The sequence below is a fragment of the Pan troglodytes genome, chromosome Y, assembly GCF_028858775.2.
Source record: "Pan troglodytes isolate AG18354 chromosome Y, NHGRI_mPanTro3-v2.0_pri, whole genome shotgun sequence".
Classification (NCBI taxonomy): domain Eukaryota; kingdom Metazoa; phylum Chordata; class Mammalia; order Primates; family Hominidae; genus Pan; species Pan troglodytes.
In genome coordinates, this window is record NC_072422.2 from 6650318 (window position 1) to 6718474 (window position 68157).

The 68157-nt window shown below is 47.7% G+C and overlaps 6 protein-coding genes and 1 pseudogene across 12 annotated transcripts; 6 read left to right on the forward strand and 1 right to left on the reverse strand.

The window, feature by feature from the left end:
* The window catches only part of LOC745213 (RNA-binding motif protein, Y chromosome, family 1 member F/J-like), a 14259-nt pseudogene extending 13012 nt beyond the window's left edge, over positions 1-1247 (reverse strand).
* Positions 1248-10958: 9711 nt separating this feature from the next.
* LOC129135297 (testis-specific Y-encoded protein 3-like) lies at positions 10959-13699 on the forward strand. 2 transcript variants are annotated; one of them, XM_063805029.1, is made up of 6 exons: positions 10959-11435; positions 12043-12120; positions 12249-12360; positions 12462-12607; positions 12703-12795; positions 13489-13699. In XM_063805029.1, exons 1-5 carry the CDS (start codon positions 11082-11084, stop codon positions 12763-12765), a joined length of 753 nt encoding a protein of 250 aa, XP_063661099.1. In that variant the 5' UTR covers positions 10959-11081; the 3' UTR covers positions 12766-12795; positions 13489-13699. The 2 variants fall into 2 exon arrangements, with proteins under 2 accessions (XP_063661099.1, XP_009443875.4); XM_009445600.5 differs by having other exon boundaries at positions 12714-12795.
* An 8019-nt stretch (positions 13700-21718) lies between these two features.
* LOC107973386 (testis-specific Y-encoded protein 3) lies at positions 21719-24461 on the forward strand. 2 transcript variants are annotated; one of them, XM_054677305.2, is made up of 6 exons: positions 21719-22197; positions 22805-22882; positions 23011-23122; positions 23224-23369; positions 23476-23557; positions 24251-24461. In XM_054677305.2, the coding sequence occupies exons 1-6, from the start codon at positions 21844-21846 to the stop codon at positions 24271-24273; spliced, it is 795 nt and encodes a 264-aa protein (XP_054533280.1). In that variant the 5' UTR covers positions 21719-21843; the 3' UTR covers positions 24274-24461. The 2 variants fall into 2 exon arrangements, with proteins under 2 accessions (XP_054533280.1, XP_063661090.1); XM_063805020.1 differs by having other exon boundaries at positions 21721-22197; positions 23465-23557.
* An 8019-nt stretch (positions 24462-32480) lies between these two features.
* Positions 32481-35223, forward strand: LOC112207446 (testis-specific Y-encoded protein 3). Of its 2 annotated transcripts, none has more exons than XM_054677304.2 (6): positions 32481-32959; positions 33567-33644; positions 33773-33884; positions 33986-34131; positions 34238-34319; positions 35013-35223. In XM_054677304.2, the coding sequence occupies exons 1-6, from the start codon at positions 32606-32608 to the stop codon at positions 35033-35035; spliced, it is 795 nt and encodes a 264-aa protein (XP_054533279.1). In that variant the 5' UTR covers positions 32481-32605; the 3' UTR covers positions 35036-35223. The 2 variants fall into 2 exon arrangements, with proteins under 2 accessions (XP_054533279.1, XP_063661094.1); XM_063805024.1 differs by having other exon boundaries at positions 32483-32959; positions 34227-34319.
* Positions 35224-43242: 8019 nt separating this feature from the next.
* Positions 43243-45985, forward strand: LOC129138956 (testis-specific Y-encoded protein 3). Of its 2 annotated transcripts, none has more exons than XM_054677325.2 (6): positions 43243-43721; positions 44329-44406; positions 44535-44646; positions 44748-44893; positions 45000-45081; positions 45775-45985. In XM_054677325.2, exons 1-6 carry the CDS (start codon positions 43368-43370, stop codon positions 45795-45797), a joined length of 795 nt encoding a protein of 264 aa, XP_054533300.1. In that variant the 5' UTR covers positions 43243-43367; the 3' UTR covers positions 45798-45985. The 2 variants fall into 2 exon arrangements, with proteins under 2 accessions (XP_054533300.1, XP_063661093.1); XM_063805023.1 differs by having other exon boundaries at positions 43245-43721; positions 44989-45081.
* A 7985-nt stretch (positions 45986-53970) lies between these two features.
* On the forward strand, positions 53971-56747 carry LOC129138954 (testis-specific Y-encoded protein 3-like). Of its 2 annotated transcripts, XM_054677323.2 has the most exons (6): positions 53971-54483; positions 55091-55168; positions 55297-55408; positions 55510-55655; positions 55762-55843; positions 56537-56747. In XM_054677323.2, the coding sequence occupies exons 1-6, from the start codon at positions 54130-54132 to the stop codon at positions 56557-56559; spliced, it is 795 nt and encodes a 264-aa protein (XP_054533298.1). In that variant the 5' UTR covers positions 53971-54129; the 3' UTR covers positions 56560-56747. The 2 variants fall into 2 exon arrangements, with proteins under 2 accessions (XP_054533298.1, XP_054533297.1); XM_054677322.2 differs by lacking the exon at positions 56537-56747 and having other exon boundaries at positions 54045-54483; positions 55762-55959.
* Positions 56748-64766: 8019 nt separating this feature from the next.
* On the forward strand, positions 64767-67509 carry LOC129138949 (testis-specific Y-encoded protein 3). 2 transcript variants are annotated; one of them, XM_054677311.2, is made up of 6 exons: positions 64767-65245; positions 65853-65930; positions 66059-66170; positions 66272-66417; positions 66524-66605; positions 67299-67509. In XM_054677311.2, the coding sequence occupies exons 1-6, from the start codon at positions 64892-64894 to the stop codon at positions 67319-67321; spliced, it is 795 nt and encodes a 264-aa protein (XP_054533286.1). In that variant the 5' UTR covers positions 64767-64891; the 3' UTR covers positions 67322-67509. The 2 variants fall into 2 exon arrangements, with proteins under 2 accessions (XP_054533286.1, XP_063661091.1); XM_063805021.1 differs by having other exon boundaries at positions 64769-65245; positions 66513-66605.
* The last annotated feature ends 648 nt before the right edge of the window (positions 67510-68157 follow it).

A 68157-nucleotide genomic window follows, 5' to 3' on the forward strand; every position in this document is an offset into this window, starting at 1 on the left:
AGTGATTTGAAATATACAATAGGTCAAAGATCCCCAAACCCTAGCCTTCAACCCGTACCTATCTGTGGCCTGAATGTGATGCCGGAGGATGACATGTAATACCTGTCTGTGGAGAATGTAACGCCTGAGGATGACCTGAGGTGGTACACTTTTATCCGGAAACCATCCTCCCTACTCCCTCGCTGGCCCTCCCTGTCCCCGTGACAGCCTCACTGCCCCACCTGGCCTCTGTCACATTGCTCCTACCGGAAGACCCGCCCCACCACGTGCCCCTCGGAGACCTGCCGCCAGCCCCCACTCCCAAACGTGTCCACCTCGCCGCCTTCTTCCCCTGCGCAACCCTTGTCTGAGGAAAAACTGACTTCTACTAAACCAGTCCCTGATGCGAAAATAGCAATGAAAGAGTCCATTACGTTACCCAGGCTGGTCTCAAACTCCTGACTTCAAGCCATCCTCCGACCTCCACTTCCCAAAATGCTAGGATTACAGGAGTAAGGCAGTGTGCCAGGTTAACAGAATAACTTAAGCGCATCTATTTTGTTCCAGTTTTCGGCTATCTAACTCCATTTATCTCGATTACAGCCACTTATTCGGTTTAAATGATTTACGGTGCCAAAGATACATGAAACATCTTTCAAATACTGTCATACAACGAAGGAGACAATCACAGGCTTTACAGAGGCAAACTGAAACTCAGATTATTTGTGGCCCCATATTTCTACATACACTAAAGTAACACAATTTATGTCAAAATTTGATAATTTCTTCCAAGCAAATCAGACACGCGACATGTGCTAACTAAAAGTGTGACTTTTTAATCGCAGTGGTTAAGTGTATTGCCTGTATTCTGAATTACGACCACATTCACAGAGAAAACCCGCTTTAATAAAAAGTGCACATGAAAACAAATGGCGGCTTAGCACCATCTCCCACAACTAGTCGGACATATTAGGCACTTAAAGGTAGAATCCTCAGCAAAAATCAATGAGTTTAACGAAAGTGAGTCTCTTAATAGCACTGAGGAGTTCTTTCCCCCACTGACTCCTCCCGTAATTCAACAACCACACATAGAAAACCCATCCCCTTTTGTAGGCAAAATCCCAAACCTTTGCTTTCTATTCTTGCCGAGAGACCCAGCTGTCCAGAGAAACAGAAAATACCTGCGCTTTTTAGTAGGACAAAGAGCCTGAGGTTCGCCTGGCCCTCAGGCCGTACGGAACCGGCTTCGGAACACCACAGGGCCAACTACGGGAAGGACAGCGGCAGCTACCCTGAGAGGGAAGGACGCCGGAAGCCGTGCCCGGAAATCCCGCCTACCTCCAGCGGCCAATCATTGCGAAGGCGGTGGGCGTCAGCCAGTTCCTGCGAAGGCTGTGGGCGTGTCCTGAGGCCCCTCCGCCCCAGCTGGCCTGCAGCTCCATCATCTCGCGGTAACTCTTCCGAGACCACGCTTGTGCCATGTGGCGGGCGGCGGTGGAATAAGGCACACGCGAACTGTGAGCCCTTTGCAATTGTGGGCATGGAAGACCTACACCCTAACTGGCATCCTGAGTGTGGCAAGACATTAATTAGCCCACAGGGAACACATGAAACATCTGACTTCATTAGGCAGGCTAGGCTGATGGTACCGAATATTGCAGATCCAGAGGGGAGAGAGAGGGACAAGCGCTGCCCGCTGGGGCGAGGGCAGCGGCGGTGGCTTGGGGGGATTGGGGCAGGGCGGGTGCGTGGGACTAAAGTCGACTGGTACGTTGCTGAGGTGGAATTCCTCTGCACCAGAAGCTGAAACCCTGCAAGGATTCTGTCAGGTCTAGGCAAATACATACTCCGAGTTCCATGGTTCCTCCCTGAGGATGCTGTACTCACAGGGGCATTCCAAAGGACTTCTCATCCTGTGTCCTGGGCACACGGGAGGCCTACCGCCATGGTCGCCAATGCAGTGATCCGTGTGCACTGCTTTGCTGGTGCAGAGGCTCTCACAAGTGCAGTGGTGGCCGTGGTGCCTGCTAGCGGGGCTCTGGAAGCCAGGGCCTTGGCATCCGACTCCAGGGCTGCTGTGCGCAGCTAACCCTGCTGGGTATCTGAGCCGCAGTGTGAGAGTGACAGGCTAAGGGCCCTGTGGGGCTCCCCAGGAACCCTGTTCCACATAGGTGTAGGATGTGGTTCTCAGCAGGGCAAGGCCCGCAGGCCTCTCCTGGAGTTGCCCCCAGAGTCGAGGGCTGCCGTGGGGGTGGGGTGGGAGGCACAGGCTTTGCTCTGTTGGAGCCTCAAGGAGGGCACCATGTTAAGGCTGGAGGCTGTGCAGGAGAGGATGGTCTGTGCACAGAGCAGGAAGACAACCCTGGGGGAAGAGGCATGCTAGTGGGGGATGACATCATTGCAGAGATGGAGGTGGTGGCCAAGGAGGAGGCCAATGTGGAGCCACAGCAGGAGGACCTGCAGGCACAGCCTGGCCCTGGCCCCAGTACGCCCCGGCCAGCAAGAGACTCGCTGGACGTCCTTCACTTGGAGCTCCGCTACGTGAATGTCCCAGGCCACAGGGCATCCCCGGCTTCTGGGCCAGAGCCATATCCTTGCAGCTTCCAATTCAGGATGGTTGGCAGCAGGGGATGGGCGCCGAGCTCCCGGGAGCGGAGGTGGGGGGAAACAAGGTGGTAGGCACTGGCGGTCAGCCAGGATTCAGGGCATGGGGGACAACAAGGGGAACCGAGAACAGGCTCATGCACATAGGAGGGCAGCTGAATTGCATGTGCCCTGAGGGCATGTGGTAGGGACAGGAAGCCAAGCACAGCACTCACCAGGGAGAACAGCAGCGCCAAGGACCCATCATAACAGCAGAAAGTTGAAGGATACGATTCACTGGGAAAGTCCCTGGAGGAAGGGGAGTCTGCATGCCCATGCCAGCCATGGAACTTCCCTGCTCCCCTTGCCTGTGTCCAGCAAGCTTACCCCAGAAACACAAGGTGCTCAAGACTCGATGTCACTGTGCACGGGGCTGCTGTCCTATGCAAGGCAGGCACTGTCTCCCCAGACACAATTTCTTCCCTGTGCCAGCACTGCACCCAAAGATGTTTAGGCCCTGAGTATATATAAGCTCCCTTGAAACCACTCGAGCTCCATGGGGAGAGCCAGGCACAGCCCCGTAGCTACTTCTACCCACAGCGGTTGCCTGGGGTGGACACGTGCACCCCTCAGGGAGACCAGGAGAAGGAGAGACCACACACGCAGACAGCAGCAGAGCCTGTCTAGCACCCAGCACAGGAGGGCCTCCTGCAGCTCAGAAACGCCGAGCAAGTAGTCGCCTCACACAACAACACCCCGCCCCCAACCCCCTGCCCACTTCTTCAGTGCCAGTCCCTGGTCAGAGCAGGTTGTCTGGGCCTGCCTCCACCCACCACCAAGACCACCACAGCTCCGATGGTGCCCTCCACGCCAGACAGAGACAGAGGGCCTGGAAGGGAAGGTGCCCTGCCCCACACTCTCCGTGCTCTTGCAAAGTTGCAGGGTGTTTCTTTGCACGCCCACCCAATCATCTGGCGGCTCCTTGACCAGAGGCAGCTTGTGCGGCACACCCAGATGTTGGCCGGGATCACAAATGATGATGAAGTCCTGCTAAGCTACGTACGTGATGGATTTGCAGGTCAGGCTAAGGAGCCTGAGTCTTCGGGAGGGGTCTGGTGTCTGGGTCAGGTTGAGGTACCCCTGGGACCCGGGGGTGTCTCAATGAGAGAGTTGGGAAGGAGAAACACACGCTTCACCCCAGCTAACAGGTCACCTCACCCCAGCTACATGAAATGCTGCTTTGAGTACGTCCTCTTTCTCCTTCTTGGCCAGGTAAGGGGAGGAAAGCAACTCTTCCGGGTACCGGCGGCAGGATGAAGTTTTCCTTTTATCACAGTCTTTACTTCCACAATGAAGTGATCATTCGGGAGTACTGCCTTGGCATCCTCGGTAAGGAGCGCCTCCCAGCATGGTAGGGGAGCTGGTGTGTGGGAGGGTAGGTCTGGCATGAACCTTCCTGACTCCTCTCTTTGCAGGATACGGGATGTCTCATTCCACTGCAGTCTAGTGGTTGTGGGATCAGGAAGGTCAAGCCTCCAGCTGCAGGCAGTGACAGAGTGGAATGAGATTTCAAAACAAAACAAAACAAAACAGTCACTGGAAAGATAATAAAATACATAAATGTGGGATGTAATATGTAATCGTGATAAAATAAACTGGATTTTTTGTATACGTTATACATATAAATGTAATGACAAGACAGTGATAAGACAACTCATGGTCTTATCTCAATACTTAGTGTCTTCATGTAACATACGTCCTTTAGGATAGTTATAGACCATTTTCTTTCCAGGAGAGACAGATGAGAATGCAGAAATGTTAAAGTGCAAGTGCCGGAAGCTTCCAGCTGTGCCCACCTGTATCCTGACATAGACAGTTCCACTGTTTGCTTCATTAATCACGCCAAAGGCTCTGATGCAAATGTGGTACAGAGTCACATGTTTTTGTATCTACATGATAGAAACTATAACTTCATCCCTATATAAAAGGGTATACAGCATATGCCTCGATGATAAATATAAGTGAATCATTGATCAGTAGGAAACCATTTTAAAAGTCTTTCACAACAGAAAAAAATCCCTGAAAACATTTTCTTCTCAATCTCTGAGTTTTCTTACATGGCTTATGAACCTCTATCCACACTCAAGACATAGTATGCTGCTCTTCCAACAAATTATTCATTGTACATAATTCCTGTAATCTAATAACAGTACTTTTACACCTCGGGGTTTAAAATGACTCCAACTTTTTTCTGTTTCTCCAATTAAAATAACTTTTTTAAGGTTTAATTTTCACTAATTTTTTGTAGTAATATTTTTGAAGGTATTTGACCAGGATGATTTGGTTATATACCTGTCTGACGTCTCCCTTTCCTCTGAATACATATTTTATTACCCACTTATTAGATCTCAGTTTAAGAAGTTGAAATAGGGATTTACATCTAAATTCTACATTTGAATTTACAGGAGTCAGTGAGTCCAGGAAGTGCCTTTATGCACAGACCAATATCTGGGAATGGCACTAGGGGACAAATAAGCTTTACCAGTCTCAAAGCCCTGGCTACTACAGTGAATCCACCCTTCTCCTGGGTCTTATCTACTTCAGCAAAAGAAGGCCACCCACTAAACCAGGCCCTTGTACTTTGGGCGGAAACTCCTAAGTCCTCTAGTCTCCTCAAACGGACAACCAGGCTGCCAATTTTCACAATAATAATTTCTATAGCACTGAGTCTTTGGTAGCCTTGTAACTATAGCTACTGATGCTACAGTCTGGTCCCTGTATGATAAAACACCAGAGCAACAGAAACAAAAATATTGACTGAAGCCTTCTAAAATCTCTCTAAATATATCTTCAATAAATATGTTTTTTTTTTTACAGAACGACTGCTTTCAACTTCCTGAACTAATGCTTCGCCTTCGCTAGTTTTCATTGTTGAAATTGATGGAAAAGTGTACATTTAACATGAAAGTCAATACAGAATTTCATATGTCAGCAATTAAAATTTTCAAAATGATGCAAAATACAAATGTGAAACTGTATTTGTGAAATTTACAATTCATTGAAATTTGTTTTCATACCTACCCAGGCACAGAATTTGTTATAACTGTCTGCATGTTCTCCTCATGTGGGGGAAAAACAGCACCAGCCGGCACGGGAATCCTTTGAAGCTGGAGGGAGAGGTTGCAATGATCTGAGAGTTTGCCCCTTCACTGCAGCCTAGATGACACAGTGAGACTCCAACTGAAAACAAACAAACAGACACACACACACACATACACCCAAAAAATTGATAAAAAAAAAAAATCCGTACTCGAAAACATGCTAACAGGCTAACTCCCATTTCTAACACACACACACACACACACACACACACACAAAATTCCTTTAAAACGAAAGTTCCACAAGGGCGAAACAAGAAAACAAATTTAACACCCCCCATAGAAAGTACAAAGAGTAACCTGAAAAGAACCCCAGGGGAAAACAATTCAAAATTTACAACTATCTACCATAAAAGAAGCTGAAAGTCCCTCAAAACTTTCCAGAGGCCATGTCCTTGTATTACAAAAATGATCATAAAAACTGGCAGGAGTAGAAGAATAAAAATGCATCTTAAAACTTGCTAAAAACATCAAGTCTCCCATAAGAATTGTAATGGAAAATGGATCAGTCGGCAGTGTTTTCCATACAATTATGAACTAATTATATTTCTTCATATTTAAATTTGTTTTTTCAATATTCTAAGGAATTAACTTTTATATTAATAGTAGGTGATGTAAGAAAGCAGGTCTTTATCAAGACAACTGGCACTGCATGTCCACACCATTACTCAGGTGGGCCTTTATTCCCAGCGAGGTTCCCTCCCTGGACACACACTGAAGGTCCCCAGCCATTTGGCAATCTCTTCACATTCCCAGCCCAGGAGGTAGCCCTAAAATACATGTACGTGAAGAAAATAAAACGTTGCGTCACACTGGAGCCCAGTGTGGTCCTCCAGATTCCGTGGGAGGTGGACTAACTTATATGGGAAGGCAGGGCAGTGGGATTGAGGATGGCAGAGAGGATAACACATGTCACGGCAGCCGGGTTCATGGAAACAAAACATGACTGGCCTGGGAGAAACACTGCAAAAGGACATAGACCTAGGTGGGCCTCAGGTGGACATCCTCCTGGAGAAAACGGGAGCCCTGGTTGATCTCAAAATGAGCCCCAGGTGGCAGCAGGTCTTACCGCAGGGCAGGGAGCTGGCGAGTGATGATGAGACAGCTATCCCTTTAGCCCTGCTTGTCACCCGCTGACTTTAGCCATATATGCATCATAGTGGCTTAAGGTGCCCCAATCCTGAAATGCGGGTGTTACATGTCCCTGATGGGTCTCTCTCCCCCAACCCATGGATTGCCTGGGATTGCTCACTGCAGTCTCCTCCAGGATCCTTGGGTTCTCCATGTGGGGCCCAGATCCAGGTCAAAAGGCCTCTCAGTTCCCAGTCCTTCCCAGCCCTAGGCTGCTCGCCTGGCCTCCTCTCTGTTCCGCCTCTAAGGCTGACCCTCTCTCCATGGGATAGAACTGCAATAGATTGAGCCATAGGCCCTGGCTGATGATCTAGGGGACTGCAGACGTGGGTCCAGGACAGTTCAGGTGACAGTTTAAAGCCAATTCCCCAGAGACCAAGGAATGACCAGCTAGGTCCTTTCCCATGATGCCTCACCTTGAACACCACCTCAGCAATCCTGCCAAAACCCGGGCAGTCATGTTCAGCCAAACAGCTGAATAAGCTCAGGTAGGAGGTGTACTGCCTGCAGCTGGAGGCTTGACCTTCGTGATCCCAGAACCGCTGGACTGCAGTGGAATGAGACACCCTGTAGCCTGCAGGGAGAGGAGTCAGGAAGGTTCATGCCAGTCCCACCCTCCCACACACCAGCTCCCCTACCATGCTGGGAGGCATTCCTTACCGAGGATGCCAACAAAGTGCTCCTTCATGATGATTTCACTGTGGAAATAAAGGTTGGGATGAAAGGAAATCATTCTGCCACCGGTAAACGGGATGGCTGAGTTCCTCCACCTGCCGGATCAAGGAGCAAGAGGATGGATTCAATGGGACCATGTCAACTAGCTGGGCTGAGATGGCCTACTAGCTGTAGTGAACCATGAGTTTCCCTTCCCAGCTCTCCCACTGAGACAACGCTGGTCCCCAGGGGGACCTCAAACTGACTCAGACACTTGACTCCTCCCACAGACCCAGGCTCCCCAGCCTGACCTGCAAATCCATCATGTAGCAAAGCAGGACTTCCGCATGCTTTCTGAACCACGCCAACATCTCCTGTGCCAAACAATCTACCTCTGCCCAAGAACTCTCCAGAGGGTTGGGTGGGCAAGCCTCGTGACGCCTTGCAATTTCGCAAGAACACAGACAATGTGGAACAGGGCCATCTCCCAGACATTTGGCCAGTCACCCTTCATTGTTGGCCCTCTATCTCTGTCTGGCGAGGAGGCAACGCCACAACTGTGGTGGTTTTTGGAGTGGGTGGATCCCGGACAAGAAGACCTGGGCTGACTAGAGACGGGAGGCAGAAAAAGTGGGCAGGTGGTTGCAGCTGAGGGACGGGAGGGACGGGGGGTGGTGTGAGGCGGCTGCTTCTCTGGGTTTCTGAGATGCAGGAGGCTTTTGTGTGCTGAGTGCTGGACATGCTCCGCTGATGTCCGGGTGTGTGGTGTCCTCTTATCATAGTCTCCCTGAGGGGTGGGCATGTCCACTTGAGGGAAGCCTTGTACTTAGAAGCGACAGCAGGGTTGTGCCTGGCGCTCTCCAAGGGAATTGCGTGGGTCCAAAGGAAGTTATATAGGCTCAGGGCCTACACACTTTTGAGTGCAGAGCCTGCAGGTGGAAGAATGCGTATCTGCGGAGCTGGTTCCTGCCGTGAGGAGGTCGGCAGCCCCATGCGCCGCGAACCCCTCTTAAGCACCTTGTGTTTCTGGGGTGAGCCTGCTGGAAACAGGCACCGAGAGCAGGGGTGGTTCAATGGCTGGTAATAGCATACAGATTCCTCGTCCTCCAGGCAAGTTCCCAGGGAAACGTGTCCTTCGAATTTGGGCTGTGCGCAAAGGGAACTTGGCGCCGCGATTCTCCCTCGTCAGTGCTGGCCTTGGCTCCCCTTCCCTACCACGTGCTCCCAGGGCTGCTACAAGCGAGCTGCCCTCACAGCTGCAGGAATGTGGCCTCGGCTCCCACGCTGTCCCCCATCCCCTGCCTCCTGGCTGACCCCCACGTGCCTCCCACCTGGCTCCTCCCGCCAAACAGCCCCCATAGCCCCGAAGCCCGATGACTATCCCCTGTTGCCAGCCATCCCCAATCGGCAGCCGCAAGCATATGGCTCTGGCCCACAAGGCGGCGATGCTCTGTGGCCTGGGGCATTCACGGAGCCCAGCTCCAAGTGAAGGACCTCCAGCGAGTCCATTGACGGCCCCGGTGTGCTCGGTCCAGGGCCAGGCTGTGCCCGCTGGCCCTCCTTCTGCCACCCCACGTCGGGCTCCACCTCAACCACCACCTCCACCTCAGCCATGATGTCTTCCACCTTCAGCACCGCCTTCTCTTCCAAGGCCGCCTCCTTGCTCTGTACCCCGGCCGTCCTCTCCAGCATTGCCTCCAGCTTCAACACGGTTTTCTCCTGGGTGCTCCCACAGACCCCGGGCCTGTGCAGCCCAGCCCAGCCCATGCCCCGCACCCACAGGCTCTGGGGGCCCGCTCCCCAGCAGACCCGCTCCCTGAAAGACCCACGGGCGTCGCCCTGCTGAGAACCTAGTCCCACACCTATGTGGACCCAGGTTTCCTGAGGAGCTCCGCTGGACCCGCAGATCCCGCACTGGCCAAAGGGCTCCGGTCCCCAGCAGGCTCAACTGCGCACAGGAGCTCGGGAGCGAGAGGCCCCGGCCCTGGGCTTGCAGAGCCCCACCAACAGGCACCGCAACCGCTGGTGCGGGTGCGGAAGCCTCTGGGTCGTCAAGGCAGTGCACAACAGCGTGCGCGCAGGCCGACAATGGCCAACCCTGGCGGCTGGCCTCTGGTGTGCCCGGGACATAGGACAAGAGGCCCTTTGGAATGCTCCTTGGAGTACAGCATCCTCAGAGAGGAAGCATGGTACTCGGAGCCTCTATTTGCCTCGATCTGTGAGAGTGTGTGCCGGGGCTCTGGCCTCTACAGCAGATCAATTCCACCTCAGCACAGGCAGGCGACTTTCCTCCCACGTACCCGCCCTGATCACATCCAAAGGTAGATGAAGAAGAAGAAAGCAAGCTTGAAACTCTATACATTCCTAAAAGCATATCAGAAACTCACAAATAACAGTGAAATCAAAGAATGATCCCAGCCAATTCCATTACATACCTAGACTGAAATATGAAACTTCAAAGAAAAGACAGATTAGAACTTTGGGTTTGTAAAAATTTTCCTAAATAGGTATAAGTATTGGAAACTTTGTCTCACTAGAAAACGTAAACAAAAATCCATGTTTTTCATATGTGTAAATATACATAGTTTTATATCCATCAGTTATGACATGCAAGAAGTAATAAAGTGAAAGTACAATAAAATGATATATGGAACTTCCTCAGTCTTAAAATATTCCATGGAGACTGTCAATTTTATGAAAACTATAAAGAATGCTTCATGAAACTACATTGTACAGTGCCATTTACTATTTTACGTACATTTGAAATAATCAACAATTAAAGGGAATACATCAACATTATTTAATACGATTAACGTTATTTTTCTTGAGTAATCCTGTTGAAATTAAGGATTTTAAATAAAACATTAAAAACAAATTATATTGACTGCTTTCAGCTTTGGATGAAATCATACTTGTGTATTTGTAGTAATGGGAAGCATAACTTTCTCCTCACAATTAATCTTTTATAAGGCAGGCGACTTTCCTCCCACGTGCCCGCCCCGATCACTTCCCCCAGGACACCCCTGCCGCCCTAGCCCCAGGAACCAGAGAGTTTTCTCTGGATCTGCAGTATTACTTCCGTACCATCTACCTGGCCTGCCTAACGAAGAGAGATGTTTCCTGTGTTCGTGACACACAGAGATGTTCATGGCTTGCCACACTGAGGATGTCAGGGCACAGGGCTGCCATGCCCACAATTCCAAAGGCCACGCAGCCCGCGTGTGCCTGGATGCCTAGCTACCCGGCACAAGCTCCAAGGGCTTCTCGGAGGAGGCTTGGGCAGGGAAGGCGGGGGGTGGGGGGCTGGAGATGCAGGCCCGCCAGTGGCTGTGCCGCCCAGGGAGACGCCCACCGCCCTCCCATTGATTGGCCCCGACGGGAGGAAGTCGGCCTGGGTGCGGCCCCTCGGCCCTTCGCGCGCAGTCCCTTAGGGGGCGCCTGGAAGCCCGGCGCATGCGCCCTGAGGGCTCGCTGAGCTACCGGGTGCCATAGAGGCTGCGGCAGGGTTCCTGTGGCGTGGGTCGGGCAGCACAGGCCTTGGTGCGTGCGAGTGCCGAGGAGGGCACCGCCTTCAGGATGGAGGCTGTACAGGAGGGGGCGGCCGGGGTGGAGAGTGAGCGGGCGGCTTTGGGGGAGGAGGCGGTGCGGCTGTTGGATGACATAATGGCGGAGGTGGAGGTGGTGGCGGAGGAGGAGGGCCTCGTGGAGCGGCAGGAGGAGGCCCAGCGGGCACAGCCTGGCCCTGGGCCCATGACCCCAGAGTCTGCACTGGAGGAGCTGCTGGCCGTTCAGGTGGAGCTGGAGCCGGTTAATGCCCAAGCCAGGAAGGCCTTTTCTCGGCAGCGGGAAAAGATGGAGCGGAGGCGCAAGCCCCACCTAGACCGCAGAGGCGCCGTCATCCAGAGCGTCCCTGGCTTCTGGGCCAATGTTGTATCCTTCTCAGTGTTTCTTCGGCCTTTCTAGTGGAGAGGTGCTCTCGGGGAAGTGTAAGTGACCGATGGGCAGCTCGGCGTCGATGTGACTCTTTGGGGAACAAAGGGGAGTTGCCACGGACAAATGTGGCTGCGGAAAGCCACAGCAGGCGTGGGTACTATTGTCCTGCAAGCGGCAGAGAAACCCTTGGTGATGCCGAGCAGCAGACGTTTGGGGCATCTTTTTGAAGAGCAGAAGCGAGTTCAGACCAGAAGAGGTTTTTCGGTGAAGCAAGCTATTTTTAAGGGAGTGTGATTGCTGCCCCTTGCTAGTCCGATCTGGGACTGGGCGTCTTCGGCTCTAAGCAGATTCTGCCACTCCTCAGACACCAGCAAGTCTCTGCAAATCGCGCCTCCCCATGTCAGTGCAGTCAGCCTCAGAATCATACACCCTCTGTGAACACAGGAGGCCTTAGTTTACGGGGAGGGGGAGGTGAAAGGAGATCATACATGGAAGCAGATCTGAGAAATCCCCTACCCCAGCCTCTGGGTGCGCTTAGGCCTTCTTCCCTGCTGCTCGTCGCTTTCCCTTCCATCGTGTATAAAGTCTCTTTGACCTAAATCAGATTGCAAACCACCCCCAGATGTCAGCCCTGATCACTGACGAAGATGAAGACATGCTGAGCTACATGGTCAGCCTGGAGGTGAGGCCAGGAAGACTGAGGCTAGAGGGTTTAGCGGGGGAGGGTAAGGGAAATAATTCATTCCTGTAAGCAAGAGTGAGCACCTCACCCGAAAACGTATTTAAGCTTTCTCCACCTTGTCCTGACAGGTGGAAGAAGAGAAGCATCCTGTTCATCTCTGCAAGATCATGTTGTTCTTTCGGAGTAACCCCTACTTCCAGAATGAAGTGATTACCAAGGAATATCTGGTGAACATCACAGGTGACAGGTGGCTCCCAGGATGGGTAGTGGAAGGAAGATGGCGGGTGGATCATTGCCGACGTGATCCAGCCCCCTTCCCACAAAAACTCCTGTCTCTGTAGAATACAGGGCTTCTCATTCCACTCCAATTGAGTGGTATCCGTATTATGAAGTGGAGGCCTATCGCCGCAGACACCACAGCAGCAGCCTTAACTTCTTCAACTGGTTCTCTGACCACAACTTCGCAGGATCTAACAAGATTGCTGAGGTGAGTCCTCACTGGGAAACATGAGAAATGACCCCATGTGTTCCCAGCTGCTTGGGTCACCTTTCTGAGCCCTGATGAGGCCTTTCCCGATTGAGTCCCCTGACAGATCCTATGTAAGGAGCTGTGGCGCAATCCCCTGCAATACTACAAGAGGATGAAGCCACCTGAAGAGGGAACAGAGACGTCAGGTGAGCCGTTAGTTGGGACTGGAGCTGTTTGATGCCTAGTATAAGGGGGTTGATGCACCTGCCTATTCAGGGAGCCTGGGTGCTCATTTCAGAAATGTAGAAATTGAGGCTCCTTTGGTACATGTAGAAATTCCTTGAGAGGAAGACAGAGAGTGACAGAATCCAGGACGTTCATGGCATTGGGCTGAAAAGGCACATTAGAGACTTCACGCAAAGCAGGTGATAGCTGTGGAGTCTTAAGCCCAGTGAAGAATCGTCCATTTCCAGAATCAATGAGGAGTAAAGCTGAAAATCATTCAGTTCAGTCTGTGGCACTTGATTCCATGGCTGTGAACCCCTCCGGCAGTCATCCTACCAACCCCATAAGATTGGGCTCCCTGAATGTGCGTCCTGATCATCCTTGCCCCAAACCACAAAGGACTGTTTAGATTGATGGATTTCCTTAAGCTGTTGCCCCATCAGACTTCTGTGTGCTTTTAGGGTACAGTGCATCTTGTTAGCTGACTCCCCTCACAGACAATACTGGGAATGGGGCAGGGATTGCGCAGAACAGTTTGTAACACGTGGTAGGAGGAAGTTTAAGGGATCACAAATGGGGAAGGGATATCCTTTTCTCAGCGGGCCCCACAATTGAAACATTTCAAGGTATGGCTCAGAGAAAATGCGTTTTAACGTGAGTTTGTGTTTCTCTAGGGGACTCCCAGTTGTTGAGTTGAATATGATGGAGCATCAGATTTTACCTAATACAGCAGAACTCCTAAAAAGTTACAACAGTATGCAGGACGGCAGTACTCAGCATGGTCTTATGCACAGGAACTAAAGGAAAAAGAGATCGAGTCACCAGAAATCAGGAAGAGGGGGTAAATTTGGATTGTATGGAATGAAAAATAAACATTCTCAAGGATGTGTGACTCTGTGTCTGTGTGTGTGTGTGAGTGTGTCTTTGTGTTTGTGTGTGTGTGTGTATGTTTATCCACTTTATTCGGGTGTGATAATGAATTGATCCATCCACGTGCTTTATTCTCTTCATGGAAATTACCAGTCTGCGTTGGAGCTGGGCCTCTAAAGTTGTAGAGTGAATGGGTGTGGGATGTGTTGGGATTCTTCCTACAGGACAGAGTGGGGGAGGTAAAAGCAAAAGACAGCTTAGTTGGAGGCTGACTTCATCCTGTGGAAGCAGAGATAGTTCAAGGAATGGGGTTACTGGGTTTCCAGGTCCCAGTTTGCTGGGACCTCCAAAATCCTTCATTTTGAGTATCATCATACACAATAGATAAGCACAGGATGATGGAAATCTTAAAGTTCGCTTTCGTGTTGAATCCACATGTTCTTTCAAAGGTGAATGCATAATCCTTTTCTGGGACAATCAGCCTCTCAGGACTTCTGAAACATCAACGTGAGAAGAAATGGGCATGTAAGGTGTATGGAGGGACTGTGGGAAAGGTGACAGAGGCATGTGGGAAGGCATTCAGGATACGCTTTTGGCATAGATGACTACGGGAAAAGACAAACTTACAGAAGTGAGGGGAAAGGGCGTGGATTAGTGGAATATAAGATTGTTGGAGAATCCATCCAGGGACTCTCTTGTCACTTGATGACCCTGGATATGGACACTCTTGTGGATGTTTACATCTTTAGTTGGGTTAAGCTTTTCTCCAAGATTCTATGTTAGGTGAGGAGCCCATAACGTATGTAGCTAACAACACTACGAGTGCATTTTGTGCTCTTGCAAAGTCTAGTGAGTCTCTATATTCTCCCTCGTGATTGGCACTGCAGATTGTTTCTGGAGCCCAGGGCCCTTTAATTTTCTGTGGCCTCTTCAGCATACTTTGCCTAAGGTTTAGAATGTAAAGCAAATATAGTTGTAGAGTATGTGTTGCAAGCCTCACACAGGAGGACAAAACATACAGCTTTCATTCGCGAGTGGGAGGCTGCTTCCCAGGAACACCTGTGTCTATGCACAAGACAAGGGGTTGCCTCTGTCAAGGATGGGGCAGGAGGATTTCAGTGTCGGAGGCAGAACTTTCTTTCCTGTTCCCAGATGAAAGAGTTCCAACATGAGCATCCATGTTGACCACACGCTAATAGAGTGCTAACATTCCTGTCCCGTATAGACTCTTGTCAGCACAGCTTCTGTGAGAAGAGCTATGTTGTTTCAGGGAAGAGGGTTTGACAGTCAAAGTTCCTGAATCTGTTGTGGTGCCTTCAGTATGCATTCTACCCCTTCTGCTCGGTATCAAAGCAGTTGAGCTTTGAAAATCTATCGCCCGGTTTTGTCCCTGCTCCTATGCAGACAGCTGAAGCTGTGGAGCGGGAGTCTTGTCCTCCCTGACTACCGTCCCCCTGACCCACAAACACAGGAGAAACACGTTTTCTAAGCAAATTATTCTGAAAACAGTCGGAACTCTTTGGCCCCCTCAAGCTGCCCTCTATCCTACTGTGTGCATGTCAAAGACACTGTGGTCCAGTACGGTATCCGTATAGTGGCAATGGGGCAACAGATTGGTGTGTGCACTCTGCGCAACTCAGATTAGGAAACGTCTGGGGACTTGCCTATAACGAGGTCGTCTTAAAATGCGTTTCCCCAAATTTAATGCATAGGAAAATGTTGAGGAAAGGGTCTTGCAATGATTTTTCTAGGAGGTAAATAGATAAGAAAATGACCGTAAATGGATGCCAGGACTGGTTTTGGAGCTAGCCTGTTTTAAAGTGGTGGTAGGGGAGGAGCTTTTTCCAAGGCAGGCAGCAAACCAGGAACTGTCTACAATGGATGGGCGTGCCATGGGTTGGTGGCTCAGCCATATTGCCACCCCACCGAGTGAATGCAGCAGACTGGGCTTCTTCCTTGAGTCCTACGTGCAATTCAGTCTAGTGATTTCACATGAGATCCCTTCTTCTGGTATTATCACAGATCGTGCTGAATTATAAAGGCTGTGTAACACTTCTTCCACTGAATATCCGTGCACGTGGGCCACAGATGCTAAGGGCACTGACAAATTTGCATTGTGCCTCAGTAACTCGGAAGCACATCTGTGATTTGTACCGACAGGGACTTGGTGTCTTTTCATGTTTAAACTACCACGTGTGTGTTTCTGGTTGTGTATGTTTATTTCTCTGTGCGAGTTTGTATATTTTCTCTGACTCCACCTAGGTCTCCGTGGTTCCGATATTTTTCCACACTCCCTGCGGCAATTTGCACGTGCCTATCTCTACAACCATTGTAGACTTTGTATCTGTGTCTTTGAACATCTATCAGTCTCTCTCCCTTCCTTTTTTCCTTTCCTTCCTTTACACCCCTCCTTTCATCCTTCCCTTACTTCCCCAACACACGCTCTCCATCTGTATCGTCTATCTTTCTATTCTCTCTCTGGGTTTACTTTCTAATTCTGAATTCAAGGGCATTGAATTGAAAAGAAGCACTCTTTGTACTTTTATGTCTTTTAACTCATTTGGGGAATTTGGCGTGTTATTATTTACAGTGTTCTCTCTGCCCTTTCTCATTGTTCTCCCCAGCTGGGGCTGTTATTATGTGAAAGCTGGTTTCCTTCATCAGATCGCATAGGCTCTGATGATGTTTCGTTTATTTTGATTCTCCTCACACTACATAGTTTTAATTTACCTAATGTGACTGTTTTTTGTTTGTTTTCCGAGAATGGGTCTTACTCTGTCTTCTAGGTTGGACAGCAGCCCCACGATCTCAGCCCACTGCAGCCCAGGCACCACACACCCATGTGATCCTCTCAACTCAGACTCTCACACACCTGGCAGTACAGATGCATGCCACCCCTCCAAGCTATGTACCAATTAACTAAATACTTACTTTTTGAATGTGGGTCCATGTTGCCCCAGGCTCATCTGGAACTCCTGAGTGCAGGCAATCCTCCCACCTCAGCTTACCAAAGTGCTGGGATGACAGGTGTAACCCATGGACCTGCCATGGCTTTGTGTTTTTTACTTTTTTCTTCCTCCTCCTCACGTCTTGTTTTGAAACATGCACTGAAGGTTTCAATTCATGGACTATAGTCTCTGTGCCTGGAATTTCTATCTTTCAACTCATCATCAGCATTCATAGGGATTTTCATATATATACACACATATATAAAAATACATATATACACACATATATACGTATATGCATGTATATACGTATATATGCACATTTATATACGTATATACATGTATATATTATATATATACATGTACACAAATGTATTTATTTCTCAAGTTACCAAAAGGCTTGCATTCTTTCCTGTGCCATGAAAAAGACTTTGCTAGAAAAGAAAAGCACTGCTTTATAATACAATATTTTATTTGCATTTATTTTGTTAAGGCATTTTAAAAATTGTAGGTTTAATTTAAAAATGTCATATGAAATGATACATATTTACCACTTAAGGCGTGATGTTCAACAGGTCATATACATTCTGCATTGGATACATCCAGCCAATCAACATATGTGTGACCTCACATAGTTGTCATTTTTGTTGTGAAAAAACATGGCATGCACTGTATTCAAATATTTTTAGAGAAAGAATATGTTACCACTAGTTATAGTGAGCATGCTGAAGAAAATATTTTTAACCTACTCCTCCTTTATAACTAGAAGTATGAGTTCTTCATCCAGCATCTCGTCAGTGCACCCTCTTCACCGCAGTCTTTGGAGTCTTACTTCTCTGAAGTCCGCTTTTTTGATTTCATATAAGAATGAGATCATGTGCTATTTTCCTTTCTGATACCTGGCTTATGTCACTTAACAGAATGGCATGCACACATTCAGCAGATTCCCATAGTCAACATATTTCCATTGCGCATACGTGTTTTTGCTGCATTTTTAAATCCATTTATCAATGGAGGGACACTCAGGTTGCTTCCGTATTTTGGCTACAGCAAAAACGTAATGAGTGCAGCAATAATTGCATGGGTGCACGCACCACTTCAACATACTGATCTGTGTACTAGTGGGCGTGCCCGGGTATTCTGATTTGCTGGATCATATAGTGGGTGGTTCTACTTGTAGATTTCTGAAGACTGTTTATACTTAAATAAGAGCCATAAAGCTTCTTTAATGCCAGCACTAATTTACATTCTCCCCAAAAGTGAGCAGGGAATTCGTTTTCTCTGCATCCTCACCAGAGATTAGGGTTTTCTTTTCTTTCTTTTTTGTTTGACTTTCGGATAATATGCATTCTGACTGAAGTGAGAAGAAATCTCATTGTGTTTTTGATTTGCATTTTCGTGATGGATTGGGGATACTGAGGACCTTTTAGTGTGTCTTCTGGGCAACTGTATGTCTCAGTTTCACAAATGAGTCTTCGCAGCCTTCGCCCATTTGTTTTCATGCTATTGAGTTGTTGGGAGTTCCTTCTGTACTGTGACTATTCAATCATTGCTCCCATCCTGTAGGATGCCCCTTCTGTATGTTGAGTTTTCTATGGTGTGGTGAAGCACTTTAGTTTGCTATGATTCCAATCTCTGTTTTTGATGGCGTTTACTGTGTTCTTGCAGTCACTTTGAGACCATCATTGCACACACGGACGCCATGGAGCTTCTTCCTTGTGATCTCTTCTGCTATTTTTATCGTTTCAGATCTGACACTGGAGTTTGGTGATAAATAATCCACTTGTAAAATCCTTTGTGTGGCTATTCAGATTTCCCCAACCTAGTTTATAGAAGATACTTGATTTTGCATTGGGCGTTCTTGCTTCTTTGGGTAAAGGCGGTGAGCTGCAAATGCAGTGACTGAGTTCTGGGCTCCTGTTGTTTTTCCTGAGCTCTAGTCTCTGCTTTTCTGCCAGTGCTATTGTATTTTGGTACAAAAAGTTTTGTAGTAGTATATCATGAAGTTAGGTAGTGTGGTGGCTCCAGCTTTGTGCTTTTTACTGGATTGCTCTGGGTTTTCAGGATCTTCTGCCATTTCATAGCAAATTTGGGATTCCCAGATTGTTTTTCTAAGAAGATTGTGTCATTGATATTTTTACAGGGGTTGTATAGCATCTGAGGATGCCTCCGGTAGTAGTGATGTCAATGCCGTTTAGACAATGTGCGTGTTTGTGTGCACATGCTCAGGGCCAAGAGACACTGGGTGTCCTCACCAATACTGAGGTGGGCCTTAATATCCAGGCAGATTGCCTTCTGGAAACACACAGAATGTCCTGTTCTGTTTTGCCGTCTCTTCACATTTCCTCCCCTGTGAGCCCTGTGTGGTCCTCCAGATTCCCTGTGCGGTGGCCTGCCTTTTTTGGGGTGGGGAGTTGGTGGGTGAATGAGGATGGCGGAGGGAAGCAAGCATGTCAGTGGAGCGTGGTGTCATCCAAACGGTACTTAGCAGGCCTGGGAGAGTCATTCTGGGAGGACGCAGACCTAGACAGGCCTCAGGTGGGCATCTGTGTGGAGGGTGAGAGATCCCTGGTTGAGCCCAAACTGAACCCCAGGTAGAAGCAAGCCTCAGGACAGGGAAGTAGCTAGCAAGGGATGATGAGGCAGCTATCCCTTGATCCTGGCTTCCCACCCATTGACCTTAGCTGCTTATGCCTATTAAGCAGATTACGGTTCCCCCATCGTGAAATGTGGGTACCACAGTTCCCTGATGGGCATTTCTCCACCAGCCCATGATGGCCTGAGTTTCCTTACTGCAGTCTCCTCCCTGAGCCTTGGCTTCTCTATGTGTGTCCTACCTCCAGGACCCACAGGCCTCTCAACCCCCAGCCCTGGGCTGCTTCCCTAGCCTCTTCTCTGCTCCCTCCCTGAGGGCCTAACTCCCTTGGGTAGTGCTGCAGAATATAGAGCCACAGGCCCTGGCTGATGATCTGGTGGACTGGGCAAATTGGCCGTGACAGGTCAGGTTCTGGTTCAAAGCCAATTCCTCCGATGCCAAGGAATGTCGAAGAAGGTCCTTTGCGTTGATGCCCCATAGCTGCCCCACCTCAGCAATCGTGCCGTAACCTGGGCCGTCACAGTCAGACAACCAGCTGAAGAAGCTCAGGCAGTGACCTGCGGGAAACTCGGGCTTTCACTTGCATGACCCTGGAACCACTGGACTGCAGTGGAGCCAGTCGCCCTGTATCCTGGAGGGAGACGAGTCAGGAAGGCTCACGCCAGGCCCAGCTTCCGAGGTACTACCCCCTCTACTCCTCATGGAGGATGCCAATGCAATACTCCTTAGTCATCACTTTGTTTCCGAAGTAAATGTTGTGATGAAAGGCAAACTTCTTCCTACCACTTGTATTCAGGGTGGCCGAGTTCCTCCACCTGCCTGTCCAAGAAGGAGAAACAGGGCTGTGAAGGGGCAATTTCATCTAGGTGGGCAGAGGTGGCATTCTAGCCGGGGTGAAGCATGCGTTTCCCCTTCCCAGCTTTCCCGCTGAGACACACCTGAGCCCCAGAAGGACCTCAACCAGACCAGGACCGTAGCACCCTCCCCCAGACCCAGGCTTTCCATCCTGACCTGCAAATCCAACATGCAGCTCTGAAGGACTTTCTCATGGTTTCTGAGCTCCTTGCTCTCACCAGAAAGAATCAGAACTTTTAAAGTGTTCTTTACGCCAACTTAAATTTTTCATTTGGACTACCTCATGTTTTGGATGAGGCATGTATTTTTACATTTATTTTCACCCTTATTGTACCTCTATGATAAACTGCTTGCTTACATTCATACCATAATTATGTCTCAGGTTACTTGTCTGTTCCTAAAGATTCACTGAAACAAAGAATTGCATATATGCTTGTATCTTTCAGCAACCGTATGTCAGATAGCACTGCACATTACTGCAGACATCGCATATACAGGTCCAAAGGTAGATGAAGAAGAAGAAAGCAAGCTTGAAACTCTATACATTCCTAAAAGCATATCAGAAACTCACAAATAACAGTGAAATCAAAGAATGATCCCAGCCAATTCCATTACATACCTAGACTGAAATATGAAACTTCAAAGAAAAGACAGATTAGAACTTTGGGTTTGTAAAAATTTTCCTAAATAGGTATAAGTATTGGAAACTTTGTCTCACTAGAAAACGTAAACAAAAATCCATGTTTTTCATGTTTGTAAATATACATAGTTTTATATCCATCAGTTATGACATGCAAGAAGTAATAAAGTGGAAGTACAATAAAATGATATATGGAACTTCCTCAGTCTTAAAATATTCCATGGAGACTGTCAATTTTATGAAAACTATAAAGAATGCTTCATGAAACTACATTGTACAGTGCCATTTACTATTTTACGTACATTTGAAATAATCAACAATTAAAGGGAATACATCAACATTATTTAATACGATTAACGTTATTTTTCTTGAGTAATCCTGTTGAAATTAAGGATTTTAAATAAAACATTAAAAACAAATTATATTGACTGCTTTCAGCTTTGGATGAAATCATACTTGTGTATTTGTAGTAATGGGAAGCATAACTTTCTCCTCACAATTAATCTTTTATAAGGCAGGCGACTTTCCTCCCACGTGCCCGCCCCGATCACTTCCCCCAGGACACCCCTGCCGCCCTAGCCCCAGGAACCAGAGAGTTTTCTCTGGATCTGCAGTATTACTTCCGTACCATCTACCTGGCCTGCCTAACGAAGAGAGATGTTTCCTGTGTTCGTGACACACAGAGATGTTCATGGCTTGCCACACTGAGGATGTCAGGGCACAGGGCTGCCATGCCCACAATTCCAAAGGCCACGCAGCCCGCGTGTGCCTGGATGCCTAGCTACCCGGCACAAGCTCCAAGGGCTTCTCGGAGGAGGCTTGGGCAGGGAAGGCGGGGGGTGGGGGGCTGGAGATGCAGGCCCGCCAGTGGCTGTGCCGCCCAGGGAGACGCCCACCGCCCTCCCATTGATTGGCCCCGACGGGAGGAAGTCGGCCTGGGTGCGGCCCCTCGGCCCTTCGCGCGCAGTCCCTTAGGGGGCGCCTGGAAGCCCGGCGCATGCGCCCTGAGGGCTCGCTGAGCTACCGGGTGCCATAGAGGCTGCGGCAGGGTTCCTGTGGCGTGGGTCGGGCAGCACAGGCCTTGGTGCGTGCGAGTGCCGAGGAGGGCACCGCCTTCAGGATGGAGGCTGTACAGGAGGGGGCGGCCGGGGTGGAGAGTGAGCAGGCGGCTTTGGGGGAGGAGGCGGTGCTGCTGTTGGATGACATAATGGCGGAGGTGGAGGTGGTGGCGGAGGAGGAGGGCCTCGTGGAGCGGCAGGAGGAGGCCCAGCGGGCACAGCCTGGCCCTGGGCCCATGACCCCAGAGTCTGCACTGGAGGAGCTGCTGGCCGTTCAGGTGGAGCTGGAGCCGGTTAATGCCCAAGCCAGGAAGGCCTTTTCTCGGCAGCGGGAAAAGATGGAGCGGAGGCGCAAGCCCCACCTAGACCGCAGAGGCGCCGTCATCCAGAGCGTCCCTGGCTTCTGGGCCAATGTTGTATCCTTCTCAGTGTTTCTTCGGCCTTTCTAGTGGAGAGGTGCTCTCGGGGAAGTGTAAGTGACCGATGGGCAGCTCGGCGTCGATGTGACTCTTTGGGGAACAAAGGGGAGTTGCCACGGACAAATGTGGCTGCGGAAAGCCACAGCAGGCGTGGGTACTATTGTCCTGCAAGCGGCAGAGAAACCCTTGGTGATGCCGAGCAGCAGACGTTTGGGGCATCTTTTTGAAGAGCAGAAGCGAGTTCAGACCAGAAGAGGTTTTTCGGTGAAGCAAGCTATTTTTAAGGGAGTGTGATTGCTGCCCCTTGCTAGTCCGATCTGGGACTGGGCGTCTTCGGCTCTAAGCAGATTCTGCCACTCCTCAGACACCAGCAAGTCTCTGCAAATCGCGCCTCCCCATGTCAGTGCAGTCAGCCTCAGAATCATACACCCTCTGTGAACACAGGAGGCCTTAGTTTACGGGGAGGGGGAGGTGAAAGGAGATCATACATGGAAGCAGATCTGAGAAATCCCCTACCCCAGCCTCTGGGTGCGCTTAGGCCTTCTTCCCTGCTGCTCGTCGCTTTCCCTTCCATCGTGTATAAAGTCTCTTTGACCTAAATCAGATTGCAAACCACCCCCAGATGTCAGCCCTGATCACTGACGAAGATGAAGACATGCTGAGCTACATGGTCAGCCTGGAGGTGAGGCCAGGAAGACTGAGGCTAGAGGGTTTAGCGGGGGAGGGTAAGGGAAATAATTCATTCCTGTAAGCAAGAGTGAGCACCTCACCCGAAAACGTATTTAAGCTTTCTCCACCTTGTCCTGACAGGTGGAAGAAGAGAAGCATCCTGTTCATCTCTGCAAGATCATGTTGTTCTTTCGGAGTAACCCCTACTTCCAGAATGAAGTGATTACCAAGGAATATCTGGTGAACATCACAGGTGACAGGTGGCTCCCAGGATGGGTAGTGGAAGGAAGATGGCGGGTGGATCATTGCCGACGTGATCCAGCCCCCTTCCCACAAAAACTCCTGTCTCTGTAGAATACAGGGCTTCTCATTCCACTCCAATTGAGTGGTATCCGTATTATGAAGTGGAGGCCTATCGCCGCAGACACCACAGCAGCAGCCTTAACTTCTTCAACTGGTTCTCTGACCACAACTTCGCAGGATCTAACAAGATTGCTGAGGTGAGTCCTCACTGGGAAACATGAGAAATGACCCCGTGTGTTCCCAGCTGCTTGGGTCACCTTTCTGAGCCCTGATGAGGCCTTTCCCGATTGAGTCCCCTGACAGATCCTATGTAAGGAGCTGTGGCGCAATCCCCTGCAATACTACAAGAGGATGAAGCCACCTGAAGAGGGAACAGAGACGTCAGGTGAGCCGTTAGTTGGGACTGGAGCTGTTTGATGCCTAGTATAAGGGGGTTGATGCACCTGCCTATTCAGGGAGCCTGGGTGCTCATTTCAGAAATGTAGAAATTGAGGCTCCTTTGGTACATGTAGAAATTCCTTGAGAGGAAGACAGAGAGTGACAGAATCCAGGACGTTCATGGCATTGGGCTGAAAAGGCACATTAGAGACTTCACGCAAAGCAGGTGATAGCTGTGGAGTCTTAAGCCCAGTGAAGAATCGTCCATTTCCAGAATCAATGAGGAGTAAAGCTGAAAATCATTCAGTTCAGTCTGTGGCACTTGATTCCATGGCTGTGAACCCCTCCGGCAGTCATCCTACCAACCCCATAAGATTGGGCTCCCTGAATGTGCGTCCTGATCATCCTTGCCCCAAACCACAAAGGACTGTTTAGATTGATGGATTTCCTTAAGCTGTTGCCCCATCAGACTTCTGTGTGCTTTTAGGGTACAGTGCATCTTGTTAGCTGACTCCCCTCACAGACAATACTGGGAATGGGGCAGGGATTGCGCAGAACAGTTTGTAACACGTGGTAGGAGGAAGTTTAAGGGATCACAAATGGGGAAGGGATATCCTTTTCTCAGCGGGCCCCACAATTGAAACATTTCAAGGTATGGCTCAGAGAAAATGCGTTTTAACGTGAGTTTGTGTTTCTCTAGGGGACTCCCAGTTGTTGAGTTGAATATGATGGAGCATCAGATTTTACCTAATACAGCAGAACTCCTAAAAAGTTACAACAGTATGCAGGACGGCAGTACTCAGCATGGTCTTATGCACAGGAACTAAAGGAAAAAGAGATCGAGTCACCAGAAATCAGGAAGAGGGGGTAAATTTGGATTGTATGGAATGAAAAATAAACATTCTCAAGGATGTGTGACTCTGTGTCTGTGTGTGTGTGTGAGTGTGTCTTTGTGTTTGTGTGTGTGTGTGTATGTTTATCCACTTTATTCGGGTGTGATAATGAATTGATCCATCCACGTGCTTTATTCTCTTCATGGAAATTACCAGTCTGCGTTGGAGCTGGGCCTCTAAAGTTGTAGAGTGAATGGGTGTGGGATGTGTTGGGATTCTTCCTACAGGACAGAGTGGGGGAGGTAAAAGCAAAAGACAGCTTAGTTGGAGGCTGACTTCATCCTGTGGAAGCAGAGATAGTTCAAGGAATGGGGTTACTGGGTTTCCAGGTCCCAGTTTGCTGGGACCTCCAAAATCCTTCATTTTGAGTATCATCATACACAATAGATAAGCACAGGATGATGGAAATCTTAAAGTTCGCTTTCGTGTTGAATCCACATGTTCTTTCAAAGGTGAATGCATAATCCTTTTCTGGGACAATCAGCCTCTCAGGACTTCTGAAACATCAACGTGAGAAGAAATGGGCATGTAAGGTGTATGGAGGGACTGTGGGAAAGGTGACAGAGGCATGTGGGAAGGCATTCAGGATACGCTTTTGGCATAGATGACTACGGGAAAAGACAAACTTACAGAAGTGAGGGGAAAGGGCGTGGATTAGTGGAATATAAGATTGTTGGAGAATCCATCCAGGGACTCTCTTGTCACTTGATGACCCTGGATATGGACACTCTTGTGGATGTTTACATCTTTAGTTGGGTTAAGCTTTTCTCCAAGATTCTATGTTAGGTGAGGAGCCCATAACGTATGTAGCTAACAACACTACGAGTGCATTTTGTGCTCTTGCAAAGTCTAGTGAGTCTCTATATTCTCCCTCGTGATTGGCACTGCAGATTGTTTCTGGAGCCCAGGGCCCTTTAATTTTCTGTGGCCTCTTCAGCATACTTTGCCTAAGGTTTAGAATGTAAAGCAAATATAGTTGTAGAGTATGTGTTGCAAGCCTCACACAGGAGGACAAAACATACAGCTTTCATTCGCGAGTGGGAGGCTGCTTCCCAGGAACACCTGTGTCTATGCACAAGACAAGGGGTTGCCTCTGTCAAGGATGGGGCAGGAGGATTTCAGTGTCGGAGGCAGAACTTTCTTTCCTGTTCCCAGATGAAAGAGTTCCAACATGAGCATCCATGTTGACCACACGCTAATAGAGTGCTAACATTCCTGTCCCGTATAGACTCTTGTCAGCACAGCTTCTGTGAGAAGAGCTATGTTGTTTCAGGGAAGAGGGTTTGACAGTCAAAGTTCCTGAATCTGTTGTGGTGCCTTCAGTATGCATTCTACCCCTTCTGCTCGGTATCAAAGCAGTTGAGCTTTGAAAATCTATCGCCCGGTTTTGTCCCTGCTCCTATGCAGACAGCTGAAGCTGTGGAGCGGGAGTCTTGTCCTCCCTGACTACCGTCCCCCTGACCCACAAACACAGGAGAAACACGTTTTCTAAGCAAATTATTCTGAAAACAGTCGGAACTCTTTGGCCCCCTCAAGCTGCCCTCTATCCTACTGTGTGCATGTCAAAGACACTGTGGTCCAGTACGGTATCCGTATAGTGGCAATGGGGCAACAGATTGGTGTGTGCACTCTGCGCAACTCAGATTAGGAAACGTCTGGGGACTTGCCTATAACGAGGTCGTCTTAAAATGCGTTTCCCCAAATTTAATGCATAGGAAAATGTTGAGGAAAGGGTCTTGCAATGATTTTTCTAGGAGGTAAATAGATAAGAAAATGACCGTAAATGGATGCCAGGACTGGTTTTGGAGCTAGCCTGTTTTAAAGTGGTGGTAGGGGAGGAGCTTTTTCCAAGGCAGGCAGCAAACCAGGAACTGTCTACAATGGATGGGCGTGCCATGGGTTGGTGGCTCAGCCATATTGCCACCCCACCGAGTGAATGCAGCAGACTGGGCTTCTTCCTTGAGTCCTACGTGCAATTCAGTCTAGTGATTTCACATGAGATCCCTTCTTCTGGTATTATCACAGATCGTGCTGAATTATAAAGGCTGTGTAACACTTCTTCCACTGAATATCCGTGCACGTGGGCCACAGATGCTAAGGGCACTGACAAATTTGCATTGTGCCTCAGTAACTCGGAAGCACATCTGTGATTTGTACCGACAGGGACTTGGTGTCTTTTCATGTTTAAACTACCACGTGTGTGTTTCTGGTTGTGTATGTTTATTTCTCTGTGCGAGTTTGTATATTTTCTCTGACTCCACCTAGGTCTCCGTGGTTCCGATATTTTTCCACACTCCCTGCGGCAATTTGCACGTGCCTATCTCTACAACCATTGTAGACTTTGTATCTGTGTCTTTGAACATCTATCAGTCTCTCTCCCTTCCTTTTTTCCTTTCCTTCCTTTACACCCCTCCTTTCATCCTTCCCTTACTTCCCCAACACACGCTCTCCATCTGTATCGTCTATCTTTCTATTCTCTCTCTGGGTTTACTTTCTAATTCTGAATTCAAGGGCATTGAATTGCAAAGAAGCACTCTTTGTACTTTTATGTCTTTTAACTCATTTGGGGAATTTGGCGTGTTATTATTTACAGTGTTCTCTCTGCCCTTTCTCATTGTTCTCCCCAGCTGGGGCTGTTATTATGTGAAAGCTGGTTTCCTTCATCAGATCGCATAGGCTCTGATGATGTTTCGTTTATTTTGATTCTCCTCACACTACATAGTTTTAATTTACCTAATGTGACTGTTTTTTGTTTGTTTTCCGAGAATGGGTCTTACTCTGTCTTCTAGGTTGGACAGCAGCCCCACGATCTCAGCCCACTGCAGCCCAGGCACCACACACCCATGTGATCCTCTCAACTCAGACTCTCACACACCTGGCAGTACAGATGCATGCCACCCCTCCAAGCTATGTACCAATTAACTAAATACTTACTTTTTGAATGTGGGTCCATGTTGCCCCAGGCTCATCTGGAACTCCTGAGTGCAGGCAATCCTCCCACCTCAGCTTACCAAAGTGCTGGGATGACAGGTGTAACCCATGGACCTGCCATGGCTTTGTGTTTTTTACTTTTTTCTTCCTCCTCCTCACGTCTTGTTTTGAAACATGCACTGAAGGTTTCAATTCATGGACTATAGTCTCTGTGCCTGGAATTTCTATCTTTCAACTCATCATCAGCATTCATAGGGATTTTCATATATATACACACATATATAAAAATACATATATACACACATATATACGTATATGCATGTATATACGTATATATGCACATTTATATACGTATATACATGTATATATTATATATATACATGTACACAAATGTATTTATTTCTCAAGTTACCAAAAGGCTTGCATTCTTTCCTGTGCCATGAAAAAGACTTTGCTAGAAAAGAAAAGCACTGCTTTATAATACAATATTTTATTTGCATTTATTTTGTTAAGGCATTTTAAAAATTGTAGGTTTAATTTAAAAATGTCATATGAAATGATACATATTTACCACTTAAGGCGTGATGTTCAACAGGTCATATACATTCTGCATTGGATACATCCAGCCAATCAACATATGTGTGACCTCACATAGTTGTCATTTTTGTTGTGAAAAAACATGGCATGCACTGTATTCAAATATTTTTAGAGAAAGAATATGTTACCACTAGTTATAGTGAGCATGCTGAAGAAAATATTTTTAACCTACTCCTCCTTTATAACTAGAAGTATGAGTTCTTCATCCAGCATCTCGTCAGTGCACCCTCTTCACCGCAGTCTTTGGAGTCTTACTTCTCTGAAGTCCGCTTTTTTGATTTCATATAAGAATGAGATCATGTGCTATTTTCCTTTCTGATACCTGGCTTATGTCACTTAACAGAATGGCATGCACACATTCAGCAGATTCCCATAGTCAACATATTTCCATTGCGCATACGTGTTTTTGCTGCATTTTTAAATCCATTTATCAATGGAGGGACACTCAGGTTGCTTCCGTATTTTGGCTACAGCAAAAACGTAATGAGTGCAGCAATAATTGCATGGGTGCACGCACCACTTCAACATACTGATCTGTGTACTAGTGGGCGTGCCCGGGTATTCTGATTTGCTGGATCATATAGTGGGTGGTTCTACTTGTAGATTTCTGAAGACTGTTTATACTTAAATAAGAGCCATAAAGCTTCTTTAATGCCAGCACTAATTTACATTCTCCCCAAAAGTGAGCAGGGAATTCGTTTTCTCTGCATCCTCACCAGAGATTAGGGTTTTCTTTTCTTTCTTTTTTGTTTGACTTTCGGATAATATGCATTCTGACTGAAGTGAGAAGAAATCTCATTGTGTTTTTGATTTGCATTTTCGTGATGGATTGGGGATACTGAGGACCTTTTAGTGTGTCTTCTGGGCAACTGTATGTCTCAGTTTCACAAATGAGTCTTCGCAGCCTTCGCCCATTTGTTTTCATGCTATTGAGTTGTTGGGAGTTCCTTCTGTACTGTGACTATTCAATCATTGCTCCCATCCTGTAGGATGCCCCTTCTGTATGTTGAGTTTTCTATGGTGTGGTGAAGCACTTTAGTTTGCTATGATTCCAATCTCTGTTTTTGATGGCGTTTACTGTGTTCTTGCAGTCACTTTGAGACCATCATTGCACACACGGACGCCATGGAGCTTCTTCCTTGTGATCTCTTCTGCTATTTTTATCGTTTCAGATCTGACACTGGAGTTTGGTGATAAATAATCCACTTGTAAAATCCTTTGTGTGGCTATTCAGATTTCCCCAACCTAGTTTATAGAAGATACTTGATTTTGCATTGGGCGTTCTTGCTTCTTTGGGTAAAGGCGGTGAGCTGCAAATGCAGTGACTGAGTTCTGGGCTCCTGTTGTTTTTCCTGAGCTCTAGTCTCTGCTTTTCTGCCAGTGCTATTGTATTTTGGTACAAAAAGTTTTGTAGTAGTATATCATGAAGTTAGGTAGTGTGGTGGCTCCAGCTTTGTGCTTTTTACTGGATTGCTCTGGGTTTTCAGGATCTTCTGCCATTTCATAGCAAATTTGGGATTCCCAGATTGTTTTTCTAAGAAGATTGTGTCATTGATATTTTTACAGGGGTTGTATAGCATCTGAGGATGCCTCCGGTAGTAGTGATGTCAATGCCGTTTAGACAATGTGCGTGTTTGTGTGCACATGCTCAGGGCCAAGAGACACTGGGTGTCCTCACCAATACTGAGGTGGGCCTTAATATCCAGGCAGATTGCCTTCTGGAAACACACAGAATGTCCTGTTCTGTTTTGCCGTCTCTTCACATTTCCTCCCCTGTGAGCCCTGTGTGGTCCTCCAGATTCCCTGTGCGGTGGCCTGCCTTTTTTGGGGTGGGGAGTTGGTGGGTGAATGAGGATGGCGGAGGGAAGCAAGCATGTCAGTGGAGCGTGGTGTCATCCAAACGGTACTTAGCAGGCCTGGGAGAGTCATTCTGGGAGGACGCAGACCTAGACAGGCCTCAGGTGGGCATCTGTGTGGAGGGTGAGAGATCCCTGGTTGAGCCCAAACTGAACCCCAGGTAGAAGCAAGCCTCAGGACAGGGAAGTAGCTAGCAAGGGATGATGAGGCAGCTATCCCTTGATCCTGGCTTCCCACCCATTGACCTTAGCTGCTTATGCCTATTAAGCAGATTACGGTTCCCCCATCGTGAAATGTGGGTACCACAGTTCCCTGATGGGCATTTCTCCACCAGCCCATGATGGCCTGAGTTTCCTTACTGCAGTCTCCTCCCTGAGCCTTGGCTTCTCTATGTGTGTCCTACCTCCAGGACCCACAGGCCTCTCAACCCCCAGCCCTGGGCTGCTTCCCTAGCCTCTTCTCTGCTCCCTCCCTGAGGGCCTAACTCCCTTGGGTAGTGCTGCAGAATATAGAGCCACAGGCCCTGGCTGATGATCTGGTGGACTGGGCAAATTGGCCGTGACAGGTCAGGTTCTGGTTCAAAGCCAATTCCTCCGATGCCAAGGAATGTCGAAGAAGGTCCTTTGCGTTGATGCCCCATAGCTGCCCCACCTCAGCAATCGTGCCGTAACCTGGGCCGTCACAGTCAGACAACCAGCTGAAGAAGCTCAGGCAGTGACCTGCGGGAAACTCGGGCTTTCACTTGCATGACCCTGGAACCACTGGACTGCAGTGGAGCCAGTCGCCCTGTATCCTGGAGGGAGACGAGTCAGGAAGGCTCACGCCAGGCCCAGCTTCCGAGGTACTACCCCCTCTACTCCTCATGGAGGATGCCAATGCAATACTCCTTAGTCATCACTTTGTTTCCGAAGTAAATGTTGTGATGAAAGGCAAACTTCTTCCTACCACTTGTATTCAGGGTGGCCGAGTTCCTCCACCTGCCTGTCCAAGAAGGAGAAACAGGGCTGTGAAGGGGCAATTTCATCTAGGTGGGCAGAGGTGGCATTCTAGCCGGGGTGAAGCATGCGTTTCCCCTTCCCAGCTTTCCCGCTGAGACACACCTGAGCCCCAGAAGGACCTCAACCAGACCAGGACCGTAGCACCCTCCCCCAGACCCAGGCTTTCCATCCTGACCTGCAAATCCAACATGCAGCTCTGAAGGACTTTCTCATGGTTTCTGAGCTCCTTGCTCTCACCAGAAAGAATCAGAACTTTTAAAGTGTTCTTTACGCCAACTTAAATTTTTCATTTGGACTACCTCATGTTTTGGATGAGGCATGTATTTTTACATTTATTTTCACCCTTATTGTACCTCTATGATAAACTGCTTGCTTACATTCATACCATAATTATGTCTCAGGTTACTTGTCTGTTCCTAAAGATTCACTGAAACAAAGAATTGCATATATGCTTGTATCTTTCAGCAACCGTATGTCAGATAGCACTGCACATTACTGCAGACATCGCATATACAGGTCCAAAGGTAGATGAAGAAGAAGAAAGCAAGCTTGAAACTCTATACATTCCTAAAAGCATATCAGAAACTCACAAATAACAGTGAAATCAAAGAATGATCCCAGCCAATTCCATTACATACCTAGACTGAAATATGAAACTTCAAAGAAAAGACAGATTAGAACTTTGGGTTTGTAAAAATTTTCCTAAATAGGTATAAGTATTGGAAACTTTGTCTCACTAGAAAACGTAAACAAAAATCCATGTTTTTCATGTTTGTAAATATACATAGTTTTATATCCATCAGTTATGACATGCAAGAAGTAATAAAGTGGAAGTACAATAAAATGATATATGGAACTTCCTCAGTCTTAAAATATTCCATGGAGACTGTCAATTTTATGAAAACTATAAAGAATGCTTCATGAAACTACATTGTACAGTGCCATTTACTATTTTACGTACATTTGAAATAATCAACAATTAAAGGGAATACATCAACATTATTTAATACGATTAACGTTATTTTTCTTGAGTAATCCTGTTGAAATTAAGGATTTTAAATAAAACATTAAAAACAAATTATATTGACTGCTTTCAGCTTTGGATGAAATCATACTTGTGTATTTGTAGTAATGGGAAGCATAACTTTCTCCTCACAATTAATCTTTTATAAGGCAGGCGACTTTCCTCCCACGTGCCCGCCCCGATCACTTCCCCCAGGACACCCCTGCCGCCCTAGCCCCAGGAACCAGAGAGTTTTCTCTGGATCTGCAGTATTACTTCCGTACCATCTACCTGGCCTGCCTAACGAAGAGAGATGTTTCCTGTGTTCGTGACACACAGAGATGTTCATGGCTTGCCACACTGAGGATGTCAGGGCACAGGGCTGCCATGCCCACAATTCCAAAGGCCACGCAGCCCGCGTGTGCCTGGATGCCTAGCTACCCGGCACAAGCTCCAAGGGCTTCTCGGAGGAGGCTTGGGCAGGGAAGGCGGGGGGTGGGGGGCTGGAGATGCAGGCCCGCCAGTGGCTGTGCCGCCCAGGGAGACGCCCACCGCCCTCCCATTGATTGGCCCCGACGGGAGGAAGTCGGCCTGGGTGCGGCCCCTCGGCCCTTCGCGCGCAGTCCCTTAGGGGGCGCCTGGAAGCCCGGCGCATGCGCCCTGAGGGCTCGCTGAGCTACCGGGTGCCATAGAGGCTGCGGCAGGGTTCCTGTGGCGTGGGTCGGGCAGCACAGGCCTTGGTGCGTGCGAGTGCCGAGGAGGGCACCGCCTTCAGGATGGAGGCTGTACAGGAGGGGGCGGCCGGGGTGGAGAGTGAGCAGGCGGCTTTGGGGGAGGAGGCGGTGCTGCTGTTGGATGACATAATGGCGGAGGTGGAGGTGGTGGCGGAGGAGGAGGGCCTCGTGGAGCGGCAGGAGGAGGCCCAGCGGGCACAGCCTGGCCCTGGGCCCATGACCCCAGAGTCTGCACTGGAGGAGCTGCTGGCCGTTCAGGTGGAGCTGGAGCCGGTTAATGCCCAAGCCAGGAAGGCCTTTTCTCGGCAGCGGGAAAAGATGGAGCGGAGGCGCAAGCCCCACCTAGACCGCAGAGGCGCCGTCATCCAGAGCGTCCCTGGCTTCTGGGCCAATGTTGTATCCTTCTCAGTGTTTCTTCGGCCTTTCTAGTGGAGAGGTGCTCTCGGGGAAGTGTAAGTGACCGATGGGCAGCTCGGCGTCGATGTGACTCTTTGGGGAACAAAGGGGAGTTGCCACGGACAAATGTGGCTGCGGAAAGCCACAGCAGGCGTGGGTACTATTGTCCTGCAAGCGGCAGAGAAACCCTTGGTGATGCCGAGCAGCAGACGTTTGGGGCATCTTTTTGAAGAGCAGAAGCGAGTTCAGACCAGAAGAGGTTTTTCGGTGAAGCAAGCTATTTTTAAGGGAGTGTGATTGCTGCCCCTTGCTAGTCCGATCTGGGACTGGGCGTCTTCGGCTCTAAGCAGATTCTGCCACTCCTCAGACACCAGCAAGTCTCTGCAAATCGCGCCTCCCCATGTCAGTGCAGTCAGCCTCAGAATCATACACCCTCTGTGAACACAGGAGGCCTTAGTTTACGGGGAGGGGGAGGTGAAAGGAGATCATACATGGAAGCAGATCTGAGAAATCCCCTACCCCAGCCTCTGGGTGCGCTTAGGCCTTCTTCCCTGCTGCTCGTCGCTTTCCCTTCCATCGTGTATAAAGTCTCTTTGACCTAAATCAGATTGCAAACCACCCCCAGATGTCAGCCCTGATCACTGACGAAGATGAAGACATGCTGAGCTACATGGTCAGCCTGGAGGTGAGGCCAGGAAGACTGAGGCTAGAGGGTTTAGCGGGGGAGGGTAAGGGAAATAATTCATTCCTGTAAGCAAGAGTGAGCACCTCACCCGAAAACGTATTTAAGCTTTCTCCACCTTGTCCTGACAGGTGGAAGAAGAGAAGCATCCTGTTCATCTCTGCAAGATCATGTTGTTCTTTCGGAGTAACCCCTACTTCCAGAATGAAGTGATTACCAAGGAATATCTGGTGAACATCACAGGTGACAGGTGGCTCCCAGGATGGGTAGTGGAAGGAAGATGGCGGGTGGATCATTGCCGACGTGATCCAGCCCCCTTCCCACAAAAACTCCTGTCTCTGTAGAATACAGGGCTTCTCATTCCACTCCAATTGAGTGGTATCCGTATTATGAAGTGGAGGCCTATCGCCGCAGACACCACAGCAGCAGCCTTAACTTCTTCAACTGGTTCTCTGACCACAACTTCGCAGGATCTAACAAGATTGCTGAGGTGAGTCCTCACTGGGAAACATGAGAAATGACCCCGTGTGTTCCCAGCTGCTTGGGTCACCTTTCTGAGCCCTGATGAGGCCTTTCCCGATTGAGTCCCCTGACAGATCCTATGTAAGGAGCTGTGGCGCAATCCCCTGCAATACTACAAGAGGATGAAGCCACCTGAAGAGGGAACAGAGACGTCAGGTGAGCCGTTAGTTGGGACTGGAGCTGTTTGATGCCTAGTATAAGGGGGTTGATGCACCTGCCTATTCAGGGAGCCTGGGTGCTCATTTCAGAAATGTAGAAATTGAGGCTCCTTTGGTACATGTAGAAATTCCTTGAGAGGAAGACAGAGAGTGACAGAATCCAGGACGTTCATGGCATTGGGCTGAAAAGGCACATTAGAGACTTCACGCAAAGCAGGTGATAGCTGTGGAGTCTTAAGCCCAGTGAAGAATCGTCCATTTCCAGAATCAATGAGGAGTAAAGCTGAAAATCATTCAGTTCAGTCTGTGGCACTTGATTCCATGGCTGTGAACCCCTCCGGCAGTCATCCTACCAACCCCATAAGATTGGGCTCCCTGAATGTGCGTCCTGATCATCCTTGCCCCAAACCACAAAGGACTGTTTAGATTGATGGATTTCCTTAAGCTGTTGCCCCATCAGACTTCTGTGTGCTTTTAGGGTACAGTGCATCTTGTTAGCTGACTCCCCTCACAGACAATACTGGGAATGGGGCAGGGATTGCGCAGAACAGTTTGTAACACGTGGTAGGAGGAAGTTTAAGGGATCACAAATGGGGAAGGGATATCCTTTTCTCAGCGGGCCCCACAATTGAAACATTTCAAGGTATGGCTCAGAGAAAATGCGTTTTAACGTGAGTTTGTGTTTCTCTAGGGGACTCCCAGTTGTTGAGTTGAATATGATGGAGCATCAGATTTTACCTAATACAGCAGAACTCCTAAAAAGTTACAACAGTATGCAGGACGGCAGTACTCAGCATGGTCTTATGCACAGGAACTAAAGGAAAAAGAGATCGAGTCACCAGAAATCAGGAAGAGGGGGTAAATTTGGATTGTATGGAATGAAAAATAAACATTCTCAAGGATGTGTGACTCTGTGTCTGTGTGTGTGTGTGAGTGTGTCTTTGTGTTTGTGTGTGTGTGTGTATGTTTATCCACTTTATTCGGGTGTGATAATGAATTGATCCATCCACGTGCTTTATTCTCTTCATGGAAATTACCAGTCTGCGTTGGAGCTGGGCCTCTAAAGTTGTAGAGTGAATGGGTGTGGGATGTGTTGGGATTCTTCCTACAGGACAGAGTGGGGGAGGTAAAAGCAAAAGACAGCTTAGTTGGAGGCTGACTTCATCCTGTGGAAGCAGAGATAGTTCAAGGAATGGGGTTACTGGGTTTCCAGGTCCCAGTTTGCTGGGACCTCCAAAATCCTTCATTTTGAGTATCATCATACACAATAGATAAGCACAGGATGATGGAAATCTTAAAGTTCGCTTTCGTGTTGAATCCACATGTTCTTTCAAAGGTGAATGCATAATCCTTTTCTGGGACAATCAGCCTCTCAGGACTTCTGAAACATCAACGTGAGAAGAAATGGGCATGTAAGGTGTATGGAGGGACTGTGGGAAAGGTGACAGAGGCATGTGGGAAGGCATTCAGGATACGCTTTTGGCATAGATGACTACGGGAAAAGACAAACTTACAGAAGTGAGGGGAAAGGGCGTGGATTAGTGGAATATAAGATTGTTGGAGAATCCATCCAGGGACTCTCTTGTCACTTGATGACCCTGGATATGGACACTCTTGTGGATGTTTACATCTTTAGTTGGGTTAAGCTTTTCTCCAAGATTCTATGTTAGGTGAGGAGCCCATAACGTATGTAGCTAACAACACTACGAGTGCATTTTGTGCTCTTGCAAAGTCTAGTGAGTCTCTATATTCTCCCTCGTGATTGGCACTGCAGATTGTTTCTGGAGCCCAGGGCCCTTTAATTTTCTGTGGCCTCTTCAGCATACTTTGCCTAAGGTTTAGAATGTAAAGCAAATATAGTTGTAGAGTATGTGTTGCAAGCCTCACACAGGAGGACAAAACATACAGCTTTCATTCGCGAGTGGGAGGCTGCTTCCCAGGAACACCTGTGTCTATGCACAAGACAAGGGGTTGCCTCTGTCAAGGATGGGGCAGGAGGATTTCAGTGTCGGAGGCAGAACTTTCTTTCCTGTTCCCAGATGAAAGAGTTCCAACATGAGCATCCATGTTGACCACACGCTAATAGAGTGCTAACATTCCTGTCCCGTATAGACTCTTGTCAGCACAGCTTCTGTGAGAAGAGCTATGTTGTTTCAGGGAAGAGGGTTTGACAGTCAAAGTTCCTGAATCTGTTGTGGTGCCTTCAGTATGCATTCTACCCCTTCTGCTCGGTATCAAAGCAGTTGAGCTTTGAAAATCTATCGCCCGGTTTTGTCCCTGCTCCTATGCAGACAGCTGAAGCTGTGGAGCGGGAGTCTTGTCCTCCCTGACTACCGTCCCCCTGACCCACAAACACAGGAGAAACACGTTTTCTAAGCAAATTATTCTGAAAACAGTCGGAACTCTTTGGCCCCCTCAAGCTGCCCTCTATCCTACTGTGTGCATGTCAAAGACACTGTGGTCCAGTACGGTATCCGTATAGTGGCAATGGGGCAACAGATTGGTGTGTGCACTCTGCGCAACTCAGATTAGGAAACGTCTGGGGACTTGCCTATAACGAGGTCGTCTTAAAATGCGTTTCCCCAAATTTAATGCATAGGAAAATGTTGAGGAAAGGGTCTTGCAATGATTTTTCTAGGAGGTAAATAGATAAGAAAATGACCGTAAATGGATGCCAGGACTGGTTTTGGAGCTAGCCTGTTTTAAAGTGGTGGTAGGGGAGGAGCTTTTTCCAAGGCAGGCAGCAAACCAGGAACTGTCTACAATGGATGGGCGTGCCATGGGTTGGTGGCTCAGCCATATTGCCACCCCACCGAGTGAATGCAGCAGACTGGGCTTCTTCCTTGAGTCCTACGTGCAATTCAGTCTAGTGATTTCACATGAGATCCCTTCTTCTGGTATTATCACAGATCGTGCTGAATTATAAAGGCTGTGTAACACTTCTTCCACTGAATATCCGTGCACGTGGGCCACAGATGCTAAGGGCACTGACAAATTTGCATTGTGCCTCAGTAACTCGGAAGCACATCTGTGATTTGTACCGACAGGGACTTGGTGTCTTTTCATGTTTAAACTACCACGTGTGTGTTTCTGGTTGTGTATGTTTATTTCTCTGTGCGAGTTTGTATATTTTCTCTGACTCCACCTAGGTCTCCGTGGTTCCGATATTTTTCCACACTCCCTGCGGCAATTTGCACGTGCCTATCTCTACAACCATTGTAGACTTTGTATCTGTGTCTTTGAACATCTATCAGTCTCTCTCCCTTCCTTTTTTCCTTTCCTTCCTTTACACCCCTCCTTTCATCCTTCCCTTACTTCCCCAACACACGCTCTCCATCTGTATCGTCTATCTTTCTATTCTCTCTCTGGGTTTACTTTCTAATTCTGAATTCAAGGGCATTGAATTGAAAAGAAGCACTCTTTGTACTTTTATGTCTTTTAACTCATTTGGGGAATTTGGCGTGTTATTATTTACAGTGTTCTCTCTGCCCTTTCTCATTGTTCTCCCCAGCTGGGGCTGTTATTATGTGAAAGCTGGTTTCCTTCATCAGATCGCATAGGCTCTGATGATGTTTCGTTTATTTTGATTCTCCTCACACTACATAGTTTTAATTTACCTAATGTGACTGTTTTTTGTTTGTTTTCCGAGAATGGGTCTTACTCTGTCTTCTAGGTTGGACAGCAGCCCCACGATCTCAGCCCACTGCAGCCCAGGCACCACACACCCATGTGATCCTCTCAACTCAGACTCTCACACACCTGGCAGTACAGATGCATGCCACCCCTCCAAGCTATGTACCAATTAACTAAATACTTACTTTTTGAATGTGGGTCCATGTTGCCCCAGGCTCATCTGGAACTCCTGAGTGCAGGCAATCCTCCCACCTCAGCTTACCAAAGTGCTGGGATGACAGGTGTAACCCATGGACCTGCCATGGCTTTGTGTTTTTTACTTTTTTCTTCCTCCTCCTCACGTCTTGTTTTGAAACATGCACTGAAGGTTTCAATTCATGGACTATAGTCTCTGTGCCTGGAATTTCTATCTTTCAACTCATCATCAGCATTCATAGGGATTTTCATATATATACACACATATATAAAAATACATATATACACACATATATACGTATATGCATGTATATACGTATATATGCACATTTATATACGTATATACATGTATATATTATATATATACATGTACACAAATGTATTTATTTCTCAAGTTACCAAAAGGCTTGCATTCTTTCCTGTGCCATGAAAAAGACTTTGCTAGAAAAGAAAAGCACTGCTTTATAATACAATATTTTATTTGCATTTATTTTGTTAAGGCATTTTAAAAATTGTAGGTTTAATTTAAAAATGTCATATGAAATGATACATATTTACCACTTAAGGCGTGATGTTCAACAGGTCATATACATTCTGCATTGGATACATCCAGCCAATCAACATATGTGTGACCTCACATAGTTGTCATTTTTGTTGTGAAAAAACATGGCATGCACTGTATTCAAATATTTTTAGAGAAAGAATATGTTACCACTAGTTATAGTGAGCATGCTGAAGAAAATATTTTTAACCTACTCCTCCTTTATAACTAGAAGTATGAGTTCTTCATCCAGCATCTCGTCAGTGCACCCTCTTCACCGCAGTCTTTGGAGTCTTACTTCTCTGAAGTCCGCTTTTTTGATTTCATATAAGAATGAGATCATGTGCTATTTTCCTTTCTGATACCTGGCTTATGTCACTTAACAGAATGGCATGCACACATTCAGCAGATTCCCATAGTCAACATATTTCCATTGTGCATACGTGTTTTTGCTGCATTTTTAAATCCATTTATCAATGGAGGGACACTCAGGTTGCTTCCGTATTTTGGCTACAGCAAAAACGTAATGAGTGCAGCAATAATTGCATGGGTGCACGCACCACTTCAACATACTGATCTGTGTACTAGTGGGCGTGCCCGGGTATTCTGATTTGCTGGATCATATAGTGGGTGGTTCTACTTGTAGATTTCTGAAGACTGTTTATACTTAAATAAGAGCCATAAAGCTTCTTTAATGCCAGCACTAATTTACATTCTCCCCAAAAGTGAGCAGGGAATTCGTTTTCTCTGCATCCTCACCAGAGATTAGGGTTTTCTTTTCTTTCTTTTTTGTTTGACTTTCGGATAATATGCATTCTGACTGAAGTGAGAAGAAATCTCATTGTGTTTTTGATTTGCATTTTCGTGATGGATTGGGGATACTGAGGACCTTTTAGTGTGTCTTCTGGGCAACTGTATGTCTCAGTTTCACAAATGAGTCTTCGCAGCCTTCGCCCATTTGTTTTCATGCTATTGAGTTGTTGGGAGTTCCTTCTGTACTGTGACTATTCAATCATTGCTCCCATCCTGTAGGATGCCCCTTCTGTATGTTGAGTTTTCTATGGTGTGGTGAAGCACTTTAGTTTGCTATGATTCCAATCTCTGTTTTTGATGGCGTTTACTGTGTTCTTGCAGTCACTTTGAGACCATGATTGCACACACGGACGCCATGGAGCTTCTTCCTTGTGATCTCTTCTGCTATTTTTATCGTTTCAGATCTGACACTGGAGTTTGGTGATAAATAATCCACTTGTAAAATCCTTTGTGTGGCTATTCAGATTTCCCCAACCTAGTTTATAGAAGATACTTGATTTTGCATTGGGCGTTCTTGCTTCTTTGGGTAAAGGCGGTGAGCTGCAAATGCAGTGACTGAGTTCTGGGCTCCTGTTGTTTTTCCTGAGCTCTAGTCTCTGCTTTTCTGCCAGTGCTATTGTATTTTGGTACAAAAAGTTTTGTAGTAGTATATCATGAAGTTAGGTAGTGTGGTGGCTCCAGCTTTGTGCTTTTTACTGGATTGCTCTGGGTTTTCAGGATCTTCTGCCATTTCATAGCAAATTTGGGATTCCCAGATTGTTTTTCTAAGAAGATTGTGTCATTGATATTTTTACAGGGGTTGTATAGCATCTGAGGATGCCTCCGGTAGTAGTGATGTCAATGCCGTTTAGACAATGTGCGTGTTTGTGTGCACATGCTCAGGGCCAAGAGACACTGGGTGTCCTCACCAATACTGAGGTGGGCCTTAATATCCAGGCAGATTGCCTTCTGGAAACACACAGAATGTCCTGTTCTGTTTTGCCATCTCTTCACATTTCCTCCCCTGTGAGCCCTGTGTGGTCCTCCAGATTCCCTGTGCGGTGGCCTGCCTTTTTTGGGGTGGGGAGTTGGTGGGTGAATGAGGATGGCGGAGGGAAGCAAGCATGTCAGTGGAGCGTGGTGTCATCCAAACGGTACTTAGCAGGCCTGGGAGAGTCATTCTGGGAGGACGCAGACCTAGACAGGCCTCAGGTGGGCATCTGTGTGGAGGGTGAGAGATCCCTGGTTGAGCCCAAACTGAACCCCAGGTAGAAGCAAGCCTCAGGACAGGGAAGTAGCTAGCAAGGGATGATGAGGCAGCTATCCCTTGATCCTGGCTTCCCACCCATTGACCTTAGCTGCTTATGCCTATTAAGCAGATTACGGTTCCCCCATCGTGAAATGTGGGTACCACAGTTCCCTGATGGGCATTTCTCCACCAGCCCATGATGGCCTGAGTTTCCTTACTGCAGTCTCCTCCCTGAGCCTTGGCTTCTCTATGTGTGTCCTACCTCCAGGACCCACAGGCCTCTCAACCCCCAGCCCTGGGCTGCTTCCCTAGCCTCTTCTCTGCTCCCTCCCTGAGGGCCTAACTCCCTTGGGTAGTGCTGCAGAATATAGAGCCACAGGCCCTGGCTGATGATCTGGTGGACTGGGCAAATTGGCCGTGACAGGTCAGGTTCTGGTTCAAAGCCAATTCCTCCGATGCCAAGGAATGTCGAAGAAGGTCCTTTGCGTTGATGCCCCATAGCTGCCCCACCTCAGCAATCGTGCCGTAACCTGGGCCGTCACAGTCAGACAACCAGCTGAAGAAGCTCAGGCAGTGACCTGCGGGAAACTCGGGCTTTCACTTGCATGACCCTGGAACCACTGGACTGCAGTGGAGCCAGTCGCCCTGTATCCTGGAGGGAGACGAGTCAGGAAGGCTCACGCCAGGCCCAGCTTCCGAGGTACTACCCCCTCTACTCCTCATGGAGGATGCCAATGCAATACTCCTTAGTCATCACTTTGTTTCCGAAGTAAATGTTGTGATGAAAGGCAAACTTCTTCCTACCACTTGTATTCAGGGTGGCCGAGTTCCTCCACCTGCCTGTCCAAGAAGGAGAAACAGGGCTGTGAAGGGGCAATTTCATCTAGGTGGGCAGAGGTGGCATTCTAGCCGGGGTGAAGCATGCGTTTCCCCTTCCCAGCTTTCCCGCTGAGACACACCTGAGCCCCAGAAGGACCTCAACCAGACCAGGACCGTAGCACCCTCCCCCAGACCCAGGCTTTCCATCCTGACCTGCAAATCCAACATGCAGCTCTGAAGGACTTTCTCATGGTTTCTGAGCTCCTTGCTCTCACCAGAAAGAATCAGAACTTTTAAAGTGTTCTTTACGCCAACTTAAATTTTTCATTTGGACTACCTCATGTTTTGGATGAGGCATGTATTTTTACATTTATTTTCACCCTTATTGTACCTCTATGATAAACTGCTTGCTTACATTCATACCATAATTATGTCTCAGGTTACTTGTCTGTTCCTAAAGATTCACTGAAACAAAGAATTGCATATATGCTTGTATCTTTCAGCAACCGTATGTCAGATAGCACTGCACATTACTGCAGACATCGCATATACAGGTCCAAAGGTAGATGAAGAAGAAGAAAGCAAGCTTGAAACTCTATACATTCCTAAAAGCATATCAGAAACTCACAAATAACAGTGAAATCAAAGAATGATCCCAGCCAATTCCATTACATACCTAGACTGAAATATGAAACTTCAAAGAAAAGACAGATTAGAACTTTGGGTTTGTAAAAATTTTCCTAAATAGGTATAAGTATTGGAAACTTTGTCTCACTAGAAAACGTAAACAAAAATCCATGTTTTTCATGTTTGTAAATATACATAGTTTTATATCCATCAGTTATGACATGCAAGAAGTAATAAAGTGGAAGTACAATAAAATGATATATGGAACTTCCTCAGTCTTAAAATATTCCATGGAGACTGTCAATTTTATGAAAACTATAAAGAATGCTTCATGAAACTACATTGTACAGTGCCATTTACTATTTTACGTACATTTGAAATAATCAACAATTAAAGGGAATACATCAACATTATTTAATACGATTAACGTTATTTTTCTTGAGTAATCCTGTTGAAATTAAGGATTTTAAATAAAACATTAAAAACAAATTATATTGACTGCTTTCAGCTTTGGATGAAATCATACTTGTGTATTTGTAGTAATGGGAAGCATAACTTTCTCCTCACAATTAATCTTTTATAAGGCAGGCGACTTTCCTCCCACGTGCCCGCCCCGATCACTTCCCCCAGGACACCCCTGCCGCCCTAGCCCCAGGAACCAGAGAGTTTTCTCTGGATCTGCAGTATTACTTCCGTACCATCTACCTGGCCTGCCTAACGAAGAGAGATGTTTCCTGTGTTCGTGACACACAGAGATGTTCATGGCTTGCCACACTGAGGATGTCAGGGCACAGGGCTGCCATGCCCACAATTCCAAAGGCCACGCAGCCCGCGTGTGCCTGGATGCCTAGCTACCCGGCACAAGCTCCAAGGGCTTCTCGGAGGAGGCTTGGGCAGGGAAGGCGGGGGGTGGGGGGCTGGAGATGCAGGCCCGCCAGTGGCTGTGCCGCCCAGGGAGACGCCCACCGCCCTCCCATTGATTGGCCCCGACGGGAGGAAGTCGGCCTGGGTGCGGCCCCTCGGCCCTTCGCGCGCAGTCCCTTAGGGGGCGCCTGGAAGCCCGGCGCATGCGCCCTGAGGGCTCGCTGAGCTACCGGGTGCCATAGAGGCTGCGGCAGGGTTCCTGTGGCGTGGGTCGGGCAGCACAGGCCTTGGTGCGTGCGAGTGCCGAGGAGGGCACCGCCTTCAGGATGGAGGCTGTACAGGAGGGGGCGGCCGGGGTGGAGAGTGAGCAGGCGGCTTTGGGGGAGGAGGCGGTGCTGCTGTTGGATGACATAATGGCGGAGGTGGAGGTGGTGGCGGAGGAGGAGGGCCTCGTGGAGCGGCAGGAGGAGGCCCAGCGGGCACAGCCTGGCCCTGGGCCCATGACCCCAGAGTCTGCACTGGAGGAGCTGCTGGCCGTTCAGGTGGAGCTGGAGCCGGTTAATGCCCAAGCCAGGAAGGCCTTTTCTCGGCAGCGGGAAAAGATGGAGCGGAGGCGCAAGCCCCACCTAGACCGCAGAGGCGCCGTCATCCAGAGCGTCCCTGGCTTCTGGGCCAATGTTGTATCCTTCTCAGTGTTTCTTCGGCCTTTCTAGTGGAGAGGTGCTCTCGGGGAAGTGTAAGTGACCGATGGGCAGCTCGGCGTCGATGTGACTCTTTGGGGAACAAAGGGGAGTTGCCACGGACAAATGTGGCTGCGGAAAGCCACAGCAGGCGTGGGTACTATTGTCCTGCAAGCGGCAGAGAAACCCTTGGTGATGCCGAGCAGCAGACGTTTGGGGCATCTTTTTGAAGAGCAGAAGCGAGTTCAGACCAGAAGAGGTTTTTCGGTGAAGCAAGCTATTTTTAAGGGAGTGTGATTGCTGCCCCTTGCTAGTCCGATCTGGGACTGGGCGTCTTCGGCTCTAAGCAGATTCTGCCACTCCTCAGACACCAGCAAGTCTCTGCAAATCGCGCCTCCCCATGTCAGTGCAGTCAGCCTCAGAATCATACACCCTCTGTGAACACAGGAGGCCTTAGTTTACGGGGAGGGGGAGGTGAAAGGAGATCATACATGGAAGCAGATCTGAGAAATCCCCTACCCCAGCCTCTGGGTGCGCTTAGGCCTTCTTCCCTGCTGCTCGTCGCTTTCCCTTCCATCGTGTATAAAGTCTCTTTGACCTAAATCAGATTGCAAACCACCCCCAGATGTCAGCCCTGATCACTGACGAAGATGAAGACATGCTGAGCTACATGGTCAGCCTGGAGGTGAGGCCAGGAAGACTGAGGCTAGAGGGTTTAGCGGGGGAGGGTAAGGGAAATAATTCATTCCTGTAAGCAAGAGTGAGCACCTCACCCGAAAACGTATTTAAGCTTTCTCCACCTTGTCCTGACAGGTGGAAGAAGAGAAGCATCCTGTTCATCTCTGCAAGATCATGTTGTTCTTTCGGAGTAACCCCTACTTCCAGAATGAAGTGATTACCAAGGAATATCTGGTGAACATCACAGGTGACAGGTGGCTCCCAGGATGGGTAGTGGAAGGAAGATGGCGGGTGGATCATTGCCGACGTGATCCAGCCCCCTTCCCACAAAAACTCCTGTCTCTGTAGAATACAGGGCTTCTCATTCCACTCCAATTGAGTGGTATCCGTATTATGAAGTGGAGGCCTATCGCCGCAGACACCACAGCAGCAGCCTTAACTTCTTCAACTGGTTCTCTGACCACAACTTCGCAGGATCTAACAAGATTGCTGAGGTGAGTCCTCACTGGGAAACATGAGAAATGACCCCGTGTGTTCCCAGCTGCTTGGGTCACCTTTCTGAGCCCTGATGAGGCCTTTCCCGATTGAGTCCCCTGACAGATCCTATGTAAGGAGCTGTGGCGCAATCCCCTGCAATACTACAAGAGGATGAAGCCACCTGAAGAGGGAACAGAGACGTCAGGTGAGCCGTTAGTTGGGACTGGAGCTGTTTGATGCCTAGTATAAGGGGGTTGATGCACCTGCCTATTCAGGGAGCCTGGGTGCTCATTTCAGAAATGTAGAAATTGAGGCTCCTTTGGTACATGTAGAAATTCCTTGAGAGGAAGACAGAGAGTGACAGAATCCAGGACGTTCATGGCATTGGGCTGAAAAGGCACATTAGAGACTTCACGCAAAGCAGGTGATAGCTGTGGAGTCTTAAGCCCAGTGAAGAATCGTCCATTTCCAGAATCAATGAGGAGTAAAGCTGAAAATCATTCAGTTCAGTCTGTGGCACTTGATTCCATGGCTGTGAACCCCTCCGGCAGTCATCCTACCAACCCCATAAGATTGGGCTCCCTGAATGTGCGTCCTGATCATCCTTGCCCCAAACCACAAAGGACTGTTTAGATTGATGGATTTCCTTAAGCTGTTGCCCCATCAGACTTCTGTGTGCTTTTAGGGTACAGTGCATCTTGTTAGCTGACTCCCCTCACAGACAATACTGGGAATGGGGCAGGGATTGCGCAGAACAGTTTGTAACACGTGGTAGGAGGAAGTTTAAGGGATCACAAATGGGGAAGGGATATCCTTTTCTCAGCGGGCCCCACAATTGAAACATTTCAAGGTATGGCTCAGAGAAAATGCGTTTTAACGTGAGTTTGTGTTTCTCTAGGGGACTCCCAGTTGTTGAGTTGAATATGATGGAGCATCAGATTTTACCTAATACAGCAGAACTCCTAAAAAGTTACAACAGTATGCAGGACGGCAGTACTCAGCATGGTCTTATGCACAGGAACTAAAGGAAAAAGAGATCGAGTCACCAGAAATCAGGAAGAGGGGGTAAATTTGGATTGTATGGAATGAAAAATAAACATTCTCAAGGATGTGTGACTCTGTGTCTGTGTGTGTGTGTGAGTGTGTCTTTGTGTTTGTGTGTGTGTGTGTATGTTTATCCACTTTATTCGGGTGTGAAAGTGAATTGATCCATCCACGTGCTTTATTCTCTTCATGGAAATTACCAGTCTGCGTTGGAGCTGGGCCTCTAAAGTTGTAGAGTGAATGGGTGTGGGATGTGTTGGGATTCTTCCTACAGGACAGAGTGGGGGAGGTAAAAGCAAAAGACAGCTTAGTTGGAGGCTGACTTCATCCTGTGGAAGCAGAGATAGTTCAAGGAATGGGGTTACTGGGTTTCCAGGTCCCAGTTTGCTGGGACCTCCAAAATCCTTCATTTTGAGTATCATCATACACAATAGATAAGCACAGGATGATGGAAATCTTAAAGTTCGCTTTCGTGTTGAATCCACATGTTCTTTCAAAGGTGAATGCATAATCCTTTTCTGGGACAATCAGCCTCTCAGGACTTCTGAAACATCAACGTGAGAAGAAATGGGCATGTAAGGTGTATGGAGGGACTGTGGGAAAGGTGACAGAGGCATGTGGGAAGGCATTCAGGATACGCTTTTGGCATAGATGACTACGGGAAAAGACAAACTTACAGAAGTGAGGGGAAAGGGCGTGGATTAGTGGAATATAAGATTGTTGGAGAATCCATCCAGGGACTCTCTTGTCACTTGATGACCCTGGATATGGACACTCTTGTGGATGTTTACATCTTTAGTTGGGTTAAGCTTTTCTCCAAGATTCTATGTTAGGTGAGGAGCCCATAACGTATGTAGCTAACAACACTACGAGTGCATTTTGTGCTCTTGCAAAGTCTAGTGAGTCTCTATATTCTCCCTCGTGATTGGCACTGCAGATTGTTTCTGGAGCCCAGGGCCCTTTAATTTTCTGTGGCCTCTTCAGCATACTTTGCCTAAGGTTTAGAATGTAAAGCAAATATAGTTGTAGAGTATGTGTTGCAAGCCTCACACAGGAGGACAAAACATACAGCTTTCATTCGCGAGTGGGAGGCTGCTTCCCAGGAACACCTGTGTCTATGCACAAGACAAGGGGTTGCCTCTGTCAAGGATGGGGCAGGAGGATTTCAGTGTCGGAGGCAGAACTTTCTTTCCTGTTCCCAGATGAAAGAGTTCCAACATGAGCATCCATGTTGACCACACGCTAATAGAGTGCTAACATTCCTGTCCCGTATAGACTCTTGTCAGCACAGCTTCTGTGAGAAGAGCTATGTTGTTTCAGGGAAGAGGGTTTGACAGTCAAAGTTCCTGAATCTGTTGTGGTGCCTTCAGTATGCATTCTACCCCTTCTGCTCGGTATCAAAGCAGTTGAGCTTTGAAAATCTATCGCCCGGTTTTGTCCCTGCTCCTATGCAGACAGCTGAAGCTGTGGAGCGGGAGTCTTGTCCTCCCTGACTACCGTCCCCCTGACCCACAAACACAGGAGAAACACGTTTTCTAAGCAAATTATTCTGAAAACAGTCGGAACTCTTTGGCCCCCTCAAGCTGCCCTCTATCCTACTGTGTGCATGTCAAAGACACTGTGGTCCAGTACGGTATCCGTATAGTGGCAATGGGGCAACAGATTGGTGTGTGCACTCTGCGCAACTCAGATTAGGAAACGTCTGGGGACTTGCCTATAACGAGGTCGTCTTAAAATGCGTTTCCCCAAATTTAATGCATAGGAAAATGTTGAGGAAAGGGTCTTGCAATGATTTTTCTAGGAGGTAAATAGATAAGAAAATGACCGTAAATGGATGCCAGGACTGGTTTTGGAGCTAGCCTGTTTTAAAGTGGTGGTAGGGGAGGAGCTTTTTCCAAGGCAGGCAGCAAACCAGGAACTGTCTACAATGGATGGGCGTGCCATGGGTTGGTGGCTCAGCCATATTGCCACCCCACCGAGTGAATGCAGCAGACTGGGCTTCTTCCTTGAGTCCTACGTGCAATTCAGTCTAGTGATTTCACATGAGATCCCTTCTTCTGGTATTATCACAGATCGTGCTGAATTATAAAGGCTGTGTAACACTTCTTCCACTGAATATCCGTGCACGTGGGCCACAGATGCTAAGGGCACTGACAAATTTGCATTGTGCCTCAGTAACTCGGAAGCACATCTGTGATTTGTACCGACAGGGACTTGGTGTCTTTTCATGTTTAAACTACCACGTGTGTGTTTCTGGTTGTGTATGTTTATTTCTCTGTGCGAGTTTGTATATTTTCTCTGACTCCACCTAGGTCTCCGTGGTTCCGATATTTTTCCACACTCCCTGCGGCAATTTGCACGTGCCTATCTCTACAACCATTGTAGACTTTGTATCTGTGTCTTTGAACATCTATCAGTCTCTCTCCCTTCCTTTTTTCCTTTCCTTCCTTTACACCCCTCCTTTCATCCTTCCCTTACTTCCCCAACACACGCTCTCCATCTGTATCGTCTATCTTTCTATTCTCTCTCTGGGTTTACTTTCTAATTCTGAATTCAAGGGCATTGAATTGCAAAGAAGCACTCTTTGTACTTTTATGTCTTTTAACTCATTTGGGGAATTTGGCGTGTTATTATTTACAGTGTTCTCTCTGCCCTTTCTCATTGTTCTCCCCAGCTGGGGCTGTTATTATGTGAAAGCTGGTTTCCTTCATCAGATCGCATAGGCTCTGATGATGTTTCGTTTATTTTGATTCTCCTCACACTACATAGTTTTAATTTACCTAATGTGACTGTTTTTTGTTTGTTTTCCGAGAATGGGTCTTACTCTGTCTTCTAGGTTGGACAGCAGCCCCACGATCTCAGCCCACTGCAGCCCAGGCACCACACACCCATGTGATCCTCTCAACTCAGACTCTCACACACCTGGCAGTACAGATGCATGCCACCCCTCCAAGCTATGTACCAATTAACTAAATACTTACTTTTTGAATGTGGGTCCATGTTGCCCCAGGCTCATCTGGAACTCCTGAGTGCAGGCAATCCTCCCACCTCAGCTTACCAAAGTGCTGGGATGACAGGTGTAACCCATGGACCTGCCATGGCTTTGTGTTTTTTACTTTTTTCTTCCTCCTCCTCACGTCTTGTTTTGAAACATGCACTGAAGGTTTCAATTCATGGACTATAGTCTCTGTGCCTGGAATTTCTATCTTTCAACTCATCATCAGCATTCATAGGGATTTTCATATATATACACACATATATAAAAATACATATATACACACATATATACGTATATGCATGTATATACGTATATATGCACATTTATATACGTATATACATGTATATATTATATATATACATGTACACAAATGTATTTATTTCTCAAGTTACCAAAAGGCTTGCATTCTTTCCTGTGCCATGAAAAAGACTTTGCTAGAAAAGAAAAGCACTGCTTTATAATACAATATTTTATTTGCATTTATTTTGTTAAGGCATTTTAAAAATTGTAGGTTTAATTTAAAAATGTCATATGAAATGATACATATTTACCACTTAAGGCGTGATGTTCAACAGGTCATATACATTCTGCATTGGATACATCCAGCCAATCAACATATGTGTGACCTCACATAGTTGTCATTTTTGTTGTGAAAAAACATGGCATGCACTGTATTCAAATATTTTTAGAGAAAGAATATGTTACCACTAGTTATAGTGAGCATGCTGAAGAAAATATTTTTAACCTACTCCTCCTTTATAACTAGAAGTATGAGTTCTTCATCCAGCATCTCGTCAGTGCACCCTCTTCACCGCAGTCTTTGGAGTCTTACTTCTCTGAAGTCCGCTTTTTTGATTTCATATAAGAATGAGATCATGTGCTATTTTCCTTTCTGATACCTGGCTTATGTCACTTAACAGAATGGCATGCACACATTCAGCAGATTCCCATAGTCAACATATTTCCATTGCGCATACGTGTTTTTGCTGCATTTTTAAATCCATTTATCAATGGAGGGACACTCAGGTTGCTTCCGTATTTTGGCTACAGCAAAAACGTAATGAGTGCAGCAATAATTGCATGGGTGCACGCACCACTTCAACATACTGATCTGTGTACTAGTGGGCGTGCCCGGGTATTCTGATTTGCTGGATCATATAGTGGGTGGTTCTACTTGTAGATTTCTGAAGACTGTTTATACTTAAATAAGAGCCATAAAGCTTCTTTAATGCCAGCACTAATTTACATTCTCCCCAAAAGTGAGCAGGGAATTCGTTTTCTCTGCATCCTCACCAGAGATTAGGGTTTTCTTTTCTTTCTTTTTTGTTTGACTTTCGGATAATATGCATTCTGACTGAAGTGAGAAGAAATCTCATTGTGTTTTTGATTTGCATTTTCGTGATGGATTGGGGATACTGAGGACCTTTTAGTGTGTCTTCTGGGCAACTGTATGTCTCAGTTTCACAAATGAGTCTTCGCAGCCTTCGCCCATTTGTTTTCATGCTATTGAGTTGTTGGGAGTTCCTTCTGTACTGTGACTATTCAATCATTGCTCCCATCCTGTAGGATGCCCCTTCTGTATGTTGAGTTTTCTATGGTGTGGTGAAGCACTTTAGTTTGCTATGATTCCAATCTCTGTTTTTGATGGCGTTTACTGTGTTCTTGCAGTCACTTTGAGACCATGATTGCACACACGGACGCCATGGAGCTTCTTCCTTGTGATCTCTTCTGCTATTTTTATCGTTTCAGATCTGACACTGGAGTTTGGTGATAAATAATCCACTTGTAAAATCCTTTGTGTGGCTATTCAGATTTCCCCAACCTAGTTTATAGAAGATACTTGATTTTGCATTGGGCGTTCTTGCTTCTTTGGGTAAAGGCGGTGAGCTGCAAATGCAGTGACTGAGTTCTGGGCTCCTGTTGTTTTTCCTGAGCTCTAGTCTCTGCTTTTCTGCCAGTGCTATTGTATTTTGGTACAAAAAGTTTTGTAGTAGTATATCATGAAGTTAGGTAGTGTGGTGGCTCCAGCTTTGTGCTTTTTACTGGATTGCTCTGGGTTTTCAGGATCTTCTGCCATTTCATAGCAAATTTGGGATTCCCAGATTGTTTTTCTAAGAAGATTGTGTCATTGATATTTTTACAGGGGTTGTATAGCATCTGAGGATGCCTCCGGTAGTAGTGATGTCAATGCCGTTTAGACAATGTGCGTGTTTGTGTGCACATGCTCAGGGCCAAGAGACACTGGGTGTCCTCACCAATACTGAGGTGGGCCTTAATATCCAGGCAGATTGCCTTCTGGAAACACACAGAATGTCCTGTTCTGTTTTGCCGTCTCTTCACATTTCCTCCCCTGTGAGCCCTGTGTGGTCCTCCAGATTCCCTGTGCGGTGGCCTGCCTTTTTTGGGGTGGGGAGTTGGTGGGTGAATGAGGATGGCGGAGGGAAGCAAGCATGTCAGTGGAGCGTGGTGTCATCCAAACGGTACTTAGCAGGCCTGGGAGAGTCATTCTGGGAGGACGCAGACCTAGACAGGCCTCAGGTGGGCATCTGTGTGGAGGGTGAGAGATCCCTGGTTGAGCCCAAACTGAACCCCAGGTAGAAGCAAGCCTCAGGACAGGGAAGTAGCTAGCAAGGGATGATGAGGCAGCTATCCCTTGATCCTGGCTTCCCACCCATTGACCTTAGCTGCTTATGCCTATTAAGCAGATTACGGTTCCCCCATCGTGAAATGTGGGTACCACAGTTCCCTGATGGGCATTTCTCCACCAGCCCATGATGGCCTGAGTTTCCTTACTGCAGTCTCCTCCCTGAGCCTTGGCTTCTCTATGTGTGTCCTACCTCCAGGACCCACAGGCCTCTCAACCCCCAGCCCTGGGCTGCTTCCCTAGCCTCTTCTCTGCTCCCTCCCTGAGGGCCTAACTCCCTTGGGTAGTGCTGCAGAATATAGAGCCACAGGCCCTGGCTGATGATCTGGTGGACTGGGCAAATTGGCCGTGACAGGTCAGGTTCTGGTTCAAAGCCAATTCCTCCGATGCCAAGGAATGTCGAAGAAGGTCCTTTGCGTTGATGCCCCATAGCTGCCCCACCTCAGCAATCGTGCCGTAACCTGGGCCGTCACAGTCAGACAACCAGCTGAAGAAGCTCAGGCAGTGACCTGCGGGAAACTCGGGCTTTCACTTGCATGACCCTGGAACCACTGGACTGCAGTGGAGCCAGTCGCCCTGTATCCTGGAGGGAGACGAGTCAGGAAGGCTCACGCCAGGCCCAGCTTCCGAGGTACTACCCCCTCTACTCCTCATGGAGGATGCCAATGCAATACTCCTTAGTCATCACTTTGTTTCCGAAGTAAATGTTGTGATGAAAGGCAAACTTCTTCCTACCACTTGTATTCAGGGTGGCCGAGTTCCTCCACCTGCCTGTCCAAGAAGGAGAAACAGGGCTGTGAAGGGGCAATTTCATCTAGGTGGGCAGAGGTGGCATTCTAGCCGGGGTGAAGCATGCGTTTCCCCTTCCCAGCTTTCCCGCTGAGACACACCTGAGCCCCAGAAGGACCTCAACCAGACCAGGACCGTAGCACCCTCCCCCAGACCCAGGCTTTCCATCCTGACCTGCAAATCCAACATGCAGCTCTGAAGGACTTTCTCATGGTTTCTGAGCTCCTTGCTCTCACCAGAAAGAATCAGAACTTTTAAAGTGTTCTTTACGCCAACTTAAATTTTTCATTTGGACTACCTCATGTTTTGGATGAGGCATGTATTTTTACATTTATTTTCACCCTTATTGTACCTCTATGATAAACTGCTTGCTTACATTCATACCATAATTATGTCTCAGGTTACTTGTCTGTTCCTAAAGATTCACTGAAACAAAGAATTGCATATATGCTTGTATCTTTCAGCAACCGTATGTCAGATAGCACTGCACATTACTGCAGACATCGCATATACAGGTCCAAAGGTAGATGAAGAAGAAGAAAGCAAGCTTGAAACTCTATACATTCCTAAAAGCATATCAGAAACTCACAAATAACAGTGAAATCAAAGAATGATCCCAGCCAATTCCATTACATACCTAGACTGAAATATGAAACTTCAAAGAAAAGACAGATTAGAACTTTGGGTTTGTAAAAATTTTCCTAAATAGGTATAAGTATTGGAAACTTTGTCTCACTAGAAAACGTAAACAAAAATCCATGTTTTTCATGTTTGTAAATATACATAGTTTTATATCCATCAGTTATGACATGCAAGAAGTAATAAAGTGGAAGTACAATAAAATGATATATGGAACTTCCTCAGTCTTAAAATATTCCATGGAGACTGTCAATTTTATGAAAACTATAAAGAATGCTTCATGAAACTACATTGTACAGTGCCATTTACTATTTTACGTACATTTGAAATAATCAACAATTAAAGGGAATACATCAACATTATTTAATACGATTAACGTTATTTTTCTTGAGTAATCCTGTTGAAATTAAGGATTTTAAATAAAACATTAAAAACAAATTATATTGACTGCTTTCAGCTTTGGATGAAATCATACTTGTGTATTTGTAGTAATGGGAAGCATAACTTTCTCCTCACAATTAATCTTTTATAAGGCAGGCGACTTTCCTCCCACGTGCCCGCCCCGATCACTTCCCCCAGGACACCCCTGCCGCCCTAGCCCCAGGAACCAGAGAGTTTTCTCTGGATCTGCAGTATTACTTCCGTACCATCTACCTGGCCTGCCTAACGAAGAGAGATGTTTCCTGTGTTCGTGACACACAGAGATGTTCATGGCTTGCCACACTGAGGATGTCAGGGCACAGGGCTGCCATGCCCACAATTCCAAAGGCCACGCAGCCCGCGTGTGCCTGGATGCCTAGCTACCCGGCACAAGCTCCAAGGGCTTCTCGGAGGAGGCTTGGGCAGGGAAGGCGGGGGGTGGGGGGCTGGAGATGCAGGCCCGCCAGTGGCTGTGCCGCCCAGGGAGACGCCCACCGCCCTCCCATTGATTGGCCCCGACGGGAGGAAGTCGGCCTGGGTGCGGCCCCTCGGCCCTTCGCGCGCAGTCCCTTAGGGGGCGCCTGGAAGCCCGGCGCATGCGCCCTGAGGGCTCGCTGAGCTACCGGGTGCCATAGAGGCTGCGGCAGGGTTCCTGTGGCGTGGGTCGGGCAGCACAGGCCTTGGTGCGTGCGAGTGCCGAGGAGGGCACCGCCTTCAGGATGGAGGCTGTACAGGAGGGGGCGGCCGGGGTGGAGAGTGAGCAGGCGGCTTTGGGGGAGGAGGCGGTGCGGCTGTTGGATGACATAATGGCGGAGGTGGAGGTGGTGGCGGAGGAGGAGGGCCTCGTGGAGCGGCAGGAGGAGGCCCAGCGGGCACAGCCTGGCCCTGGGCCCATGACCCCAGAGTCTGCACTGGAGGAGCTGCTGGCCGTTCAGGTGGAGCTGGAGCCGGTTAATGCCCAAGCCAGGAAGGCCTTTTCTCGGCAGCGGGAAAAGATGGAGCGGAGGCGCAAGCCCCACCTAGACCGCAGAGGCGCCGTCATCCAGAGCGTCCCTGGCTTCTGGGCCAATGTTGTATCCTTCTCAGTGTTTCTTCGGCCTTTCTAGTGGAGAGGTGCTCTCGGGGAAGTGTAAGTGACCGATGGGCAGCTCGGCGTCGATGTGACTCTTTGGGGAACAAAGGGGAGTTGCCACGGACAAATGTGGCTGCGGAAAGCCACAGCAGGCGTGGGTACTATTGTCCTGCAAGCGGCAGAGAAACCCTTGGTGATGCCGAGCAGCAGACGTTTGGGGCATCTTTTTGAAGAGCAGAAGCGAGTTCAGACCAGAAGAGGTTTTTCGGTGAAGCAAGCTATTTTTAAGGGAGTGTGATTGCTGCCCCTTGCTAGTCCGATCTGGGACTGGGCGTCTTCGGCTCTAAGCAGATTCTGCCACTCCTCAGACACCAGCAAGTCTCTGCAAATCGCGCCTCCCCATGTCAGTGCAGTCAGCCTCAGAATCATACACCCTCTGTGAACACAGGAGGCCTTAGTTTACGGGGAGGGGGAGGTGAAAGGAGATCATACATGGAAGCAGATCTGAGAAATCCCCTACCCCAGCCTCTGGGTGCGCTTAGGCCTTCTTCCCTGCTGCTCGTCGCTTTCCCTTCCATCGTGTATAAAGTCTCTTTGACCTAAATCAGATTGCAAACCACCCCCAGATGTCAGCCCTGATCACTGACGAAGATGAAGACATGCTGAGCTACATGGTCAGCCTGGAGGTGAGGCCAGGAAGACTGAGGCTAGAGGGTTTAGCGGGGGAGGGTAAGGGAAATAATTCATTCCTGTAAGCAAGAGTGAGCACCTCACCCGAAAACGTATTTAAGCTTTCTCCACCTTGTCCTGACAGGTGGAAGAAGAGAAGCATCCTGTTCATCTCTGCAAGATCATGTTGTTCTTTCGGAGTAACCCCTACTTCCAGAATGAAGTGATTACCAAGGAATATCTGGTGAACATCACAGGTGACAGGTGGCTCCCAGGATGGGTAGTGGAAGGAAGATGGCGGGTGGATCATTGCCGACGTGATCCAGCCCCCTTCCCACAAAAACTCCTGTCTCTGTAGAATACAGGGCTTCTCATTCCACTCCAATTGAGTGGTATCCGTATTATGAAGTGGAGGCCTATCGCCGCAGACACCACAGCAGCAGCCTTAACTTCTTCAACTGGTTCTCTGACCACAACTTCGCAGGATCTAACAAGATTGCTGAGGTGAGTCCTCACTGGGAAACATGAGAAATGACCCCGTGTGTTCCCAGCTGCTTGGGTCACCTTTCTGAGCCCTGATGAGGCCTTTCCCGATTGAGTCCCCTGACAGATCCTATGTAAGGAGCTGTGGCGCAATCCCCTGCAATACTACAAGAGGATGAAGCCACCTGAAGAGGGAACAGAGACGTCAGGTGAGCCGTTAGTTGGGACTGGAGCTGTTTGATGCCTAGTATAAGGGGGTTGATGCACCTGCCTATTCAGGGAGCCTGGGTGCTCATTTCAGAAATGTAGAAATTGAGGCTCCTTTGGTACATGTAGAAATTCCTTGAGAGGAAGACAGAGAGTGACAGAATCCAGGACGTTCATGGCATTGGGCTGAAAAGGCACATTAGAGACTTCACGCAAAGCAGGTGATAGCTGTGGAGTCTTAAGCCCAGTGAAGAATCGTCCATTTCCAGAATCAATGAGGAGTAAAGCTGAAAATCATTCAGTTCAGTCTGTGGCACTTGATTCCATGGCTGTGAACCCCTCCGGCAGTCATCCTACCAACCCCATAAGATTGGGCTCCCTGAATGTGCGTCCTGATCATCCTTGCCCCAAACCACAAAGGACTGTTTAGATTGATGGATTTCCTTAAGCTGTTGCCCCATCAGACTTCTGTGTGCTTTTAGGGTACAGTGCATCTTGTTAGCTGACTCCCCTCACAGACAATACTGGGAATGGGGCAGGGATTGCGCAGAACAGTTTGTAACACGTGGTAGGAGGAAGTTTAAGGGATCACAAATGGGGAAGGGATATCCTTTTCTCAGCGGGCCCCACAATTGAAACATTTCAAGGTATGGCTCAGAGAAAATGCGTTTTAACGTGAGTTTGTGTTTCTCTAGGGGACTCCCAGTTGTTGAGTTGAATATGATGGAGCATCAGATTTTACCTAATACAGCAGAACTCCTAAAAAGTTACAACAGTATGCAGGACGGCAGTACTCAGCATGGTCTTATGCACAGGAACTAAAGGAAAAAGAGATCGAGTCACCAGAAATCAGGAAGAGGGGGTAAATTTGGATTGTATGGAATGAAAAATAAACATTCTCAAGGATGTGTGACTCTGTGTCTGTGTGTGTGTGTGAGTGTGTCTTTGTGTTTGTGTGTGTGTGTGTATGTTTATCCACTTTATTCAGGTGTGAAAGTGAATTGATCCATCCACGTGCTTTATTCTCTTCATGGAAATTACCAGTCTGCGTTGGAGCTGGGCCTCTAAAGTTGTAGAGTGAATGGGTGTGGGATGTGTTGGGATTCTTCCTACAGGACAGAGTGGGGGAGGTAAAAGCAAAAGACAGCTTAGTTGGAGGCTGACTTCATCCTGTGGAAGCAGAGATAGTTCAAGGAATGGGGTTACTGGGTTTCCAGGTCCCAGTTTGCTGGGACCTCCAAAATCCTTCATTTTGAGTATCATCATACACAATAGATAAGCACAGGATGATGGAAATCTTAAAGTTCGCTTTCGTGTTGAATCCACATGTTCTTTCAAAGGTGAATGCATAATCCTTTTCTGGGACAATCAGCCTCTCAGGACTTCTGAAACATCAACGTGAGAAGAAATGGGCATGTAAGGTGTATGGAGGGACTGTGGGAAAGGTGACAGAGGCATGTGGGAAGGCATTCAGGATACGCTTTTGGCATAGATGACTACGGGAAAAGACAAACTTACAGAAGTGAGGGGAAAGGGCGTGGATTAGTGGAATATAAGATTGTTGGAGAATCCATCCAGGGACTCTCTTGTCACTTGATGACCCTGGATATGGACACTCTTGTGGATGTTTACATCTTTAGTTGGGTTAAGCTTTTCTCCAAGATTCTATGTTAGGTGAGGAGCCCATAACGTATGTAGCTAACAACACTACGAGTGCATTTTGTGCTCTTGCAAAGTCTAGTGAGTCTCTATATTCTCCCTCGTGATTGGCACTGCAGATTGTTTCTGGAGCCCAGGGCCCTTTAATTTTCTGTGGCCTCTTCAGCATACTTTGCCTAAGGTTTAGAATGTAAAGCAAATATAGTTGTAGAGTATGTGTTGCAAGCCTCACACAGGAGGACAAAACATACAGCTTTCATTCGCGAGTGGGAGGCTGCTTCCCAGGAACACCTGTGTCTATGCACAAGACAAGGGGTTGCCTCTGTCAAGGATGGGGCAGGAGGATTTCAGTGTCGGAGGCAGAACTTTCTTTCCTGTTCCCAGATGAAAGAGTTCCAACATGAGCATCCATGTTGACCACACGCTAATAGAGTGCTAACATTCCTGTCCCGTATAGACTCTTGTCAGCACAGCTTCTGTGAGAAGAGCTATGTTGTTTCAGGGAAGAGGGTTTGACAGTCAAAGTTCCTGAATCTGTTGTGGTGCCTTCAGTATGCATTCTACCCCTTCTGCTCGGTATCAAAGCAGTTGAGCTTTGAAAATCTATCGCCCGGTTTTGTCCCTGCTCCTATGCAGACAGCTGAAGCTGTGGAGCGGGAGTCTTGTCCTCCCTGACTACCGTCCCCCTGACCCACAAACACAGGAGAAACACGTTTTCTAAGCAAATTATTCTGAAAACAGTCGGAACTCTTTGGCCCCCTCAAGCTGCCCTCTATCCTACTGTGTGCATGTCAAAGACACTGTGGTCCAGTACGGTATCCGTATAGTGGCAATGGGGCAACAGATTGGTGTGTGCACTCTGCGCAACTCAGATTAGGAAACGTCTGGGGACTTGCCTATAACGAGGTCGTCTTAAAATGCGTTTCCCCAAATTTAATGCATAGGAAAATGTTGAGGAAAGGGTCTTGCAATGATTTTTCTAGGAGGTAAATAGATAAGAAAATGACCGTAAATGGATGCCAGGACTGGTTTTGGAGCTAGCCTGTTTTAAAGTGGTGGTAGGGGAGGAGCTTTTTCCAAGGCAGGCAGCAAACCAGGAACTGTCTACAATGGATGGGCGTGCCATGGGTTGGTGGCTCAGCCATATTGCCACCCCACCGAGTGAATGCAGCAGACTGGGCTTCTTCCTTGAGTCCTACGTGCAATTCAGTCTAGTGATTTCACATGAGATCCCTTCTTCTGGTATTATCACAGATCGTGCTGAATTATAAAGGCTGTGTAACACTTCTTCCACTGAATATCCGTGCACGTGGGCCACAGATGCTAAGGGCACTGACAAATTTGCATTGTGCCTCAGTAACTCGGAAGCACATCTGTGATTTGTACCGACAGGGACTTGGTGTCTTTTCATGTTTAAACTACCACGTGTGTGTTTCTGGTTGTGTATGTTTATTTCTCTGTGCGAGTTTGTATATTTTCTCTGACTCCACCTAGGTCTCCGTGGTTCCGATATTTTTCCACACTCCCTGCGGCAATTTGCACGTGCCTATCTCTACAACCATTGTAGACTTTGTATCTGTGTCTTTGAACATCTATCAGTCTCTCTCCCTTCCTTTTTTCCTTTCCTTCCTTTACACCCCTCCTTTCATCCTTCCCTTACTTCCCCAACACACGCTCTCCATCTGTATCGTCTATCTTTCTATTCTCTCTCTGGGTTTACTTTCTAATTCTGAATTCAAGGGCATTGAATTGAAAAGAAGCACTCTTTGTACTTTTATGTCTTTTAACTCATTTGGGGAATTTGGCGTGTTATTATTTACAGTGTTCTCTCTGCCCTTTCTCATTGTTCTCCCCAGCTGGGGCTGTTATTATGTGAAAGCTGGTTTCCTTCATCAGATCGCATAGGCTCTGATGATGTTTCGTTTATTTTGATTCTCCTCACACTACATAGTTTTAATTTACCTAATGTGACTGTTTTTTGTTTGTTTTCCGAGAATGGGTCTTACTCTGTCTTCTAGGTTGGACAGCAGCCCCACGATCTCAGCCCACTGCAGCCCAGGCACCACACACCCATGTGATCCTCTCAACTCAGACTCTCACACACCTGGCAGTACAGATGCATGCCACCCCTCCAAGCTATGTACCAATTAACTAAATACTTACTTTTTGAATGTGGGTCCATGTTGCCCCAGGCTCATCTGGAACTCCTGAGTGCAGGCAATCCTCCCACCTCAGCTTACCAAAGTGCTGGGATGACAGGTGTAACCCATGGACCTGCCATGGCTTTGTGTTTTTTACTTTTTTCTTCCTCCTCCTCACGTCTTGTTTTGAAACATGCACTGAAGGTTTCAATTCATGGACTATAGTCTCTGTGCCTGGAATTTCTATCTTTCAACTCATCATCAGCATTCATAGGGATTTTCATATATATACACACATATATAAAAATACATATATACACACATATATACGTATATGCATGTATATACGTATATATGCACATTTATATACGTATATACATGTATATATTATATATATACATGTACACAAATGTATTTATTTCTCAAGTTACCAAAAGGCTTGCATTCTTTCCTGTGCCATGAAAAAGACTTTGCTAGAAAAGAAAAGCACTGCTTTATAATACAATATTTTATTTGCATTTATTTTGTTAAGGCATTTTAAAAATTGTAGGTTTAATTTAAAAATGTCATATGAAATGATACATATTTACCACTTAAGGCGTGATGTTCAACAGGTCATATACATTCTGCATTGGATACATCCAGCCAATCAACATATGTGTGACCTCACATAGTTGTCATTTTTGTTGTGAAAAAACATGGCATGCACTGTATTCAAATATTTTTAGAGAAAGAATATGTTACCACTAGTTATAGTGAGCATGCTGAAGAAAATATTTTTAACCTACTCCTCCTTTATAACTAGAAGTATGAGTTCTTCATCCAGCATCTCGTCAGTGCACCCTCTTCACCGCAGTCTTTGGAGTCTTACTTCTCTGAAGTCCGCTTTTTTGATTTCATATAAGAATGAGATCATGTGCTATTTTCCTTTCTGATACCTGGCTTATGTCACTTAACAGAATGGCATGCACACATTCAGCAGATTCCCATAGTCAACATATTTCCATTGCGCATACGTGTTTTTGCTGCATTTTTAAATCCATTTATCAATGGAGGGACACTCAGGTTGCTTCCGTATTTTGGCTACAGCAAAAACGTAATGAGTGCAGCAATAATTGCATGGGTGCACGCACCACTTCAACATACTGATCTGTGTACTAGTGGGCGTGCCCGGGTATTCTGATTTGCTGGATCATATAGTGGGTGGTTCTACTTGTAGATTTCTGAAGACTGTTTATACTTAAATAAGAGCCATAAAGCTTCTTTAATGCCAGCACTAATTTACATTCTCCCCAAAAGTGAGCAGGGAATTCGTTTTCTCTGCATCCTCACCAGAGATTAGGGTTTTCTTTTCTTTCTTTTTTGTTTGACTTTCGGATAATATGCATTCTGACTGAAGTGAGAAGAAATCTCATTGTGTTTTTGATTTGCATTTTCGTGATGGATTGGGGATACTGAGGACCTTTTAGTGTGTCTTCTGGGCAACTGTATGTCTCAGTTTCACAAATGAGTCTTCGCAGCCTTCGCCCATTTGTTTTCATGCTATTGAGTTGTTGGGAGTTCCTTCTGTACTGTGACTATTCAATCATTGCTCCCATCCTGTAGGATGCCCCTTCTGTATGTTGAGTTTTCTATGGTGTGGTGAAGCACTTTAGTTTGCTATGATTCCAATCTCTGTTTTTGATGGCGTTTACTGTGTTCTTGCAGTCACTTTGAGACCATCATTGCACACACGGACGCCATGGAGCTTCTTCCTTGTGATCTCTTCTGCTATTTTTATCGTTTCAGATCTGACACTGGAGTTTGGTGATAAATAATCCACTTGTAAAATCCTTTGTGTGGCTATTCAGATTTCCCCAACCTAGTTTATAGAAGATACTTGATTTTGCATTGGGCGTTCTTGCTTCTTTGGGTAAAGGCGGTGAGCTGCAAATGCAGTGACTGAGTTCTGGGCTCCTGTTGTTTTTCCTGAGCTCTAGTCTCTGCTTTTCTGCCAGTGCTATTGTATTTTGGTACAAAAAGTTTTGTAGTAGTATATCATGAAGTTAGGTAGTGTGGTGGCTCCAGCTTTGTGCTTTTTACTGGATTGCTCTGGGTTTTCAGGATCTTCTGCCATTTCATAGCAAATTTGGGATTCCCAGATTGTTTTTCTAAGAAGATTGTGTCATTGATATTTTTACAGGGGTTGTATAGCATCTGAGGATGCCTCCGGTAGTAGTGATGTCAATGCCGTTTAGACAATGTGCGTGTTTGTGTGCACATGCTCAGGGCCAAGAGACACTGGGTGTCCTCACCAATACTGAGGTGGGCCTTAATATCCAGGCAGATTGCCTTCTGGAAACACACAGAATGTCCTGTTCTGTTTTGCCGTCTCTTCACATTTCCTCCCCTGTGAGCCCTGTGTGGTCCTCCAGATTCCCTGTGCGGTGGCCTGCCTTTTTTGGGGTGGGGAGTTGGTGGGTGAATGAGGATGGCGGAGGGAAGCAAGCATGTCAGTGGAGCGTGGTGTCATCCAAACGGTACTTAGCAGGCCTGGGAGAGTCATTCTGGGAGGACGCAGACCTAGACAGGCCTCAGGTGGGCATCTGTGTGGAGGGTGAGAGATCCCTGGTTGAGCCCAAACTGAACCCCAGGTAGAAGCAAGCCTCAGGACAGGGAAGTAGCTAGCAAGGGATGATGAGGCAGCTATCCCTTGATCCTGGCTTCCCACCCATTGACCTTAGCTGCTTATGCCTATTAAGCAGATTACGGTTCCCCCATCGTGAAATGTGGGTACCACAGTTCCCTGATGGGCATTTCTCCACCAGCCCATGATGGCCTGAGTTTCCTTACTGCAGTCTCCTCCCTGAGCCTTGGCTTCTCTATGTGTGTCCTACCTCCAGGACCCACAGGCCTCTCAACCCCCAGCCCTGGGCTGCTTCCCTAGCCTCTTCTCTGCTCCCTCCCTGAGGGCCTAACTCCCTTGGGTAGTGCTGCAGAATATAGAGCCACAGGCCCTGGCTGATGATCTGGTGGACTGGGCAAATTGGCCGTGACAGGTCAGGTTCTGGTTCAAAGCCAATTCCTCCGATGCCAAGGAATGTCGAAGAAGGTCCTTTGCGTTGATGCCCCATAGCTGCCCCACCTCAGCAATCGTGCCGTAACCTGGGCCGTCACAGTCAGACAACCAGCTGAAGAAGCTCAGGCAGTGACCTGCGGGAAACTCGGGCTTTCACTTGCATGACCCTGGAACCACTGGACTGCAGTGGAGCCAGTCGCCCTGTATCCTGGAGGGAGACGAGTCAGGAAGGCTCACGCCAGGCCCAGCTTCCGAGGTACTACCCCCTCTACTCCTCATGGAGGATGCCAATGCAATACTCCTTAGTCATCACTTTGTTTCCGAAGTAAATGTTGTGATGAAAGGCAAACTTCTTCCTACCACTTGTATTCAGGGTGGCCGAGTTCCTCCACCTGCCTGTCCAAGAAGGAGAAACAGGGCTGTGAAGGGGCAATTTCATCTAGGTGGGCAGAGGTGGCATTCTAGCCGGGGTGAAGCATGCGTTTCCCCTTCCCAGCTTTCCCGCTGAGACACACCTGAGCCCCAGAAGGACCTCAACCAGACCAGGACCGTAGCACCCTCCCCCAGACCCAGGCTTTCCATCCTGACCTGCAAATCCAACATGCAGCTCTGAAGGACTTTCTCATGGTTTCTGAGCTCCTTGCTCTCACCAGAAAGAATCAGAACTTTTAAAGTGTTCTTTACGCCAACTTAAATTTTTCATTTGGACTACCTCATGTTTTGGATGAGGCATGTATTTTTACATTTATTTTCACCCTTATTGTACCTCTATGATAAACTGCTTGCTTACATTCATACCATAATTATGTCTCAGGTTACTTGTCTGTTCCTAAAGATTCACTGAAACAAAGAATTGCATATATGCTTGTATCTTTCAGCAACCGTATGTCAGATAGCACTGCACATTACTGCAGACATCGCATATACAGGTCCAAAGGTAGATGAAGAAGAAGAAAGCAAGCTTGAAACTCTATACATTCCTAAAAGCATATCAGAAACTCACAAATAACAGTGAAATCAAAGAATGATCCCAGCCAATTCCATTACATACCTAGACTGAAATATGAAACTTCAAAGAAAAGACAGATTAGAACTTTGGGTTTGTAAAAATTTTCCTAAATAGGTATAAGTATTGGAAACTTTGTCTCACTAGAAAACGTAAACAAAAATCCATGTTTTTCATGTTTGTAAATATACATAGTTTTATATCCATCAGTTATGACATGCAAGAAGTAATAAAGTGGAAGTACAATAAAATGATATATGGAACTTCCTCAGTCTTAAAATATTCCATGGAGACTGTCAATTTTATGAAAACTATAAAGAATGCTTCATGAAACTACATTGTACAGTGCCATTTACTATTTTACGTACATTTGAAATAATCAACAATTAAAGGGAATACATCAACATTATTTAATACGATTAACGTTATTTTTCTTGAGTAATCCTGTTGAAATTAAGGATTTTAAATAAAACATTAAAAACAAATTATATTGACTGCTTTCAGCTTTGGATGAAATCATACTTGTGTATTTGTAGTAATGGGAAGCATAACTTTCTCCTCACAATTAATCTTTTATAAGGCAGGCGACTTTCCTCCCACGTGCCCGCCCCGATCACTTCCCCCAGGACACCCCTGCCGCCCTAGCCCCAGGAACCAGAGAGTTTTCTCTGGATCTGCAGTATTACTTCCGTACCATCTACCTGGCCTGCCTAACGAAGAGAGATGTTTCCTGTGTTCGTGACACACAGAGATGTTCATGGCTTGCCACACTGAGGATGTCAGGGCACAGGGCTGCCATGCCCACAATTCCAAAGGCCACGCAGCCCGCGTGTGCCTGGATGCCTAGCTACCCGGCACAAGCTCCAAGGGCTTCTCGGAGGAGGCTTGGGCAGGGAAGGCGGGGGGTGGGGGGCTGGAGATGCAGGCCCGCCAGTGGCTGTGCCGCCCAGGGAGACGCCCACCGCCCTCCCATTGATTGGCCCCGACGGGAGGAAGTCGGCCTGGGTGCGGCCCCTCGGCCCTTCGCGCGCAGTCCCTTAGGGGGCGCCTGGAAGCCCGGCGCATGCGCCCTGAGGGCTCGCTGAGCTACCGGGTGCCATAGAGGCTGCGGCAGGGTTCCTGTGGCGTGGGTCGGGCAGCACAGGCCTTGGTGCGTGCGAGTGCCGAGGAGGGCACCGCCTTCAGGATGGAGGCTGTACAGGAGGGGGCGGCCGGGGTGGAGAGTGAGCAGGCGGCTTTGGGGGAGGAGGCGGTGCTGCTGTTGGATGACATAATGGCGGAGGTGGAGGTGGTGGCGGAGGAGGAGGGCCTCGTGGAGCGGCAGGAGGAGGCCCAGCGGGCACAGCCTGGCCCTGGGCCCATGACCCCAGAGTCTGCACTGGAGGAGCTGCTGGCCGTTCAGGTGGAGCTGGAGCCGGTTAATGCCCAAGCCAGGAAGGCCTTTTCTCGGCAGCGGGAAAAGATGGAGCGGAGGCGCAAGCCCCACCTAGACCGCAGAGGCGCCGTCATCCAGAGCGTCCCTGGCTTCTGGGCCAATGTTGTATCCTTCTCAGTGTTTCTTCGGCCTTTCTAGTGGAGAGGTGCTCTCGGGGAAGTGTAAGTGACCGATGGGCAGCTCGGCGTCGATGTGACTCTTTGGGGAACAAAGGGGAGTTGCCACGGACAAATGTGGCTGCGGAAAGCCACAGCAGGCGTGGGTACTATTGTCCTGCAAGCGGCAGAGAAACCCTTGGTGATGCCGAGCAGCAGACGTTTGGGGCATCTTTTTGAAGAGCAGAAGCGAGTTCAGACCAGAAGAGGTTTTTCGGTGAAGCAAGCTATTTTTAAGGGAGTGTGATTGCTGCCCCTTGCTAGTCCGATCTGGGACTGGGCGTCTTCGGCTCTAAGCAGATTCTGCCACTCCTCAGACACCAGCAAGTCTCTGCAAATCGCGCCTCCCCATGTCAGTGCAGTCAGCCTCAGAATCATACACCCTCTGTGAACACAGGAGGCCTTAGTTTACGGGGAGGGGGAGGTGAAAGGAGATCATACATGGAAGCAGATCTGAGAAATCCCCTACCCCAGCCTCTGGGTGCGCTTAGGCCTTCTTCCCTGCTGCTCGTCGCTTTCCCTTCCATCGTGTATAAAGTCTCTTTGACCTAAATCAGATTGCAAACCACCCCCAGATGTCAGCCCTGATCACTGACGAAGATGAAGACATGCTGAGCTACATGGTCAGCCTGGAGGTGAGGCCAGGAAGACTGAGGCTAGAGGGTTTAGCGGGGGAGGGTAAGGGAAATAATTCATTCCTGTAAGCAAGAGTGAGCACCTCACCCGAAAACGTATTTAAGCTTTCTCCACCTTGTCCTGACAGGTGGAAGAAGAGAAGCATCCTGTTCATCTCTGCAAGATCATGTTGTTCTTTCGGAGTAACCCCTACTTCCAGAATGAAGTGATTACCAAGGAATATCTGGTGAACATCACAGGTGACAGGTGGCTCCCAGGATGGGTAGTGGAAGGAAGATGGCGGGTGGATCATTGCCGACGTGATCCAGCCCCCTTCCCACAAAAACTCCTGTCTCTGTAGAATACAGGGCTTCTCATTCCACTCCAATTGAGTGGTATCCGTATTATGAAGTGGAGGCCTATCGCCGCAGACACCACAGCAGCAGCCTTAACTTCTTCAACTGGTTCTCTGACCACAACTTCGCAGGATCTAACAAGATTGCTGAGGTGAGTCCTCACTGGGAAACATGAGAAATGACCCCGTGTGTTCCCAGCTGCTTGGGTCACCTTTCTGAGCCCTGATGAGGCCTTTCCCGATTGAGTCCCCTGACAGATCCTATGTAAGGAGCTGTGGCGCAATCCCCTGCAATACTACAAGAGGATGAAGCCACCTGAAGAGGGAACAGAGACGTCAGGTGAGCCGTTAGTTGGGACTGGAGCTGTTTGATGCCTAGTATAAGGGGGTTGATGCACCTGCCTATTCAGGGAGCCTGGGTGCTCATTTCAGAAATGTAGAAATTGAGGCTCCTTTGGTACATGTAGAAATTCCTTGAGAGGAAGACAGAGAGTGACAGAATCCAGGACGTTCATGGCATTGGGCTGAAAAGGCACATTAGAGACTTCACGCAAAGCAGGTGATAGCTGTGGAGTCTTAAGCCCAGTGAAGAATCGTCCATTTCCAGAATCAATGAGGAGTAAAGCTGAAAATCATTCAGTTCAGTCTGTGGCACTTGATTCCATGGCTGTGAACCCCTCCGGCAGTCATCCTACCAACCCCATAAGATTGGGCTCCCTGAATGTGCGTCCTGATCATCCTTGCCCCAAACCACAAAGGACTGTTTAGATTGATGGATTTCCTTAAGCTGTTGCCCCATCAGACTTCTGTGTGCTTTTAGGGTACAGTGCATCTTGTTAGCTGACTCCCCTCACAGACAATACTGGGAATGGGGCAGGGATTGCGCAGAACAGTTTGTAACACGTGGTAGGAGGAAGTTTAAGGGATCACAAATGGGGAAGGGATATCCTTTTCTCAGCGGGCCCCACAATTGAAACATTTCAAGGTATGGCTCAGAGAAAATGCGTTTTAACGTGAGTTTGTGTTTCTCTAGGGGACTCCCAGTTGTTGAGTTGAATATGATGGAGCATCAGATTTTACCTAATACAGCAGAACTCCTAAAAAGTTACAACAGTATGCAGGACGGCAGTACTCAGCATGGTCTTATGCACAGGAACTAAAGGAAAAAGAGATCGAGTCACCAGAAATCAGGAAGAGGGGGTAAATTTGGATTGTATGGAATGAAAAATAAACATTCTCAAGGATGTGTGACTCTGTGTCTGTGTGTGTGTGTGAGTGTGTCTTTGTGTTTGTGTGTGTGTGTGTATGTTTATCCACTTTATTCGGGTGTGAAAGTGAATTGATCCATCCACGTGCTTTATTCTCTTCATGGAAATTACCAGTCTGCGTTGGAGCTGGGCCTCTAAAGTTGTAGAGTGAATGGGTGTGGGATGTGTTGGGATTCTTCCTACAGGACAGAGTGGGGGAGGTAAAAGCAAAAGACAGCTTAGTTGGAGGCTGACTTCATCCTGTGGAAGCAGAGATAGTTCAAGGAATGGGGTTACTGGGTTTCCAGGTCCCAGTTTGCTGGGACCTCCAAAATCCTTCATTTTGAGTATCATCATACACAATAGATAAGCACAGGATGATGGAAATCTTAAAGTTCGCTTTCGTGTTGAATCCACATGTTCTTTCAAAGGTGAATGCATAATCCTTTTCTGGGACAATCAGCCTCTCAGGACTTCTGAAACATCAACGTGAGAAGAAATGGGCATGTAAGGTGTATGGAGGGACTGTGGGAAAGGTGACAGAGGCATGTGGGAAGGCATTCAGGATACGCTTTTGGCATAGATGACTACGGGAAAAGACAAACTTACAGAAGTGAGGGGAAAGGGCGTGGATTAGTGGAATAT

Bases quoted from the DNA above. Each gene is read 5' to 3' on its own strand.
- LOC129135297 (XM_009445600.5), top strand. From the start codon at position 11,082: ATGGAGGCTGTACAGGAGGGGGCGGCCGGGGTGGAGAGTGAGCGGGCG. The intron at 12,361-12,461 runs GTGACAGGTGGC...CTGTCTCTGTAG, and splicing joins ATATCTGGTGAACATCACAG to AATACAGGGCTTCTCATTCC. The intron at 12,796-13,488 runs GTGAGCCGTTAG...GTGTTTCTCTAG, and splicing joins AGAGGGAACAGAGACGTCAG to GGGACTCCCAGTTGTTGAGT.
- LOC107973386 (XM_054677305.2), top strand. From the start codon at position 21,844: ATGGAGGCTGTACAGGAGGGGGCGGCCGGGGTGGAGAGTGAGCAGGCG. The intron at 22,883-23,010 runs GTGAGGCCAGGA...TTGTCCTGACAG, and splicing joins GCTACATGGTCAGCCTGGAG to GTGGAAGAAGAGAAGCATCC. The intron at 23,558-24,250 runs GTGAGCCGTTAG...GTGTTTCTCTAG, and splicing joins AGAGGGAACAGAGACGTCAG to GGGACTCCCAGTTGTTGAGT.
- LOC112207446 (XM_054677304.2), top strand. From the start codon at position 32,606: ATGGAGGCTGTACAGGAGGGGGCGGCCGGGGTGGAGAGTGAGCAGGCG. The intron at 33,885-33,985 runs GTGACAGGTGGC...CTGTCTCTGTAG, and splicing joins ATATCTGGTGAACATCACAG to AATACAGGGCTTCTCATTCC. The intron at 34,320-35,012 runs GTGAGCCGTTAG...GTGTTTCTCTAG, and splicing joins AGAGGGAACAGAGACGTCAG to GGGACTCCCAGTTGTTGAGT.
- LOC129138956 (XM_054677325.2), top strand. From the start codon at position 43,368: ATGGAGGCTGTACAGGAGGGGGCGGCCGGGGTGGAGAGTGAGCAGGCG. The intron at 44,894-44,999 runs GTGAGTCCTCAC...GTCCCCTGACAG, and splicing joins GATCTAACAAGATTGCTGAG to ATCCTATGTAAGGAGCTGTG. The intron at 45,082-45,774 runs GTGAGCCGTTAG...GTGTTTCTCTAG, and splicing joins AGAGGGAACAGAGACGTCAG to GGGACTCCCAGTTGTTGAGT.
- LOC129138954 (XM_054677322.2), top strand. From the start codon at position 54,130: ATGGAGGCTGTACAGGAGGGGGCGGCCGGGGTGGAGAGTGAGCAGGCG. The intron at 54,484-55,090 runs GTATCCTTCTCA...GACCTAAATCAG, and splicing joins CTGGCTTCTGGGCCAATGTT to ATTGCAAACCACCCCCAGAT. The intron at 55,169-55,296 runs GTGAGGCCAGGA...TTGTCCTGACAG, and splicing joins GCTACATGGTCAGCCTGGAG to GTGGAAGAAGAGAAGCATCC.
- LOC129138949 (XM_054677311.2), top strand. From the start codon at position 64,892: ATGGAGGCTGTACAGGAGGGGGCGGCCGGGGTGGAGAGTGAGCAGGCG. The intron at 65,246-65,852 runs GTATCCTTCTCA...GACCTAAATCAG, and splicing joins CTGGCTTCTGGGCCAATGTT to ATTGCAAACCACCCCCAGAT. The intron at 66,418-66,523 runs GTGAGTCCTCAC...GTCCCCTGACAG, and splicing joins GATCTAACAAGATTGCTGAG to ATCCTATGTAAGGAGCTGTG.